This window comes from Pituophis catenifer, unplaced genomic scaffold, assembly GCF_029215685.1.
Source record: "Pituophis catenifer annectens isolate HBS135680 unplaced genomic scaffold, rPitCat1.0.hap2 SCAF_1, whole genome shotgun sequence".
NCBI classification, from domain to species: domain Eukaryota; kingdom Metazoa; phylum Chordata; class Lepidosauria; order Squamata; family Colubridae; genus Pituophis; species Pituophis catenifer.
In genome coordinates, this window is record NW_027256881.1 from 237107207 (window position 1) to 237179295 (window position 72089).

Sequence of the window (72089 nt, forward strand, 5' to 3'; positions counted from 1 at the left end):
GTTTGAGAGTTAAGGATACAGTTTGGGATTGCCACAGCTCCCAGCGACCGGTAAGATCCCACAGAGTTGGTCTCCTCCGGGTCCCATCAGCTAAACAATGTCGGCTGACGGGCCCGCGGGGAAGGGCCTTCTCTGTGGCTGCCCCAGCTCTCTGGAACCAGTTACCTCCTGAGATCCGAACTACCCCCACCCTCTTGGCCTTCCGGAAAGCGGTGAAGACCTGGCTTTTCCGGCAGGCCTGGGCCGTTGATCTCACTGTTGCAATCTTGCGAGATCCGGCCATGAATGGTGTGCATGGGCTTTTAATGTTTTTAAAATGTTTTTAAAATGTTTTTTAATAATTCTCCTATGTTCTTTGTTGTATTATTTTTTGCTGTAAACCGCCCAGAGTCCCTTGGGAGTTGGGCAGCATAGAAATTCGATAAATTAAATTAAATTAAATTAAATTAAATTAAATTAAATTAAATTAAATTAAATTAAATTAAATTAAATTAAATTAAATTAAATTAAATTAAATTAAATTAAATTAAATTAAATTAAGACTTCTATAAACAACAGAGTCTGGAGGGAGTTTTTTATGTGTGTGTGTGTGATTAATGAGATTATTCAAGACCAAGAAAAGGAGTAATTGGATCAAACAGTTTAAGAACCACTGATGGAGGGAAATGCTAAAAGACAGAACTCTCTGTGCCACATTTCTTGTCTTGCATCTGCAAAATATTGTCTGCTGTCAGCTACATTGACAAAAGAGGGGAAGGAATATCATCTTGTACTTTGTATCAAACAGCAAACTATCTTGGGTCACCTCTGGTTGGAGTTGAAGGCATGTGCCAGATCATACAAGATATTGAACGAAACATGTGACAGTTCCCAGTTCTAAATTCATCCTGCAAGCAACAGCTGTTCTCCAAAAAAAACGTAATGTGGGAATCTGGTTTCTCAAACTGAGAAGCACTAGAAAGCATCAACTACTTATGCAGACGTACTTATGCACTTTCCTTTAAGTACTGGGCATTGGATTTCATAACTCTACACTTTTGTAAGAAAACAAAATACTAATTATTAATTTAATTTTAATTAATTCGTTAGGTGAATCTGGCTTCCTCCATGAACTTTGCTTGTCAGAAGCCAGCTGGGAGAGTTGGAAATGGTGATCACATGACCCTGCTCAGGATTATGACAACAAGGCAACATTTTGGAGAGAATAGCAAAACAAAAGATTTGGTTATTGCTCTCCAAGCTCTGTTGCAATTGTGATGTCTGATGATGATCTGAAGCAAAGTTCATGCTGTTTTGAAAGCACACATTTTGGTAACTGAATCCAGTGCTGCGTCTCTTGCCCCCTTTTTTTGGTGGAGCTCCTGGCATGATTGGGGAGCTGTCCAACATCCTTAGTTTACTCTCTTCTGTGTTTTCGGCAATGGCAAACAGCACAGTAAGATTGTATCCAGGCAGTCACTGACTTATGACCACAATTGAGCCCAATATTTCCATTGCTAAACAAAGCAGTTGTTCAGTGAGTTGTTCCTCATTTAACGATATTTTTGCCACCGTTGTTAAGTGAATCATGCAGTCATTAAGTGTATCTAGCTTCCCCCATTCACTTTGCTTGTCAGAATCCATCTGGGACAAATGATGATCATATGACTCTGGGACATTGCAACTGTCATAAATACATGCCAGTTGCCAAAAGCCCAAATTTTGACCACATGACCATGGGGATGTTGCAACAGATGTATGTATGAAAGTCGGTCATAAGTCACTTTTTTCAGTGCTGTTGTAACTTCAAACGGTCTCTAAGTGAATGGTTGTAAGTAGAGGACTATCCATATTGACGCCAAGAATAAACTAAGTTCAGCATCATACGTACAGAGGTAAAAAAATGGAATTACATAGTTCCACAAAAATGGAACTACTGGCCATTCCAGTAGTACTGTAAATCACTGGTAAAAACCCATCTATTTCAAGAAGTGGCCTTGTGCATTGACTTTGTAGATACAGCTATAATTGGAAAACAACATTTGATTGCTCTTAATTTTTTTTTTTTTTTTACTAGTTCTCTCCTATCAGCAGCTTGTAAATTAAAATTCTGTTGAAGAAAACTTTACCTATATATTCATCCAACCTCAAATAAGTATCCAAACCAGGGGTGAAATGCTCCAGGTTCGGACCAGATCGCCCGATCCGGTAGCGATGGCGGCGGGTGGTTCAGAGAACCGGTAGCAAAAATCCCTGCACCCACCCACCCCCATGCCCAGCTGAGCCACACGATCATCAGAGGCTTTTTTTTTTTACTTTTAAAAGCATTTTTTCTACAACCTCTTCCGACGAAAAAATGCTTTTAAAAGTAAAAAAAAAGCCTCTGATGATTGCGTGGCTCAGCTGGGATCATTAGAGGCTTTTCAAAGCTTTTTTTTTTTTTTTTGCAACCTCTTGGCAGAAGAGGTGGTTTAAAAAATGCTTTGAAAAGTCTCTGACGATCCCAGCTGAGTTGCCTGATCGGCAGAGGCTTTTCAAAGCATTAGAAAAAATGCTTTGAAAAGTTAAAAAAAAAAAGTTGGGCACGCCCACCCAGTCACATTATCCCCACCCCCACCAAGCCACGCCCACAGAACCAGTAGTAACAAATTTTACATTTCACCCCTGGTCCAAACCAACATTAAAGAAAATAAACCCTTGTTTTTTCATTTTTTTTTTTTTTTAATTTGATTTATATGCCGCCCTTCTCCGGAGACTCAGGGCGGCTTACAATGTGCTCAGCAATAGCCTTCATCCTTTTGTATATTTATACAAAGTCAGCTTATTTTGTTTTGTTGTTGTTGTTATATTTGTTTTGTTGTCTCTCTGTGTATTTCTTTTCCACTTTTTGCTGTTCTTTCTATAAAATGTTTAAGAGAAATGTTAAAAATAACCTTTAAAATAAAAGAAGTGGAAGGAAAATAATCAAGATAGTGTTTGAAATTCCATTCTCATATAAAAAAAGAAAAGGTTTCTGTGGTTCCGAAATAGTTCCTCTTCAGTTTATTTTAGGAGGCAGGCAGGGTGGCCTCCTTACTCAACTACATGGCCTGCCAAACACAGGGATGTTGCTTAAGATGGTTTGAAAACTGCTGGAGGAGAATGTAGTTCTGTGTATTCTCAAGCTTAAAAATTATGTATTTTGTGCTCCATTCTGGCACTCTCCAATTAATACAAATACTAGTGTGTCAGTTCTACATAAAAATATGATACCCGAAGCCTCTTTTTTTGGTGGTAACCTTCAGCCTTCATATTTCAGTAAAAAGATCCATGCCTATAGGTAATTTAAATGTCGGGAAAACATTGCAGAGCTAAGTACGCAAGATCTAAGTAAACAAACACTAAAGCTGTTTCGGGATGTATTTCTATCAACTCCTCCTTGAGACCCCCAGTGCTAAACTTTCCACATGTGCAACTGTTTCCATCAAGTTCTTTCCTCAATGTGACAACGATGAGGGGTTAATTTGTTCCATTTCCCCAAACTGTTTAGAATCATTGTGATCAGAGTGCTGGGAACATTTCAAGCTACCTTTACAAGATACGTTACTATGTGTGTGCTAATCTCCTTGTGGAATAAGGAAGGAGATGCTTCAAGTGGGCCAATGCTGGTGTTGAAAGTGTCTTCAACAACAGTCCATTTGGGGAGGGGGGGGATTGAGACATTTCCTGATATTGTTGCAATATGTAAACAATTTGTAAACCTCCGAGTGAGAAGAGAAACAGGGAGTAGTCTGAAAAGAGACTTTCACTCCGTAAGACTACATCATCATGGCTGCTTCCAGAAAAATTGCATGCCAGTAGAACTGGATGGGAATTGATGAATAAATATTAGGAAGAATGTTGAAGGAGATATGAAGCTAGCACAGGAGAGAGTAAAAGAAGATAGATAAATCTTCCTGGTTTGGGTATAAGTGTTTAATCAGGATCGTTCATTCTGACTTCCAGGAAAAAAGCATTGTTTTTCATTGTTCTATCTGTGATCTATTTGATTTTTTTCCCCTATCGAAATAATCAGATGGGTTTAGGGACATGCAAGAATTTTTGTTTCTGTCAAGAAGCTGTGAAGCTGCCCTGTCAGAAGCTGGAATCCTTCTGCAGAAATTCCTCCAGGGAGATCCCACAGTATTTGGGGGTAAGCACTAGGCATGGGGCTTTTAGAAGTTCAAGGACACACAAGTTCTTCCACATACAATTTATCAGTATTGTATATCCTTGTCCAAATTTCCTGGGTGCAGCTAATGCAAAACAGTGTCCTTTGTGAATGGCCTTAGTAGACTAATTCCTTTACCTGTCAGTGTTAGTAGACTAATTCCTTTACCTGTCTGGTATAACTTGTCATTCTCCTCCATGTTTTCTCTATACTTGGAAAATTTAAAAAAAAATGTTTATCTTTTACTTTGCAGGCACTCCTGTTGATGATTGGGCTCCTCCAATCAGCTTTTGGAATCATCTTATCTGTGTCCCCTTGTGCTTTTAGGGATGAGCTGGGCACGCATTTCAGTTCAGCTGCAGTGGTGAGTCACCAGCCTCTGCTTCTCCTGCTCTTTGCAGCCTCTGAATCAGCAACAATGCTGTACATTTTCAATGACCTTACTTCTACAAATTTATCTTCCAAACCCCACAAAGCTGACAAAACAGCCATTTTGGTATAGTAGTTAAGACTCTAAGGCTAAAACCCAAGAGGCTGAGAGTTCACAAAACCAGCTGGGTGGCTTTGGGCCAGTTAATCTGTCCCTCCCTCCCTCTCTGCCTTTGGAAGCAGGCAATAGCAAACTATTTCTGAAAAAAAATTGCCAGGAAAACTGCAGGGACCTGTTCAAGCAGTCCCCAGGAGTCAAATACTGACTCAAAGGTGTGCACACAATGCGCGCGCACAAACATACATACACACACACACACACAAAAACACACGTAAGCTGGCAAAACCAAGAAAGCAACAACGATGCAGATTTCAGTGAAGGATCTTTAATGCAACAACCTTGAAAACTATATGAGGAGTTTCTCAACCTCAGTTATCATGAGTTAAAATAAGGTAGCATCTTTTTCTAAGGTTTTCCTCACCTTTCTCAGAAGCTAGACTGAAGTGTTGTTTCTAAGCTAAAGCTTTGACTGCCTCCCCTGTTTGGCTTCCCTACAATTTTTCATCTGTGCATCATGTAAAACGGGGGTCCCCAACAGAGGTGGCTTTCAGATATTGTTACCACTGGTTCGCCCTGCGTGCACACCTTCCACGCATGTGCCCGGCCTTCTGCATATGCACTCTGCTTGCACACACTCCTTCCATGCATGCTTCTGGCCTTGAAAATGTGGCTAAATAGGATGGAATAGTGCCGGGGCAGGTGGGCGGGCCCACCTGCGATCTCCGCTACTGATTCGCCCGAACCAGTACAAACCAGCTGGATACCATCTCTGGTTCCCAACCCTCAGGTCCAGGTCCAGGAACAATGCATGAAGCTTCATTGCCCATGCATGGGATTTAGGTTGTGCTCAAAACCATTCCCCACCACACCAAAACCACTGAAGCCGCTGCTACCACTACCGGTCCATAGAACCAAAAAGGTTAAGGACCCTTGATGTAAAACACATGCAACCATATTTCAATTTATGAGAGGAGAGACAGATAGCTGGTGTCTTGTAATGAAACCAGGATGGTCCTCAATTCATTCTTCTCCACCATAACATTTGCATGCCAAAGCCCCCACTTTCAATCCTGCTGCCCCTAGAAAACAGATCAGGTAGCAAATGATGAGACAGACTCCGGAGACTTTGTGGTATGACTAAGATTCAGTAACTTCTCTTGTTTCTACTCTTCCGAGGAGAAGGAATAGTTCACAGGACTGCATTTGGAGATGACAAATAAACACACAAGTATGCTTGTGACATTAATATCCAAAATGGGAAGCATTTCCCAACCTTGGCAACGTTGAGACTTGGTCAACTTTAACTCCCATGGCTGGCTGGAGAATTCTGGGAGTTGAAGTCCACCCATCTTAAAGTTGCCAAGGTTGGGAAATTCTATCCTAAGGTATCTACTCTGTTTCCCCCAAAATAAGACATTCCCTGATAATAAGCCCAATCGGGCTTTTGAGCGCATGGCAATAAGGCCAAGCACTTATTTCAGGGTTCAAAAAATATAAGACAGGGTCTTATTTTCGGGAAAACATGGTAAGAAACATAATGTTAAGAATCCTTATTATATTACATAAATATAAATTATATATATTATTGTTAGGTGCAAGAAGTCATGGACCAAGGTAAGAGTTCAAAAGTATTACACATTTATTTCATGCTAGCTATACACAAGAATCTGATCTACTAATGGTCAAGGGGAATTGGCAGCAGATAAGATTCAGTGGACTTCAAGGGGGAGGGGATGGGCTTAGGTCTCTTACGGGGGCATATGGATTCCAAACTGATGATGCAATTGACCACACCCTTGGGCTCAGCCTGGTCGTCTCCTACAATTATTTTATATATGTAATATAGATGACGTGTACATTATAAATATAATCATTATACTAAAATAATATATTGAATTAAAACTGAGAAAAGGGATGGAGCAATAGAGCATCTAAATGACTAGATTTAATAATGTGTTAAAGATTGAGCTAGCTATGTATCAATACTCTATAAATGTATCTTTTATTTCTTCAAATCTCACTCATTTAATTACTATTTTGCACATTCTTTTTTGACTAAATTAGCAACATTATATTTTGGGGTGTATTTCACTATATTTTTTAGTTGTTATACTTAACCAATAAAAATATGTAAATGAGAGCCACAACTAGGACTTATAATTTACCTACCACTCTTCCTCCTCAAGGAGCATGGAGTAGTTTGCAAATAAATGTAATATAAATAAGTATCTAATCATAACAGTGAAATGCCAAGCTGTTCAGGAATGAAGAACAGTTGTCTGGGTTTATGTCCTCACACGCTGAACTGCCAAAAGCTTGAAGCTTTTCAACCTCTTACCTCCGTATGGGAGGGGACTCCAACTCCCCGAGTGCTGTTCTTACTTCCTAAATCCTTGGATTTACTTTCCAAACTGTGTGTCACTGTTCTTCCTGCCAAGAACCTGAACATTCTGAGACCATGACAAGAACCAGGCCAGCTCAGCCTTCCTTCCAGGGTGACAGCTGCAAAAATTTGCTTCCATACCACATGTTCTGGTAAAAAAAAACCCTCAAGATGGCAATTTGTCAGAGCAGGTCTTTGATTCACTGTTGTAACCGCCATCTTGATTTTTTAAATCAGAATCTGCAGATATCCTGATTCATCAGTTCTCTGCTCAGACCACTGTCTGTACTTAAGGTTTCACTTATTTTTTCAAGGATTATTTTTAAAAAGAGCCTTGGTAGTACAGTGGTCTAAGGCACCCTGTTATTAAGCTGGTTATTAAGACCAGCTGCCTGCAATTACTGCAGGGTTCGAATCTCGCCAAGGCTCAAGGTTGACTCAGCCTTCCATCCTTTCTAAGGTAGGTAAATTGAGGACCCAGTTGTGGGGGCAATAAGCTGACTTTGTATAAATATACAAAAGGATGAAGGCTATTGCTGAGCACATTGTAAGCCGCCCTGAGTCTCCGGAGAAGGGCAGCATATAAATCAAATTTAAAAAAACAAAACAAAACCCTGACATTCCCCAGGAATTGGGAGGAGTGGTAAAGAGAGAATTCTTATTAATGTGTCCTGCCATCCCACCCAAACTCCAGTATTTCTCTGCATCTGCATCTGCATTTTTTATTTTTGCTTTTCTTCTTTTTAAGTGCTAGAACTTATTGGGAAGTTGTCACCAGGATTGTCCAGCCATATAAATATGTGGTAAGAAGATTGGTTGTTTTTTTAATTCTGTTCAATCGTGTCTGATTCTCAAAGACCATCTGGACAGGTTTCCCCAGTTTTCTTGGTGACTTTTCAATGGTTGTTGTCCATTGCCTCCTTTCTAGAGCTGAGAGTGAATGACTGGCCCAAAGTCAACCAGCTGTCTTTGTACCCTAGGTGGGACTAGAACTCACAATTCTCAGTTTCTAGCCTGATGCTTTAACCATTATACTAAACTGGCTGTCATAGTAAGAAGATAGATGTTCTCATTTAGATATTTGAAGTGAGGTAGCAACTTGTCAGTTTTTCTGAAGTCAGTGTTCAATTTTGCATAGGGATCTTGAATCAATTACATTATTATTCTTTTCATTCTTTGTCTCCAGCTGATTCTGGCAGGCATCCTCACCCTTGCTGCAGACAAAGCCAAAAGCCTAAATTTGGTAAGTATGTGAGAAGTAAGTATGTGAGAAGGCAAGAGAGGCCATGTTGATCAAAGCTTATTGGTCTTGTTCACTGAAGGTTATAGGGCAGTGATGGCTAACCTTTTTGCCATCGCGTGCCAAAAGTGGGGGGAGCATGGTGGGGTCACACACACACCTGCCCACATCCATAATTCTATGCGCCCTTCCCCCCTCCGTGCTCCCCCCGCTTTTGGCATGTGATGGCACTGTAGGCCCGGTAGGACCATTTTTTGCTCTCCCCAGGTCCAGAGCCTTTCTAGGAGCCTGGGGAGGGCAAAAACGGCCTTCCCCATCCCCCCCCAGAGGCCTTCCGAAGGCCGGAAACAGTGTGTTTCCTGACTTCTGGTGGGCCCAGAAGGCCCGACAATCAGCTGGCTGGCGCACGCATGCATGCCAGAGCTGAGCTTGCGTGCCCACCGATATGGCTCCACGTGCCACCTGTGGCACCCGTGCCATAGGTTCGCCATCACGGTTATAGGGTAATCAGCCACTGTTTTCCAGTAGTCCTCCAAGATACTTCATGTTATCTTCTCTCTGTTCTTACTGTCTCTCGGTAACTTCATTAAAGAAGAAAGGAAGAGATGAGCAGTACAATGTCTTTTGATTGGACTAGGAACCCATTACCTATAAGTAATAAAATAACCCTTTGCTCCTTCTTAGAGTGTGGGGATTTCCAGATACATTGACAGGTCTCATAATACTGAAATGATTCCATCTCCGATGTGATTCATATTTTCTCCTGCTGTCACTTTGACAATTTCTTTGGAGGGAGATATTGCTGGCTGCTGTTCAGAAGCTCCTGTGTAGTTCTGCAGACTGTCTACTGATCTATTTTCACATTTTATCTCAATTCAGTCTAATCTGAATCTCAGTCAGCCAAATAGCATGACGTTTCTTCCTTGGCCTTATAATAGAAATTTAGGACCTAGTTGATGTGCATTCCTCCAGTCCTTGAGTCAGCCAACAAATATGCCAGCATAATTTGTGCTGCTCTGACAGCTAAGCTCTATTTTGCTTAATTACAAGGCCAGCAAGAGGAATTCTCCTCAGAAATCTAATATGAGACATTTTAAGGACAATGGTGGATGGATTACTCTCTTTAAGGTGTGTTGGCAGAGGTGGGAAGGTTCAGGCAAAGCAAGTTGTCCAGCTGAATTTATTCCTGGCACAGAGTTTGCCAGGACTGCCTCAGGGAAAGGCTGCTGGTGCTTTACAGCAACAATTAGTCACTTAAGCATTTTTTTTTCATCACAGGTCTTTTCCTATCATTATTTTTTTTTTCCTATCATCGGACTCCAGCTACCAGTCCTGGACGATATCTTCGAATCTCGCTGTTTGAGAAAGTTACATAACATTCTCAGAGACTTTTCCCATCCTGCTTACAATCTTTTTGGACTGTTGCCTTCTGGCAGAAGATACAGAACAATTAAAACTCAGACCACATGTTTTCTGAAAAGTTTTTATCCCAGAGCTATAATTGCACTCAGCAATGAACTAAAGGGCCATCATCAGTGAGTTGTTGGACAGTATTACTTAGTCTATTGTGTGGATGTTTGGGTGGTTTAGGGGTGGGGAATTGTGGTGGGTGAGAGTGTGTTTGGAGATTGTTATTGTGTTGGACTTGGTCTTTGGGTGTTAAGTGAATTTTGTTGTATGGGTATACTGTGTATACACATACAATGACAATAAAGTTGTTGTTGTTGTTATATTATTATTATTATTATTATTATTATTATTATTATTATTATTATTATTATTATTATTATTATTATTATTATTATTATTATATTTGGTTTATATGCTGCCCTTCTCCAGAGACTCAGGGCGGCTTACAATGCGTTAAGCAATAGCTTTCATACTTTTGTATATTTATACAAAGTCAGCTTATTGCCCCCACAATCCGGGTCCTCATTTTACCTACCTTAGAAAGGATGGAAGGCTGAGTCAACCTTGAGCCTGGTGAGATTTGAACTTGCAGTAATTGCAGGCAGCTGAATGTTAATAACAGTGCTTTAGTCTGCTGCGCCACCAGGGATCATCATCATCATCATCATCATCATCATCATCATCATCATCATCATCCTGAAAAAGTAGCAAAGCCATGTCCAAAAACAGCCCCATCAACAGATCAGTTGGACAGAAGAGGGTGCAGGGTGAAGTGAGGGAGGAATCTCCACTGCATTGGGAAGCTTCCCTCCAGAGGCCACTAGTTGTTTTCCTAAACATTGGTTTTAAAAAGAAGTCTAGCAAAACTATTTCTGTATTCATAAGAAACCTATGTTTAGCACTTGGCAAAGGGTAGTAAAATCTTACTCAAGCAGAAGCCTCTGTTGCCTCTAGGATTCTGGTCTCTCCTGCAGTCCAAAATACCACTGCAAGGCGGTGTCCCCAGAGTTAGGAAGGGGCTCGCTTGCAACAGCACCCACAGTTGGACTGTTCTCAGCTTCTGGATACCCCATCACCAACCGGTCAGCGTGTTATTCATAAAACGAGACTTGAAATAACTGCTTTAAAAGTGGAACAATTAAAGATGAACTCTGGACTCAGCCCAAGTTCAGGCTAGGGATGAGAGAAAGGGGACATAACGAAGACATGAGCTTAAATAAAAGTTAGAGAAGCATGTGGTACTGTACTGTAGTTAGTGAATACAGGTAGTCCTTGACTTACAACCACAATTGAGCCCCAAATTTATGTTGCTAAGTGAGACTTCTGGTAAGTGAATTTTGCCACATTTTTTCGACCTTTCTTGTCACAGTTTTTTTTTTTTAATTTGATTTATATGCTGCCCTTCTCCGGAGACTCAAGGCATTAATGCCTTACAGTGCATTAAGCAATAGCCTTCATACTTTTGTATATTTTTATACAAAGTCAGCTTATTTTATTTTATTTATTTTATTTTACTTCAGATTTATATACCGCCCTTCTCCCTAGGGACTCAGGGCGGTGTACAGCCAAGTAAAAACACATAAATACATAATACATAATACATAGATTAAGAGCAGATTAAAAGGAAATATCTCAATTTGGCCCAAAATTTAAAAAGACAAACGAATTTAAAATCATTTAAAAGGATTTGTTAGGCCAGCCTGGCTTGTTGAAAAAGGAAAGTTTTAAGGGAACGGCGGGTCCTCAATTTACCTACCTTAGAAAGGATGGAAGGCTGAGTCAACCTTGAGCCTGGCAAGATTCAAACTTACTTTAATTGCAGACAGCTGGTGTTAAATTACAGTGCTTTTGTCTGCAGTTAACTGAAGTACTGCAGTTGTTCAGTTAGTAACACAGTTGTTAATTGAACAACCCCCATCGACTTCGCTTGTCAGAAGGTCGCCAAAGGCAATCACATGACAACAATCATCATAAGTATGAGTCAGTTGCCAAGCATCTGAATTTTGATGACATGATCATTGGGATGCCGCAACAATCAAAAGTGTGAAAAATGGCCATAAGTCGTTTTTTTCAGTGCTGTTGTAAATTTGAACGGTCATTAAACGGACTGTTGTAAGTCAAGGTCCACCTGTACAAGCATTAGCATTTAATATTTTTTCTATAAAGCTTCCTGTGCTATTTTTATTTACCTATTCGTATCCTTGCCTTTATTATGTTTCCAAATAACTCAAGGCGGCAAATCTATCTGACACACCTTCCTCCTCCTATTTTCCCCTGTGAAGTGAATTGGGCTGAGAGAAGCTGAGTGATTGGCCTAAGTCACCCAGCCTGCTAACAATCTCTGGCTTTCTAGCGTGGTGTCTTAATCACTAGATCACTTTACTCTCCTTCTAAAATTTAGCTTCTTGTTCATGGAGCTTCCAATGTTTTAGTGTTTTTTTAAAAAATTCCCTGCTTTGGTCTTCTCCCAAGCCCAAATATACAATCCCATTTCCTCAGCAGAGTAAATTATTCCAGGATTTGGAAAGCGACTGAATATAGTACCATATGACTGAAAGATTTCTTGGGATCGCGGTACCCTTATTTACATATCAATCTTTTCCCCATATGCTTCTTGAAGGGAATTTATTTGCAAAACACTATAAATATACCATAATGTGTGGGAAATGGAAGTTGGGTGGTTTTTTAAAAATAATTTTGAATGAAGGATGAAGGACACTCAACCATTGAACAATAATGATATCGCAAGGGAGAACAGGATTGCTATATTGGCTGTCTTTTATGCTGCAAGCTCTTAACCCTGAAAAACCTGCAGAGATGCCTAATGGTATTTGCAAAATGGTAGAGATCTGAAGATGTCTTGGGGAAAAAAATGACTTGATTAAGCTGGAACATTTGTGAATGCTTGCAAAATAGAAAGACTAGCAACCTGGAAGCATCAGATAATTTTCATGCCATGTTGAGTGGTTCCTCAACCTGAGCAGCAGAATTGTCTCAATCATCTTCTGTGACTTAAACAGCAGTATTATCAGATGTATTCAGATCTCAAAGCATTGTCAGAGACCCCACACACTCACTTCACGGTCTGCTTCTGTTGCTCCCGTCTGGGAGGAGGTTTCAAAGTATTTCTAGCAGGATTACCAGATTCTGTAACAGTTTTGTTCCCTATGCCATCCGTCTGGTAAACTTGCAGGATTCTTTTTTCTTACCATGTACATGTATACATCTGAACTAGACTGTGGTTTCTCTGTGTCCTATAAAAAGATGGCTTCCAGGCCTGACAATATGTAGGTATATGCATTATTTATTTGTTTGTTTATTTATTTGTCATGTTTATGTAGTGTATATTGGAAGTAGTGTCCCTTTGAGAGCTGTATGCAACGAAATTTCATTTTCATGTATGACAATTAGTGTACACAGTGACAATAAAGTTATTCTATTCTATTCTATTCTATTCTATTCTATTCTATTCTATTCTATTCTATTCTATTCTATTCTGATTTCCTATCAGGTTTCAGATCTGGGAAAAGGTGTCAACAGTACTTCACTTTTCCCCTAAAGGTGTCAGCATGAATACTTTTCTTTCAGGTGAAAGCTTGCCTTGTCCTCTACATTACCTGCAGCGTGGTAGTGGCTGTGGTCAACATTTTCTATTTGATTGATTTAGTGTACAACTCCCGTTTCCAATACATTTGATGCAATACTAGTGATAATTTTTGTCAACTACGGCATCAGATTGCGGTGAGTTCTCCTTGGGGCCAAGTTTCTGTTTTCTTTGTGAAGAATATCTGAACAACAAGGGCTAATACAACTGGCAGAAGTTGGATTGAGTACTGGGGAGATGGTTTTCGCTGGCAGAATATTGAATGTCCTCATTGAGTTAATTAATATTGAATTTATACAATATTGAACACACATGCACCAATTCTACAAGAAGAAAATCCATCTTGTGTGAAAAGGACATACTATGGATTTTATTTATTTATTTATTTATTTGGTGTAGCGTTTCTGATTAGAACCAGACCAAGCTTAGTAGACTCTGGCTACTGTGAAGTCACTCTTCAGACCTTCTGTGGTATCCATTTTATTACTTTGTCACTAAGATTTTTTTATACCACCTTATTCACGTCACAGACCATATTCCCAAAAACAGTTAAAGCCTGAACTAAAACAAAATGTGATTGAATTAAAGATAATAGGATAATTAATAGGATTATTGCTAGTGTGTTGTGGGGAGCCTGAGAGGTACAACCTAGAGGTTGCATGCGTTGCAACACACTCTGTCCACTCCAGCCCTAAGTAGTCTTGAGATTTCCAAGAGAGATTGTTAACCCCACTCATAGACTTATATTTCCCAATCTTATGAGGAGTTTTGTTTTGTGGAAAGATGGAATAAATGCTGAACTGCTTAATCATAATGTTAAGTGCCAGGGAGATCAGGAGATCCAGGCAGTTCAAATGGGTATAAAGTTTTATTGCAAGTTTAAGTTCTCTACAAAAATCTGAACTAGTAACAGTCGAAGATAGATAAGGAACTTAGATCTCTTGTGAGCCCATAGGGACTCAGAACTGATGACATGTTTGACCCCTCCCTCGGGCTCAGCCTGGTCATCTCTTACATATATATTGTGCATTTAACTTCATACACAGAAGCTAAATGAGTTTCAACTGAATGCAGGGGGCACCCAGTGATCACTACTGCCTCATTACTCATGACGTAGTAATGATCACTGGGTCCCCCTGCCTCCCACCCCCTCCATTCATGGTTCCTGTGATTTTTGTTGCCTTTGTAAAACCTGTGTGACTGCTTCAAGAATTGGTTTCTATCCTCAGTTCTATCTCTTAGCCCCCTGCCCCCTGCGGTTGAGCCAGAATGCCTTAAGAATGCCTTAAAATCAATAAGACTTTAGTACTGCTTATTAAATCTGTTTCAGAAACATTTGGGGGAAAGCTGACTACTCTTGAGTCTCTCTAAGGGGAGGCCAACAAACAATGCAGCTTCTTGTCCTTGATTTCCTGTTCTGTTTTTCAGGCCTGTTGCACGGCCATGCGTGGCATTGTCCTAGTACTAACTTCCCTGGGATTCTTTGTTTGCATTTCCATGGCAGCCTTTGGATGCAAAGCAGTGTGTCGCCTAAACACAACCACAGATTAGGAGGTAATTTGTTTCCATCTGTTTTGATGAGGAGAGGAGGGTTACGGACAAGAGGATTAGTAAGGTCAAAGAATGGTGAAAGGGAGATGGGTGAGGGGTAGAGAGAAGACAAAAAGGACAGGTTAGGGATAGGTGACTAATAATCTGTTCTGTACCTCTAGCAGGCAATTATGACAACTTCACAATCTGTGGACCTGCATGGCTGGCTCAGGAATTCTGGGAGTTGAAGTCCACAGATTGTAAAGTTGCCATACTTCCCCAATCCTGCTCTAGCAAGTACCAACACAGGTCCACACAACTGAAATGATGAAAATCCAGTGGGAGAGCCAGTATTAACCAGCTGTGCTGCGAATCAACTCCACATATGAATTTCAAGATAAAGTAATAATGGAACAAAAATGAAGAAAACAAAAATATTTCTACATGTATGAGAGATAGGAATACCTAGTTGCTAGGATAACGGAAATAGCCAAGATGATGATTTGAGGACAATTTGAACATTATAGCCTGTGACGACAAGCTACCCAAAATTTAATAAATGCAACTATCCGCCTCATGGGTTAGCTTCGACCACAAAATTTCTTGGCTATAAGATGCAACTCCCAACAGTATGATTTTCAGGTAAAAGCTATAGAATAAAGTGAGAATGGAAAGCATCTGCAAAGCAGCTGTGAATTGAAGCCTTCTACTGCCATCTTGCTCATTCTCCCAGGCAACCAAACCAAACCAAACCAAACCACAACAAAACACCCAGACATATTTAGTCCTGCTCTTTCTAGAGATGTTGCTAAACCATCAGAATGTGTCTTATGGCCTGCCAACCAACTGGAAGTTTGAGTTGGTGCTTTTAAGCTAGAAAAATGTTGCCTAGCCTTGCCTCAACTTCTCAAATAAACCCAACAAATCATCATGATTAAACCAATTATATCTTTGCATGATTTGAATTTTTGTTTCTTTCACAGACCATTGTTGTTTCAAAGCATTTTCCTAATTCTACTAAAGTCAACAACGAACCTGAACACGTTTTTTATCCAAACTTCAATGTCCAGAGCAGTGTTTCCCAAACTGTGAGGTGAGCCTCCCTTGGAGAGGTGCAGACAGAGTCCAGGGAAGATGTGAAGAACCATTTAGTTGAACATTGTTGTAATAAATCCATCTTTCCCAAAGTTTCATTGTATTGTTTTCATTGCTTGTGTTCAACTTGGTGTTTGAATTGTTACTTTTTTTTTCATTTGTGTACATTGATAAATGGAAGCACGATGGCAAAAAGATGAGGAATTTCTGATTTAGAGGAAATTTGAAGTAACCATCTGCATTCTCAACTAGTGCCCTTGTTCCCTTTTATCCAGTCCATTTCTCTGAATGTTGACCGTACTGTTATTTCTAAAGCCCATTTGCCTTTCTAGATGCAAATTTAGTAAACTGAACTGAAGGCAATTCAATTTTTGTTGTTAGCTGCGAAGTCGTGTCCAACCTATCGCGACCCCATGGACAATGTTCCTCCAGGCCTTTCTGTCCTCTACTATCCTCTGGAGTCCATTTAAGCTCACACCTACTGCTTCAGTGACTCCATCCAGCCACCTCATTCTGTCGTCCCTTTCTTCTTTTGCCCTCAATCTTTCCCATCATTAGGCTCTTCTCCAGTAAATCCTTCCTTCTCATTAGATGGCCAAGATATTTGAGTTTCATTTTCAGGCAATTCAATATGTATTGTAAATAGCAAAGTTCCTGCTGAGTTTATATTCCACCTCTTATATTTATTTATCTCGCCCCTTGATTCTTTCTGTTTCAGATTCTGCAAGAGGAAATCTCCCTTAGTAGCCTTAAATCTTCTCAGTAGTTCAGACAAAATGAATGGGCATGAAATTAAGAAATAGCTTGTCCATTTCTTCTCCAACAATGCACAAGAGGAAAGCAGTAGGCTAGCAGTGTGAGGGCTCTTTTTTGGGTGAACAGATTTCTGTTGCTGCAGGAACTTTTGGCGAGCAGTAATCCTCACTCCTTGTTTTAAGCATTTCATGATGCAGAAGTGAAGAAAACCACAGAACACCTGCAAAGTACTTTTGAAGCTTTCCAAGAGTCTTCCTTTATCTCTTACTTGGGGCCCTTCCCAATGCGTCAAAGTTAACTTGAAAACAATCTGTGAACCTTTTTTCAAACCTGCTTGCTTTACAGTGTTGAGAATTGGGAGCAAAGGCATAATCCTCCCCAATCTCCCCTAACATCACAAGCTGGAAACATGTCAAATTACTTTTCCTCTTCTTGCAACAACCTTCACTCAGGTTCTGTAGAACTACAGTATTAGAAACCACACACACAAATCATTCTAGGGCACTCCCACATGCACTTTGCAATTTATATCAGGATCATCTCTGAATATCTTTAATCCCATGACAGCTTCTCTGCTTAGTAGTTGAGCCTATTGATGCCTGGCTTTATAAATCTAAATTTATTTCCCTTGAACATATTGTTGCTTCAGGATTTAGGGCAGCTGGAACAGGACAGCAATTTTCATTCCTTGTTCTCAGAATATCTGTTTCAGCATCTATGAAGCCAATGGCAGGTCATCTACCAGACTGTTCTTATGGGAATGGGGAATGAAACAAAGTAATATCTTTGCTTTATTTTAAATGTACTGCAGCCGAGTTGGAAATAATAACACTGAGTTCTCCTGAGCCAGTTTGATAGGATCACAACTCTGCTTTTCAACTCGGGCAGAGTCTTCGTGAGAAAGTGGCCGTAAGGTCATTTTTTCATATCCTGCCTTTGGGGATAGTAAAGAACAAGTCACGTCCTTCTTCTATATATCCTCCACCCACCCCCTTCCTGGAACTATAAAAGCATTGATAACTCCTCCATACTCAGATTTTTTTTTCTTTTTGGCTCAACATAACCAGTTTTTCAATGTCTCTTTGGAACTTAGTTCTCAACCCCTTGGAGAAACTTCCTCTGAACCTTGCCTAATGTGTCTGAGTTCTTCTTAGGCCTAAAACCAGTGATGAAATCCAATTTTTTTTACTACTGGTTCTGTGGGCATGGCTTGGTGAGTTGTAAGTTAAAGATGCTGGCCTCAGTCTCTACACCTTACCAGAAAAAGGGAAAATTTCCATCTCACTGCTATTCCCTTTCATCTTATTTGCTGGAGAGGCTACAGAAGACCACTCACAATAGGACTAAAAAGAGAAAGCAGCAACAGCATTGTCTGCATGGTCCAAAACAGATTTTGGAGTGGTTTAGGCCTTATGCAAATGTATAACCTCTGCTGTTTATTAAAGTTGTCAGGTTTTTTTCCAGGCTCACATAAACCTGGAAAATAAAGTGCTTCTGCTTTAAGAATTAGATTAACTTTAAAAAGCAGATTCTCTGAATAAGATTTCAACAACCCCAGGGAGATTTATGGCATCTTAAATGTAAACAACTTTATTGCCACAAAGACCTTGTTCATGTCATCATGCCTCTGGCCACCTGGGGTTTCCAAGCAGCTGTTGGAAACAAAATTAAGCTGTTGCCTGATTTTGTGCCATGTCTTGTTTGAGGAAAGCACAACAGCCCACAATGCATATCAAAAGAAATTTATCAGCTTACTGTTTTGAACCATGTTTTTAAATCATGCCATTACAGCTTGAAAGAAAAAAAGAGGAAAAAAAAAATACACTGAAACTCAACCCTCCATGTATTTCTGTTTGGGATAGCAACTTTTTGTCTAGATGGTAGCCCCCTTTTCTTGGTGATTTGTTTCAAACATGCGATGACTGAGCAATAAATTAACTCATGGTTTAAAGAACAAATACAGATGCCTGAGCTGGCACTGAAGTACCTTGAATCATCAGGTAACTACACTGAGCCATAAACTAACCAACTACTAGCCATAAACACTAGTATAGTGTTTATATGATCCCACTCACATAATAAGCAAGGAGGTCACTAGCACCTTCAAACCAGTTGTTATATTTTAGCCTGATCTATCTTACAGGTTTTCTGTGAGAATAAAATGGACAAAGAGCCAAACCAAATGTATTAAATCAGATGAAGGACAAAATAGTAGAATGGTACCAAGTATGTTACCCAAGCAGTCTCCACAGTATAGGAAACCAGGTTTAGACAGTAGTCTTAAGTCTACAGAAATAAACCCTATCAAACTAGAACTTAATTTAAAAACATATATAGTCTGGCACTGTTATACAGATCTCTCCACTGCCCCAGCTTTTTTTCAATCCTGTGTAACACTGCTAATATACTACCTGCCTACATTATCTATCAACCAATATCACATTTGTGTTTTATATACATAGTATTTGCATATCAGCAAATTCATCCAACTATCATCTCATATATGCAGATTTAGTCAAGTTTCCTAATGCTTGCATTACTCTAAGTGATAGGCAAACAACGTAAGGTATACACAATTGGCTAGGACCCCAGCCACTTTAGCATTTTTAACAACCACTTGTTGCTTTATGGTAAGAAGGTGTTTTCAGCACTCACAGAATAATTGGAATAGCAGAGATGTAGCTTAAGTGGAAAGTATTGGAGGAGTTATTTATAATGAATTAGACCTGCAGGAATCTGTGATTCCAATAGGGTGATGAGGGCGTAACTGACTTTCCCAGACTAGGAAAGTCTGCAACTTGAGCACCAACTAAAACTGGACAATTTATTTGCCTTGGCTTCAGTCTCTATCTCCATGTGCAGGAACAGAATCCAAGAGGACACCCAAAATGTGGTCCTGCTCTAAAGGGGAATTGTGACACCATCCCAAACCAACTTCAGAAATAGAATTGAGTCAGATTGCAAAATTCAATTTTGTATTGGGATTTAATTTAAACACAAATTGTTTTGACACATGCTGCCTTTGAATGCATAGTGTAGCAAGAATAGGAAAGGAAATGGCTGCAGGGGACAAATTGCAATGCATTGTGGGCAATCATTCTGTTGATCTTTATTGGAAAACCTTGCTGGAATTTGTGGAGCCTAATTCTGAATAGATGTTTGGTTCACTTACCACTGCCAACCTTAATTAGGAGACTAGTCTGCTCCAAAATTCTACACCATTTTATAGTCCGAGGAAAGGGTTTTCTAGTTACTCAAATATTAGTACTCTAAAGACTGGGAAGAGTGATAAAAGAGAGGGGAACTCTAGTAAAGGTTTAAATATTTCCAAGATTCCCAATCTTAATGTGTATGCATCTCTCAATAAACTGGAAGCATTCTGGCAACCAGTCATCATCTCTTTCCTTTTTCTATTCTAGGTTCAACCTGCCCGACATTTTTGGTTTTTTTGCCTTCTATTTAACTACAAAGTCAACCTTTTTATCTGCTTAAATGGAATGTTTGATCCCCAAAGCAGATATTTTCTTCCTTTAATCCTACTTCAACCTTTCCTGTCGCAAGCAATACAAATTTTAGGCAGGCCCTCTTACTGACAGCAGAGTTCAGTAAGTCCTGAAACAAAGTGGGTTTTGCTAAATCAAGAGCTCTTTCATTTTCCAGGAACCACAACTTCAGCTTTTCCTTCCCTATTGCTAAAAACTGAAATTCTGGTTTCTGGCAGGTGAGGGAAATGACTTGGAAAGGATATAGTGCCTAACCCCATAATGTAGCATGTACCACATTTTTGTGTGCCTAAGGAAAACAAGGTTGCTATCACAAATATAGACCACTTATTCTTCCTCTTGAGTGCCCAAGAATCAAAAGTCCTACTCATGATGACTTGGACCAGTTCTTATCCAGAGTGAGAAAACTTGAGTTTATTGGGGTTATGCAGCAGCTAAGATATCTGGGTAGATTTTTCTCAATCCACTGGCTGGATTGATCAATGTAGTTGGTAAATCATGGTTTATGGTTTTACTTATTGTGAAATAGAGCCATGAACTATTACAATGCAACTAAGTAGTTAAATAGCCAATTGGACCAGAGTTCCAAGAAATGTTTAAAGAAGATACTTTGATCCACATTAGACCAAACACCAACAAAATATGGTGCTACGGTTAAGTTTATTAGTGCAAGCGCAGAGGTGTCCTGTGACCTCTTGATTCTTACTTGACCATAATTTTGCTTTAGAGAATAAACAAAACTGCAGTCAAACCCAAAGTGCAATCTTGCACCATGGGACAGATCATATGAGACTAAACAAGTCAGGAGGTTATCTACTTTCCGGTTCCCCAGAGTTTAGGCAGACGTTTCCCTGTCTTTTGCTCTCATTTGTTTTTCAGCTGGAGCTGTCAGGAATTGTGCCAGGAAAAGATGGCAGTAAAGGAATATTCCTCACCAAGAAGCAATGATGCTAGCCAGGATTGAAACAATCATTTGATTACTGTAGCCCAGTGTTTCAGAGGTACTTAAAATCAAATTTATTTGCCAGCCTATGTTGACAATTAATAGAATATTAAAATCCCATTAAATAACTATGAGAAGCAATAGTGGCAGCAAACGCATCAATTTTAATTTTAATATGGTAAATGTTACCCATAGAAACAAAAACTCTTTTGGGGGCCTCCATAATTTTTAAAAATGGAAAGGCATCTTGAGAGGAAAAAATGTTTAAGAAGCACTGCTGTAGGGAAGCAAATAGCTGATTAAGAAAAGAAATGTAGTTTTTTTTCTAGAGCATGGTTGGGTTTCTTCCTATATTTAGCTTAAAAAATAAACTGCATTCTCTATCTCAGTGGTCTCCAACCTTTCTGGCTTAGCAGCCCGTGTGTGTGTGTGTGTTGGGGCGGAGGTGATGATTCCGTTTGAGTGGCAGGCACAGGTGCAAGTGTGCACAACTCCATTTGTGCAAGCAGTGGACACAGGTGCCTGCCACTTGCACAAAAGGAGCTTCACGCAAGTGGAGTTGAGTGCACATGCTTTCCCACTGCTTGTGTGTCCTAGTTCCAAACAGGTTAAGGCCCAGTAGTGGGCCACGGCCCAGGGATTGGGAACCCCTGCTCTAGCTGAGACTAGAAATGAATTGTTCGTATTCAGTAGGCCATCACTTTCTCTGTAAGCATCATGTTGGAAACTTTTTCAAAGGCTTCTAAATTAAAAAAGGGATGGTGCGATGGCTCAGTGGTTAAGATGCTGAGCAAGACCTGAGCAGCACACAATGGAGTGAGCATCCATCCTTGCCCCAGGTCCTATTAATCTAGCAGTTCAAAACTATGCAAATGTGAGTAGATAAATAGGTACCACTTTGGTGGGAAGAGTGCTCCATGCTATGCTGGCCACGTGACTGAGAAAGCATCTTTAGACAGTACTAGCTCAATTGCCTTGAAATGGAGAAGAGCAACGCCTCCTATAGTTGGCAACAACTAGCGGAATAAACTCCACAGGGATACCTTTATCTTTACTGTCACCTAAATTAAAATATCTTTGTTCACTGGATTAAAGTTCCAAACTCACACTTCAGCAATCCTAAAAATTACAATAAAGCATAGACTTTTGCTCAGGCATTGGGCACTTCACCACACCATAATTTTCACCTTGTTTCTATTTCCAACCCATCACATACCAATTTAAAGGCTTCCTTCAATGATCATCATGTGTGCCAGACTCAAAGCACTGAGAGCAGTCAGGAAACCAGACAGTTCTACCATTTGCTAACTAATATGACACAGTAGGGTTTTTTGTTTTTTTTAAAGACAACAGGTAGTATCCTACTCCTTAAATTAACAGGGCTTCTGGAATAATAACTTCCTAAACCCTATCACTATCACTATTCCACGTACATACCTACATGCATACATAACCACATACATACAATTATTAACAACTCCCTCCATCTGCATTTTCAGTCCATGTTTTGTCAATGGAGAACATGTTTTGTAGGAGCCTTGGTAGCACAGTGGACTAATGCACTGTTATTAACATCTGCTGCTTGCAATTACTGCAAGTTCAAATCCCACCAGGCTCAAGGTTGACTCAGCCTTCCATCCTTTCAAAGGTAGGTAAAATGAGGACCCAGATTGTGGGGGCAATAAGCTGACTTTGTATAAATATACAAAAGGATGAAGGCTATTGTTTAACGCATTGTAAGCCGCCCTGAGTCTCCAGAGAAGGGTGGCATATAAATTAAAGCAAAAAAATAAATAAAATTGAATTTTGGGGGCAAAATAGCAGATATTATGGGAAGAAGCCACCCCTGTTGTGAAAGTACTATTCCTTCATTCCATTTGAAAGTCCCTGCTAGTTAGGGTGCTGGAATAACATGAAAGCATTTTAGTAACCAGGTGCGTTTCATATAGGTATAGGTTACATATCTATACCTGTATGCAAAAAATACTGAATAACAGCCCATTTGACTCAGCCTTCCATCCTTCTGAGTTGGGTAAAATGAGGATCCAGATTGTTGGGGACAATATGCTGACTATGTAAACTGCTTAGAGAGGCCTGTAAAACAGTGAAGTGGTATATAAGTCTAAGTGTTATTGCTATTTGGGCTCATGGTTTGGGAGATAGGGTGAGGGAAGTGTTATGTGCATACATAAAAATAAAACCAAATTGTGGAAATAAAAACCATTGGAAATAAAACCAAATTGCTGCTGCTGTTCTCCTCTTCCTCCATAAGAATTGTGACACATATTAGAAATTGAGTAGGAATTTGCTGTTGGAGAAGACTCTTGAGAAATGACAATCAAGAAAACAAACAAATGGATCATCAAACACATCAATGCAAAGTTCTTATGTGGCTTAGCTGTCCTAATTTGATTTAGTTTGGAGACCTGACATTCAAGACACGATTCAATTCCAGTTTGTGTTTTAAAATTCTAATTTTAAAATGTGTTTTAAAATTCAAAAGCAAACCTAATCATTCAAACCACTAAGATTCAATCCATAAGGCTTTTCAGAGCATGTTATTTCTATTGAGGACACCTTCAATTGTTTCATTGCAAGAAAGTTCAGAGGTAGCAGCAAAGTGAAAAAGACAGTATAACATTCTTCAAATTATCCAGCAAGGAGCCTGCTGTGCTATTTGAATTTCAAATGTTTAACTCTGCAACCCAAGCTTCTATTTTTTTATAGTCACATCAGTTGTTGGAAAACACCTATTATCCAGAATTTAATTTTGGATGAAAGCATTGACCTGGGTGCACAACGGAGATTTAGTTGAGGGGGAAAAAAGGGGGAGGGGAGTTAAACTCTTTCAGCTCTGCTAGCTGGATTACTCCGAGATGCCGCAGGCTTGGGTGGAAGGTCAAGTTAAGAGATTGCTGCACTCAGTAGGAATTCCACCAGCAAAGGTTCTTTCAACAGTCTGCAATTATCAATTTGCTGGTTGTACAAGTTTCTCTCCCTGAGCTAACTGGGGTAAGATCCATGGAGGCAATGGATGACCATGGGTGTTTTGTCTTGAACCACCCCAAAAACTAGAAAGTTGCACTCAACCATCTCAGGGTCTCCAGTTTGTTGTATTGGTCATAGGCCTGTCCTTAATTTGTATCTTGCAACAGGATCTATGTTGGATATAATGTTTTGTTCTGTTGGAGCCAGCAAACAGGAAGAAGGCCTCTAAGTCTTCTCAGAGACAGATCACCCTTTGGTGAGTTTTAGACTAATAGCTGCTGTAAATCTCTGGTAGGAGGGGAAACAAACTAAAATGATCCAACCCAGGAACTTGATATAACCGGTTTTCTGTAGACACTGGGGAGAATATTTCATTTCATTTGTCACTGGTGTTGTTGAAATCTTGGGTGATCAGTGAAATCTTGAAAGTCCCACATAAGCAAATCTCCTTATAGCACAGTTCACTTGGCTCAACTAGTGGGCTAAATCCATTTCTTCCTTAAATAGAAAAAAGAGAGGCCGAGGACTGCTTCTGAAGATTAATGATGACTGCTACACACTAAATCCCATGTGTAATAGAAACATAATTTCAGACAGCCCTTGGTGTCCTGATCCTCGCTACTTCTTTTTGTCATTGCTTTCACTTCTCCTTTCTATAAATAAAATAATCAGGAGGAGAAGCTGTATTCTGAACAAAGATTACAAAAAATACAGTAGGTGACAGAGACAGGGAAAAAGGAACTGAAAACATGCAAAATCACACTGGCCAATCGTATGAATACAGAAGCTAGCTAGTCAAACTCCATGTTTCTTAAGATTTCTATCCCCCTTTCCACTCGTGGCAGCTAGTAATTTTAATACACAACACAAGATTTAATAATTAAATTGAATATATTAAAATTAGTAAAGATACACATTTGCCAATAGCTGAGTGTTGCTTATAATCTCTAAATCTAGAGAAATTCAGACCAAATGCATTCTATAGTCCATCGTTGAAACTATAAAACGTATTGTTCCAAAGGTGCTTTTTTCCAAAAGGCAACTGGATTTTTTTTTTTTTTTTTTTTTGGGGAAAACGTTTCATTTCTCATCCAAGAATCTTCTTCAGTTCAGAACTGAAGAGGATTCTTGGATGAGAAGCAGAGAACCCAAGAAATCCAGGTTCATTTTTGGAAAAAAGCACCTTTGGGACAACCATGACCTGAATGATTGCAAATCTCCCTAGACATTCTATGCCTTTTTATACTGACACCTGCCCTCAGCTAATAAACTGACCACACTTCAGAGATTAGTTGTGGAAAAGAATATTGCTAAAAGATCAGATGTTCTCTTTCCATGCACCAGAACTGCAAGTTGTCTGTTAAGCACAGTAAAGTTTCAACTGCATTCTTCTCTTCATGGTAACAAAATTCATATACAGGATGTAAGTAAATTGTAAGGCTGGAATCCATCATCCTGGCTGCCTTTTATCCATGGCCTCCTTGATCAAACTGCACATTTCAGTGACTCCTAACAGAAATTCACTTAAACCTCTATGTAGTACAATTAAGCATCTCTCAAGGGTCCAGGGCTGGACTGGGTGAGGACCAAAGCAAACACACAGGAAACCGAGCTGCTCAGTAACTCAGACTTTAATCCTCAACAGCAGGCTGGAGCCTCAGAACACAATCAGTATAACACACAGTTTGGTGCAAAGCTCTCGCCTCCCAGCACACTTTATAGTCCAGGACCACACCCTCCGGCCACTGACATGCCCGCTGGTCACCAACATCCGGAAGCCTGTGGCAAACATCCGGCTGCAGTGGCATGGCCCAGCCAGCGGTATGCTTCGGGACCCTGTGAATCCCGACCGGAGGACCGGCCAAGGGAGAGATCTACTGACGAGCAACTGGTCAGCACTGCCTCAGAGTATCCCGCTGCCTCGCCCATTATTGTCTCCGCTGTGTGCTGCTCTGTGCCCTTTACCCCCCCAGGTATGGTGAGCCCGATTGGGGCTCGACAGCATCTTTATGCCAAATGTAATACATAGTTTTAATGAGCAACAGTTTTAAAGATTTAAAATAGTGAATATGGCTGGTGCAGAAGCCTGGCACCTCTGTTCAGTCAGCTGTTTGTACTACCTTCTTTAGCAGAAATAACAGTTTCCAGAAATTTCCTATAGCCACTTGAACTAATTTAGTTTACTTGGGAAAAATAGCTAAATGGCTCTTCTGAGATTCCTGAGGATGAACCTGCCTGTCCTTTCCCAGAGATGGAGAACATAGTATTGATTCCAGAGACAATTACTATGAAGTAAAATAATTGCATAATCTCCAAAAATATCATGATGGAATGAACTTTTGCTTGTTCTAGAACTAGTACGAGCTCAAGATCTAGAAATAGATTAGTAGTGGAGTAAATGTGATGACAACTTATCCCTAATTTTACCTTCCAGTAAAGGGTTCATCTAGCTGCAAATCATGGCTTATGGCTTGAATCATGGCTTCTTGGCTTTAATTTCTGAGATCATTTCTTTTTTAATTTTCTGACAGTTGTGCCAGCAAAAGCTATTTGAGCTCTGGAAGATCACATCATGCCATGCTGCAGAGGCTCAGAGCCCAAATGGTTGAATCTCAGAAACCACAATGAGGAACTGGCAGGCAGGCAGTGAAGTAGAAAAGGTGAGTCACAATGTTCCTTTCCCCCAAAAAAATGTTTTACATTTTATTTCATGGAGGCTGGCTACACATTCTCTTCCTGGTAACTTATACAATAGGTCTTTACCTGAGAATTGGTACAGAATTCCAGGGAAAGGTATGTAGAGGTATAGTGTGTCCAAGTAGCATATCAAAAAGCAAACAACACAAGCTAATGTTGACTGTTTCAAAAGGGGAAACAATCAACCTTGCTTGAAACTGAAATATTTAAATGAATATTTAAATGAATATGTTTAATCTCATAATAATGAACAGATAAATTATTTCAAATTATACTAAAATTGGGAAATTTGTTGATCAGTAATTTTTGTAACTCTCTTATCATTTAAATATTTTTCTATAAGTCCATTCTGCACCTCTTCTTTAGCATATAGTTTAGTATAATAGTCCACAAAAGCTTCTTTAATTAATTTTTGTTGAAAGATTTCTTTCCCTCCAATATCAATACTATCGATAGTCCGTATACTTTGTTTTTTCCTCAATGTGTAAGCCAACCATCTGCCCGGTTTGTTAGCGTTGCAAAATGTATTATGCTTCGCATATTGTAGGCTTGTTGCAACTTGTTCCGCCATAAGCATTTGAAATTGGTCTTTCAAAAGTTTTATAGCACTTCGAATTCTTTCATCTGTTGGGTTTTTAATAAGTAGCTGTTCTTTATTCTTTATTTCCATTTCCAACTCAAATCTTTTCTTTTGTCGGTACAGTCTATGTTTAGAGTTCATATAGATAAGTACCCCTCTCATATAAGCTTTACTTGCGTCCCAAACAATTTCAATTGGAGTACCTTTATTCAAATTTATTTCAAAAAATTCTTTCAAATGCTTTTTAAGTTCTATTGTATTTTTTTCATATCTAAACAAGTTCTCATTTAATCTCCAAGAACGTCTTTCAACCTTATCCATCTCAATTTCTATCCATACAGGGCTATGGTCAGTCAAAGTTCTTGGAAAAATCTTTGTTCTTTTTGTCTTAACAAGTAGATCATTTGACAACAGGATAAAATCAATCCTAGAAAAGGATCTATGTCTATCAGAGAAAAAAGTGTAATCCAATTCATTTGAATTATGTATTCTCCAAACATCTTTTAGTTCCATATCTTCTTTCATATCAAAAAAAGTCTGTGGTAGTCTAATTCTAGACTTTGCCAAGCTCTTTTTATCTAGTTTAGAATCAATTACTCCATTCCAGTCTCCCATAATTAAAATAGATCTATAGTCCCATTGCAATATTTTAGTATGTAACATCTTATAAAAATAGTCCTGTTGTTGGTTGGGAGCATAAATTCCAATCAGAAGAATTTGGCCATTTGCTGTAAGCAATTCAATTGCTACAAACCTACCATCTTGATCTGCTTCTATAACTTTCGCTGTTAATTTTTTATTTACATAAATAACCACACCATTCTTTTTCTGCGAAGTTGAAGATATAAAATGTGCTCCTAGTTTTGAGTTTATCAAATATTTTTGATCTTGAGTTGTGATATGCGTTTCTTGTAAACATATTATATCATTATTAAATTGTTTCAAATATGTAAATAATTTCTTCCTTTTCTGTGCTGAATTCAACCCATTGACATTCCAAGATAGACACTTAAAGGTCATCAGCCTCTTTCTGGAGCGCAGAGCAAAATATTTGAAGTTCATCCGAAAGCTTCGATCTCGCTCCTCCCATAGCGCCACTCTCTTGTACGGTACTCTTAACTGCCTTCTTGTCTTGTCTTTCCTGTTGTTGTTGTTGCTTTTGTTTAAGTAGCTTGGATTGAGCTCTAGTTATACGTTGATCTTTAACTTCAGCCAACTGAATCAAATCCAAAATTGGAGAAGAATCCAGCAAGGGCTCACTCAGAAAACCTCCTTCTGCACCTTGCACTGTTTCTAATTCCTGCTTAGACTGTTCTTTCAATTGCCTCTCTTCACTCTCCTTAATCTCCAAAACTGTAGATGTGCGTGGAGATGGTGTTCTTTCCTTAAGAATAGTACTATAAAAGTGTTGTGCCTTCTCCACGGTATTCAACCGATATCCTTCTCCCTTATATCTAAAAATTATCCCAGCTGGTGCGTCCCACCGGAAGGGTATCTGTAAATTTTTCAATTCCTTAACAAGAAAACCAAATTCTTTTCTAGCTTTCAGCATTTTAGGAGGTAATTCTTTAAAAATTTCAAGTCGTGAACCCCCCACTTGTACAGAAGTGTGAAAAGATTTTTGCAGGATATCATTTCTAATTTCTCTATCAGTAAAATATATGACCACATCTCTGGGCAGTTGTCTTTGTCTGGCCACCCAAGAGTTCACTCTGTAAATTTTATCTATTTTATGAAATACCAAATCAGGATTAGCTTGTAAAATCTTAGCCAAGGCTTCAGAGCAAACTTGTCTCAAATCCTGTCTCTCCTCCTCTCGAATTCCCCGAAGCCGTATGGCGAATTCCATCGCCCGGAATTGTATCATAACAATCTCATCTTCAATTCTCTGCATTTTATTGTCAACTTCATCAATTTTATAATCATTGTCTTTCATCTTAACATTAACTTCTGATTTAAATTCTTCAACTTTAAAATCAACTTTCCCAATAAATTCTACCAGGCCAGACGCCACTTCTGATATTTTTTTGGTCACCTTTTTTTGATTCTGATTCACCATGTCTTTAACTTCATTAATTTCCTGCATAAATTCCTGATGTGATTTTTGAAGTTTATCATCTATCTCCTGTTGAGATTTTTGAAATTTATCATCCAAAGTTTTAGAAATAAATTCTTTTAAATCTCCCACATCAAATTCTTTTTTCTGAGTTTGTAACTGTTGAGCAGGGGGAAGTTGCGTTTCATGTTTGTGTGTGGGGGATCCCCCCCCCTGATGCCTTCCCTTCCTGCTTCTTTGAAGCCATCCTGGCTCGTGATCTAGTTTTTCTAAAGAGGGAAGTTCCTTTTCCTTTCCCTCCAGCACAAAGACTTCTAAAAAAGTCCCCCAGATTTAATCAAATAAGGGTTAAAATAAAGCAAAGTCCAGTATTAAAAGGGGAGAAATTGTTGTTTCTCTTATAACAAGCAAGGCAACTTTGTAGCAACTTGGAAACTTTGTAACAAAACAAGATAACTTCACCAATCCACATTCGCTGGCTCGTTAACTCTGAGGCTAGGCGCCATGTTTTTTCAAAGCACTTTCACTCACTCGCATTTCTCAAATTGAAAGTCAATAAAGTGCTGATACTTGCGTTTCCAAATTTCAGGATTCAGGAAATTTCGCTGTTTATTAAAGCCAGTTCTTTCGCTTTAAGTTTCCTGCAGCCGGCTTGTTCTGCAAAAGCAGAATCGTCCCACGTCGCCCGGAGTTTCAGCAGGCTGGAAGGGAGCCACGCCTGTTCTCTCCCCAGAAACTTCCCTGGGGGGTTACAGGGGCTCAACCTGTGCCCTGCGATCTCTCCTTCTTCAATCCTATGGATTTAGAAGTTTTCGAGCCGCTTCTTCGTCTCGAAGCGGCTCTACAGGCGGCGGGGCTGGCGGAGCTTCAAAGAGCGCCGCCGTCGCCGAAGACAAGGAAACCGGAAGTCAAAATTGGGAATTCTTTATATGAACCCTCATGGCACGCTTTCCTAACATTGAAGCAGAAGTTAAAATATGAAAAAGCAAACCAAACACTTAAAAACAAAGGCCATATGTTGCCAGACATTCTGCCAAGAAATGTTATTTTTATTGTTGAATGTGCTGACAGTCAATGTTGCATTATTGATCCATGCATGTTTTATACATGGATTTTATGTGTCATGATGCAGTACTTGGTGTGCATGAAAATATGTACTGGTAACTGCATCTACTTCAGTTAGCATCCATACCATCTTAGCGGTACATAAATTCATTGGTTGAGATTTTTTTTCTCATTTAATTTCTATGAATTTATATCTCAGCTTCTAATTTTTTTTCAAAAAAGGGATATGTTTTACATTTTGCTAACGATTTCCCCCAATATAGCCTTTGTAATACCACAACAATCATACATTCACTATGTTTGTATATTTCATTGGAAAACTGGGACTTCAATACTTAAACCTATCTTTTTTTTTTTTTTTTCATATTCCAGTTGGGGAACTTCAAAACAGATTATAGATAAGCACTTTTCCACCACACCCAGTTCAGCAGCTACCATGTTGGGCAAAGTTTAGATGTGCTTTGATAAGAGAAAAGTCTTTCCTTTTCTCCGTATGCATGGGGAGGCTGGGAATGGTTGTTACCTTTCCCATTTCAGTGGAGAAAGAAAGAGAAGTGAAAGTGAGTTCCTCCTTAAAATTCAAACCTTTTGCTATTGTTTTAGTGTTTTTGTGTTTTTGTGTATAGTGTTTTAGTGTTTTATATACAAACACACACACATTTAGATCAATGGGCAGAATTTAGTTTCCTATTTTGAAGCATTCATCCCTACCTAAAATAATGTTGAACTAGACATCCCAACTGCTTCAAGACATTTACAATGTTTAATACTTAAATTTTATTGTTTTGTGAACACATTGAAAGAACGCAAAACTCCCATAAGTCCTCCAAAGCAGGGTTCTTCTTTCTGCCTCTCTACTTCCCAGCAATTCGGACGCTGTGAAGCAAATCCCACCCCCCACCCCCCCAAATGTCCAGAAAGGAAGTACAGATTCATCCTTAAACCTGACACTCCTGTGCTCTCATTCCGGACACAATACATGCACAGAAAGGCAGTATCATGCAGATATCCAACGACCAACGAGGTATAGGCAGGATGAAGGCTGACAACTGAAGTAGAGGCTGGAGCAAGGCGCTCAGCCTCGGAAGTGAAATGGCCATGCTGGAATCCATATATGGAGATATATAGATATATAGATATAGGCATTTTTTTTCTGAACCATTACTCCCTACCTTAAACTGGAGAGAATTGTGGGAAGACTTGAGAAATTATGGGGCCACTGCCTCACCTATGAACAGGCTGGGAGAATGGATATAACCCAGTCTTAACAGGCCTCACATTCTGAAAAAAAGGAATTCACAAACAACATAGCACGGTTTAAATAAGGGGAGAATATGAATAGATTCCCATTGTACCCTTCCCCTCCACCCATCCCTAGGGGGCATGAGTTCAGGAACACTGGCTGCACTGTAGGTCAATGAAGACCACAAACAGAAGCCAAGAACTGGGACCAATGGGAATGGAACACTCTTTGGGATTGTACAGAAGCTCTCTCCTCCTCGTCCTAGCGGCACTGTCTGCCAGCTTCTGGCCTCGACAAGGCAGAGCCCTCTTTCTCTCTCTCTCCCTCCCTCTCTATCTATCTGCATGGTGTTTTTAGCTTCTTTCTCTCCCATCTGTGGCCTCTACAGGCCCAATCCGAGCATCAGCTGCTGCAAGTAAGAAAATGCAGAGACTTTCCCTCTTGGGTTTACTCCTCACTTTCCAGCTTCAGACTGACACTCCGGATTTTGGCTCGGGGCTGGGTGCTTCCAATTCCCTCTCGTTCCACCTGGCTCTGTCCCCGGGAGCGCAACAGCTGGCTCTGCTTGCGCAGGAAATCGACAGGAGCAGGGCAGCCATAACTGCCTTTGCCCAAGGTGGGCCTTGTGGTTCCTTTCGGCGAGTGGGCGAGGGAGGCTGCTTCCAGCTGGGCTAGATGGGCAACATAGCCATCTGAAAGGAACTGCAAGGAAAAAGATTAAGGCAGTTAATGCCTGCTTTTATCTGGCCCACCCATTTCTGAATGAGCCACAGCCTTTGTGGGTGGGTGGGTGAGGAAAGACCTTATCACAATATGGCACTTGCACATTTCAGTCCCTCGATTAGTTGGGCAGGACAGTAGCTGAGCCAACTCCATACCTGGCATTGGCTTTGCAGTTTCTTCACAGCCCGACCCACAATGTAGATCTGGGATGAAGGGAGCCCTAAAGAGCTATAAACTGAGATGTCCTTGGTGGAACCATATGCAGCTACAATAGTGACCTCTGCCTACAAGAAATAAACAACAACATTTTAGAATTAATTTTAGGTCCCTCCTATTCAAGCAAAAATACAAGTGTAATAATAATTAAAATACAGAAAGTACCAAATCCATAAATTAAAATGAATATGAACACTAATTAACCACTCAAAACCTGGTGAAATTAATGCACTGTTACACACGTTACACTTTACACGCTTCAGATCTATTATGGACCGACCCACCTCCAGAGTTACACAGCTTGACCTGGCAGCAATATGAGAAAAGTCTCTCTCCCATATGCCACCCAGATAAGCAAGGCCATGAGGCCTCTCCTACAGAATGTTATAGCAAAACCAGGGAAAGCTGTTCCTCTGAGAGTTGGGCTCTACTATGCCACTTCAGCACCATTGTTCCCTCACTTCCCTTTCTCCTGTGGTACTCCTCCAGCTTTTTCCGCAAGCCTCCTCAGTTACACCAGAATAGAATCTCCATTGTATGCCTCTTCTGGTTGTGAAAGAACACAAGCAGTTACATACCTCTTGCTGAAGGCCCTGTAGAAAGGCAGCTTTCTGGCGAAGAGGGTCATGCGTGAGGCCATCACAGAAAGAGACAATGCCATGTGGGAAATTATGTTGGGTAAGCCAAGCCACCACTCTGTGCTTCTGCATGTCTGGACGCCCTGTCACATAGATGATCATGAAACCAGAATCTTGCCAATGCCTACAAAAGCAGAGGGAAAGATAAATTATCTCTGGAAAACAACTAAAAACCTGGTGTTCTCCAAATATTTCAGGTTACTTCTCCTTAGCACCTAGCAAAGGGTTATGGGAAGGGTAGTTCATAATATCTAAATTGCCTGCCCCTATTTGGAGTGTAAAGATAGAACTGTAACTAGGAGTGATTGTGAGGCCTAATTATGACAAAGCTTAACAAAAGGGCATGCCGTATTTATAGCATTTTGCATCTTAGTTCCTTAAAGAACATCCTGTTGAGTCACCAGACCAAGGATCCATCAATGAATGTTCAAAGAATATTGGTGAGACAGATTATAAATATGCCTTGCCTCTGGAAAAGTCATAACAGGTCAGGGAGGGAATAGTTATCACTAGTACCTTCCTTCATGGTACACTGACACTGAACAACAGAAGTTACTGTGAGGTGAAGAGTTACTGAGTGGCCCATCTTCCTCCCACTGTTAGTCTGCACAAATCCCCTCCATGGCCACTACCCATATCTTACAGTAGGCATGTGCAACTACAGGTACAGTCCTCAACTTATAACCACAATTAAGCCCCAAATTTCTGTTGCTAAACAAGACAGTTACTAAGTGAGTTTTGATCCATTTTATGACTTTTCTTGCCACTGTTGTTAAATGAATCATGCAGTTGTTAAGTGAATCTGGCTTCCCCATTAACTGTGCTTGTCAGAACATGACTCTGGGACACTGCAGCCATCATAAATACGGATCAGTTACCAAACGCCCAAATTTTGATCATGTGACCTTGGGGATGCTACAACAGTTCTTAAGTGTGAAAAATAGTGATCTCTTTTTTCAATGCTTTGTAACTTTGAACGGTCACTAAACGAATGGTTGTAAGTCAAGGACCACCTGTATGGCCCCTTCACGACCTGTGGACTTCAATCTCACAAGTCCTGAGCCAGCATGCTTCTGGAAGTTGAAATCCCACAGTTGGGAAAGGGGCTACAGTTGTCCACCCGTGTCTTAAAGCAACTGATACCAGTGAGTTTGCTATGTTGGCTAAGAAATCTACAATTTGTGGTCCAACATTTGGAGGAATTCTCTCTCACTGCAATAAACTTCATTTTTTTAATTTGGGGTTTATATAAAGACATCCTTTCATTTGGTTAACTATGGTGATATTGAAAACAATAAAAAGAATCTGCATTCTGTAACAAATGCATATATTGTTGGTATGAATCCAGTCTGATTCATAGAAAACACTATCAATATTCAACTACCAGACAGTTTATTAAAGCTGTGAAAGTGAGCAGACATGCTTCTCTCTTCACTTTTCATAAAAAGAACAGGGATAATTAGAATGCTACTTTAAAGTAGAAAAAACATCCAGTTGCTTTAACAAAAGCTTCTTCCAAGAAATCCATTTTGACAGCATGTTGGCAATGACAAATATGGAAGCTGGCAAGTGTGAAGGAAAACAGCAGAACTATTTCCAAATGGTGCTTGAAATAGCTTTCCTGTTACTGTGTTACTTATTAAACATCTTTTAAAAAATATTTGCACAATGGAAAAAATTAATTAGGCTAAGTATTGGGATAAAAAGATTTACAGAATGTGGAAACATACTAGAGAGTAACTCAGTTGAGGAATGTAACATATATAAGAATTTCTCTACAGTCCTGGCACGGATTTTGGAGGCCTTAAGAAAGAGAAACAGTCAATCAGTTGATTCAAAGAAATACAAGGAGTCTCTGAGGAGGGGTATTCACCTACCTTACCACATCAACAGCACCTGCTCGCACCTTGGGATCACTGCCCATAATGGAGACACTAGCTGTGAAGGAACCATCAATACTAAAGACGACACAAGGTGTGCCCTTAGCTACCACTGTCAGAAAGCATTCAGCATAGGTGTGATCACCTCTGTGGAGAGACAGAAAGGTGTCAGTCTGAAAACAAATATTCCTATATATTCAGAATCAGAAATGCTCAACTTATGCATTCAAACAAGCCATGAAGATAGAAGCAAGTGAGGATGTTTTTCCCCCACTATAGTGTAGAAAACCAAAGAAGGAAAAAGCCAAGCAGTTCAACTATTAACTATAAATCTGCAGAGATCCTGTAGTGAAATACACCTCCAAGCATCCCCCACATCGGCCATGCTGATCAGGGCTGCTGGGAATTGTAGTTCAGCAACATCTAAAGAGCCACCAGTTGCTTACTTTCACTGGCAGGCAATTGGATTGTAACAATTGAACCTGTGCGCTAAATAGTTGTCAAGGCCAAATTTGAACCATTCTGGTCCAGAAGATCACATCCCACAATCAAGTGCTGCAACCAATATAATACAGATATTTTTGTAGTGCATTACGGACATGTGCATATATTGTGTTACAAGCTTTCCTGGATAGTAGAAGAGAATATCTGGCACAGAGGAGGCCGCCCAAAAGATCAAGCACAGGAAAGGATCTACCATGCATTCACCTCACCACCATACGGATAGGGTACATGCCAATGCCCAGCATCTTCTCTTCAGGAAGGGTGTAAGAAAGCCTCCCGCTACCACTTGTCACTTCTGTGCCATAATGTACCCATTTCCCTGACAATGGCTGTGCCATGATGTAGATATCGACCTGTAAAGAAAGATCAGGATGGTGTTCACCTCACTGCATGTACTGTTATACTGCATTGCTAGCCACAAATAACACTTGAAATTGCTAAATTGCAGCTGTTATTACAAGGAAAGGAGAGAGCACAAACCCCTCCTTCACTCCCATCTTCTTAAGTTGGTTTTTAAAAATCCATTTTCTCATAACCTTTTCATATTCATTCCTCTGAAGGATTTTTAAACTTACTTTTATTTAATTTCTACTACCTTTTTCTTACAACACTTCTGTCCTTCTGGAAAATGTCTATTCTTTGCCTTCTCAAGGGACTGTGGCATTTTCATATTACAACTCCAACTACATCTACTCCATTTTGCCTGTAAATTATTTCCCGCTCTTAGGATACAACACTTGCCATCTACCACAGTTTCAATGTGAATGGCTTCCTTTAGTCTCCCCTCCCCAACTCCACCCCCTTTCATTTTAGACTGCTAGCTCATATTATGGATGAGTTCCAGGCTCATTCATTAATGGCCTCAACACAACTCTAATCCTGGAGAAATGAGGACTTCACATTAAGATGATCTGAAAACTGGTTCTACGGTAGGTCTCCTGACAGCAAGGCAGCTGTCTCAGTCACCTAAACAGAAGAACTAGGGAAGTTTTCCCAACAAACCTAAGAATCCCTCTGGAGGCCACATTCTATCCCACGGTCTTGGCTTAGCTTTAAATCTGAAGTTGCAACCCTACTTATTTCTGTTCCCCTCCTTACTCCCAGGAAAGCCTCACCCTTGGTCTAGTGTCAGGTCTTCCTTCTTCTGCCATTGCAGAAAGCAGAAGGAATGGCCTTGAAGGACAAGAGGAAGAGCTGCCATCAAGATAACAGGCAGATAAAAAGAGCCTGAGTTCAGGCCAAGAAAGTAACTTTAGAAAACATCTCAGAAAACCCCCTCCCTCGTTCACATGGAATATTCAGACTTCCAAGTTTCTGTTGCTACAGATGTTACAATAAAAGTAGTACTAGCCAACATGATATTGGTTTCCAGGTCTGGTGTACCTTGGAGGACGAACAATCATTCTCAAGTGAAAACATTTTGCATATATGCCCACTAGGAAAGAGAAGGCTTATAGCACATAATGCTGCTTGCTCAGGTTCATGCCAGCATTATACCCCACCCGTTCACTTGTCCTGGTAAATCAATCCTAGAATTAAAACCTTGGTTACCTTCTCTCCAGTGAGAGTTACCACATCAAGTGGACCATACATGAAGCGCCCACTAAGGACTTGGGGTCGTCCCTCACACACAATCGCATCACTGGCACGATGGTTTGCTGTAACATTCTGAGAAACAAAAAGCCAGACATTATTATTAACCTCATCATTGCAAAACTGGACAAAGGGAGAATTTCTCAAGAAATGGATGACTGCAGTGAGATTGCAACAGAGCAGGTTGGAGAATTTAAATACCTTGAATCCCAACTCACGAACGGAACTCATGCAACAACGAAGAGTTATTTAGAGCAGGCAGGAGAATCTTACTACATAATAGCTATCTGTTCCTCTATCTGCCTTAGAAGGTCATTTGTGGGACTGAACGGATCTTTTTTTTCTTGGTTGTGTGCCAATTTGATTAACTATATAAGGCTATCTTTAATAATAAAATCAGCTGCCATAAGAATTATAGGGATATCTTGTATTGAGTTTTTCCTACTAATAAAACAACCACCATTACATTCCACTAGAGAAGGCAGTTTATCATCTTTTATGCACTATGAGTAAATGAACTTTCATCCTATATTTGTCACTATGACCCCACATTTAATTTGCCAATAGCTCATGTTTTGGGTGTCAGTGCTCACAACCATCACATCCCATAACAGCTTGCTAATTCATTTGAGGGACCAAACCTGAACCTAGAAAAATTCAAGATGTTATGAAAGTGAAGTAACTCTCCCATTCAATAACAAAAACCTAATATATTATACAAATAATATTAACTAAGAAAAATCAGATTTTGAATTGCAACAACAGTATGTCATTCCTGCAGAATCAAATTGATTGAAACACCTCCGGGTGTTTCGCTGTGCATTGAAGACCCTGTTGTTCCGCCAGGCCGGACTATCAACACAATAGTTTTAAATTGGGGTATTTAAATTTATTGGGGTTTTAAATTTGAGCCACTTTATTTAATTATTTTAAATTTTATATTGTTGTTTTGTCTGTGTTTTTAAATAGGCTGTACACCGCCCTGAGTCCTTCGGGAGAAGGGCGGTATAGAAATAAAATTATTATTATTATTATTATTATTATTGTTGTTCTAATGTTTAGGGGAGTTAAAGGCAAACAATGTGAGATCAACACTGGTGATGGATTCAGGAACATTATGAGCAGAAAATAAATAGGATCAGATTGTGTATCTTCCTACAAAGCCAGTAGAGCAACCTCAACACATGCCCTGAAGACTACAAAAAAAAAAAAAAAAAAGACCAAAAAAAGCTGAGAGAAGCCACAGCAGGTTCGTACCCGGATCTTCACTTGCGTACGTTTGCGCTGCCACTTTTCACGGGGAAATGCTGGGCTGTAGATCGAACTCTCCTCATTCTCAGTCACTTGATGCTGCTCCGTCTCAATCACCTGAAATCAGAGACTGTAAATTCTAGGCCACAAAAAATAACCAAGCAAAAAGACAGACTTGCCTTACGTTAACATGTAGCCAGTATTTAAAAGGAATAATTCCTTAATTTTCGGCACCTAGATTGCTTCAAAAGCGGACAAGGCAAGCACCTTTGCCATGCTTCTGCTATTCTTGACAGAATAATGCTGGGATCCCCATTATCTCTGAGGCACTGCTTCCTGGTATTTTTCCAAATGCAATTTTTGCTGAGTTGGCACTTGTTAATGAATATGGCATTTAATCTATAATGAGTAATACAAAATTAAGGGCCACATAGCAATGTACAGAATTGAAATTTTGGGAGAAGCAGCCAAAGTTTTAAAGGTCATTGATGTTTTAGTATACCCAACGATGCCAAAAGCCGCAGCATAATGCAGTAAGTAGAGGGGTATTCACAAAAGCTGCTTCTCTGTTGTTGCAATATATAGCTGCATGAACACCTGTAGAGTTATAAACAAATGTTGGCTTCAAAATAAAGCCAAGTAAAATGCTATAATTCTGTGAGTAGTGGGAAACTGTGCAGCGGTTTTATGCCCTGTGACGGCCTGTGCAATTACTGTATATAACACACCTGCAATTATACACAGCAGAATCTAACTTTAAACATAAAATTGCATGCATATTGAAACCTACACAACTGTGTGGGTGTATGCAGAAAAACAGCAACACAAGCTTCCTTCCCCCAGCAAGCGTTTTCCTGTTTGCAGAACGTTTTTTCGTTTGCAATTCAAGAAAACATAGGGAAAATACTAAAGAGATTATGATTTTAAAAAGATTTCCGTTGATAATTAAAATTTTATTAAATTAGAAAACAGGAAGGAGAAATAGAAATTTTGGTAGCAGAATGGAGTGGGATGCGTATTGTGTGTCTTATGAGGGGGCACTGGAATAAAACCTAGGGCTGTTGGGCCATGGTTGTTCTCTACAAATAATCCTTGATTTACAGCCACAATTGAGCCCAAAATTTCTGTTGCTAAGCAACATATTAGTTAAGTCAATTTTGCCTCATTTTAGAACTTTTCTTGCCACTGCAATTAGTAACACGGTTATTAAGTGACTCTGGCTTCCCCATTGACTTTGCTTATTGGAAGGTCACAAAAGATGACCGATCACATGGCCCCAGGACACTGCAACTGTTATAAATACATGCCAGCTGTCAAGTGTCCGAATGTTGATCACATGACTATGGCAATGCTGCAACAGTTGTTAACGGTAAAAAACAGTCATAACTCACTTTTTTCAGTTCAATCGTAAAAACGGTCATAAGTCACTTTTTTCAGTGCTATTGGCTGCTTTGAACAGTCACTAAATGAACTGTTTTAAGTTGAGGACTATCTGTACTGCTGTGCTTTTTCAGTTCTCCAGGAACTCAGGCAAAAGGTCTTTCTCTTTTGGATGGAGATGTTAAGAATAAGTATAGGACATTTGGAAATCTAAGCACATCATTTAGCAGCTAAACTCTGAGTCTCATAACTCATGTAGACCTGACCTGTCAAGGTAAAATTTAGCCACCAAAGCACACTTGATTTCTACTTTTTCTACCTTAGATCTCTTCAAGAAGGATCCTATATTATTTCAAAGGCAGTTTCAGGTCTCTGTGATCCCATGATGACAGCCATGGTCAAGAGATTCCAACTCAATAATAGGGTGTTTAAAAACTACAAGAAAATGCCTTCCTTCCTTCCTTCTTTTTTTTCATGAGAAATACTCTTCCCCTTTTTGCATTTAACAAGGTATACAGAGTATGAGGATGTCACAGGGATATATCTAGGTGCATATGCATGTACGTGATCTATTTCATTCTCCTTTTTGCCCAGAGAGGTGAGTGATGGGAGTTCTTTTCTTGCAAGACCTATGGTAGTGGGGCAGTGATACTTTGCTTGATAGCCTGAAAGACAATCCCAGATCATCTTTAAGCGGTTTTTGAGGGAAGTTCCCTTAGTTGCCTCTGGTCAAATCAAGCAGTTAAAGGAACCCGTTCCACAGGACATACACACGTAATTTTCTATCTTGCTTGCAATAGCCCACCTGGCGTAAGATGAAGGCAGCTACATCAGCACTTTCCCAATAGCTGGCATGGAAAAGATGAGGCAGGGTGATGGTGGGAAAGGCCGTGAGTGCCTCGGGGCAGTAGAGAGAATAGTCGATGCGTTTTGAACCCCACCAACGATCCAGAACTAGACCAAAGGGGAGGAGAAATCATATTAGCATGATCCCCTGAAGGTGCCCTTATCTTTTTTTCCTTTCTTCTGTAAAATGGATAACAAGGTTCTTGGCATGTTTGACTGCTTTTATTGGTCATCCTTTTCTAATTTTTCCTCTATATTTTACCCTTCAAAAACCATATAAAGATACAAAATACAAGGGAAAACAATCCCTGAAAAAGAAATGGTGTAGGAACTTTTTCCCCGTGTACATTAATGCATCGTATCTTTCATCTTATAAAGCTATATAAAAACAGTAATATCTGCAAAGGACTAATTGCTTTGATGGATCCAGATATAGTGGATCCATCAAAGCAATTAGTCCTCTGCAGATATTAGTATACTCAAGATAGAAGCACTACGTTACACTGACCAAGACCTCAAAGCCGTCCTGAGTCTTCGGAGAGGGGCGGCATATAAATTAAATTAAATTAAATTAATTAAATTAAATTAATTAAATTAAATTAATTAAATTAAAATGTTTGACAAAACAGAAATGAACAATGCATTTTTTAAAAAGCCAGCAAAACATGTATTTTCCATAGCTATTATCAAGATACATGAATAAAGTTACAACGTGGCAGATTGTTGATTTCTCCAGAAGGTTAGGGACAATACTGACTAGCAGCAAAACAAATCCATGTTGTGACATATGCTAGAACAGAACTAGTGAGGAAGCTTATTCCCAAGGTAACACAAATACTGTAACATCTATTTCTTTCCAGCAAGTTAATGTTGCCTATGTGTTTAATAAAAGCAGAAGGAAGTAATAGCCAAAGGAGGTGACTCTAAGTGAAATCTCAGCTCAACAGCAGCTGGTGAACGATTTCACTTTTTCAATTTATCCTGTTTCCCCATCCCCCCAAAAAAATCACAAAAGACTCAAGGATCAAAGGGCACTTGCCATTAAATGCATCTTTAATTTTAAACTGCAGTTGCCTAAAAGTGCAATTAGCATTAATTTCTAAGCATTAGTACAGATATGGCAAAGGAATTCAATATTCTATTCCTCCACTTCAATGGAAGCTATAGCCTTGTTTTTAATGATTAAATTCTGATACACGTCAGTCCCCACCTCCAACTAATGACTGGGGTTTAAAAGAAACACACAAACCTCACACTCTTAATGCAAATATTATTTTAACATATCTAGTTTGATGATACTTATCAAAATTTCTGCAGAAACTTTTAAAGCTATTTTATAACACTCTGTTCCAGTTGCCAGAAATTGAAGTGGCTCAGCTCTGCCCAGAACTATATTCTTAATCACCATAATGGCTCTTGGATGTTTCTGAGCACTCCAGAAGTGACACAAAGTGGCCCAGTGTGGCCAAGCTATGGCAACACTGCGGAATTTGGGTTTTCCACTCAATGAACAAGTATTTACTTGGCACCCAAGTAAATTGCAACCTTTGCAAAATGTACTCATTTGCTTCACAGAAACAAGAGCCTTTGTTCAGATTTCTGTCTGAATCGTCAATGAATCTATTCAAGGAGCAGCAGTTCATTCTGAACGGCTGACGTGAAAGAACAGCTTTATACACCAGTATCGGAGATATAAGAGAGACACAGAAAAGGCAGATAGCTTTCTAGCACTTCAACTAACTAGATGACACATTTTCTAATATTTATTATTTGTAACGCCTAAAGCAGTTAAAACAGGACTCAACCTGCCAAAAATAAGAATGTTTAGAAGAAAATAATGCTTTTTAAACGTAGAAAGCTCGTGGTAACCTTTCCAATCAGCAAATGGATTCATAATAACAAATGGCCTGCTAAGCTGACTAAAACGAACAATAGATGCATAGTCAAATCTGGTTTTGAAGAAATTAGTATAAAAAGGCAGCAATAACTCACTCTTGACAACTTCATTGGTGCTGGTTGCAGTGCTGTCACTTGTAGCTCCCTCATTTCCTTTCCAGAAGCCCCCAAATGCACCTGTTGGAGTGGGTGGTGTCACAAGGTCTAGCTCACTCACAAAGAGGGAAGAATGACTCTGCAAGGCGTCGGCTAGTTCAAGGAGAAACATAAGCAGAGGTGAACACAGTGATGGCATATTTCCAGTCCTCCACTACTGTACTGCAGCATCAGCCTTTCCTAAATTCATTGTTTCCACCTATACTGGAACTATAACTCTCATAATTTCTTTTGGGGAATTAACTTAGCAAGATGGCATAAGGTTGCCATTCCTTAAAAGGAAGTCTGTTCACGTACACATACACACACCCACATACCTCATCCACACACACCCACATACCTCATCCACACACAGTATAACAGTAGTTTCAATCATGACATGGATCCTGCGATGTGTGTGTGTGTGGGGGGGGGGAGAAACTGGATTAGGATCAGAGAAACTCAATTCTAGTCCACTCCCAAGCTCATTGGGTGACTTCGGACCAGTCATTCACCTCTCAGCCCAACTCATTCAATGGATGATTTGAGGGAAAACAAGAGAAGGGAGTGCCAAATATATTGTCTTCAGCTGCTGAATGACATGTTAATATATGTATAATATTATGCAATATGTAAATATAATAAACACTGTGATTTGGTGTTTGTAGTCAATTCTTGGACTCTAATGTTTCTATGGATTTTCTCCTATAATAACACTCTCTCTAGGCTCCAATTCCTCAAGAAATACTCCTTGCTGAACTTCCTCTCCACAGATATCTCAATGCAACAGAACATGGCATCAGAGTGCACGACAGGCAAACATGAAAGGCTCCTTAGCATGGCAGATAATGTAGAGCATTCCTCAGGAACACTGGGTCACCAATCAAAAGCACATCTGCATTTCCTGTTAATTTATGCAGCATTCTAAAAGTTCTCTCACACACGTACACTTCCATTCATGTTCATACTCCATTCTACCTCTATGAATTACACAGGAAAATAATTAAAACGTTAGTTCTAAAAAGAAAAAAAATGAAATAAAATTAAAATAAATTGCACATTTCTACTCAGAAGTTTCAAATTTACACTGCTGACAGCTAAAAAAAGAAACAGAAAGGAAATTCCCCTCCTATCATTATAAATGACTCAATATACATTTTGAGAAAGGAAGTAAACTTCCTCCTTGGGCCTGACAGATAAAACCTTTCAAAAGCTGCTGGTTGATCATTAATATATGGAAGAATTGTAGAAGAAGCTCCCTCTGAACAGATCCGGCATAAAAGGAAAAACGCTACTTTAACATGAGTCTAGCTAAAAGGTCTTAACACTGCCTCACTCGTGGGCCGGGGGTCCAAAATAGGCAATGTCACGAGGACACTAAAAGCAATACAGATTCTGTCACAACATGTTTCTGTCTTGGTTAGCCTCAAGCACACAGAGGTCCTGCATATCAATCAGCCCATGCAGCAGAATTAGTGGTGGTGATCACTTCAGACCATGGAGATGAGAACTTTTATGTCCTTCCGTATAACATTCCCTACAAATAGAAATCTATTATTCAGAGATGTCTACTTCACACCATTACCATCAGTTCCATGCTGATTTTCAATGCAAGGACAAAACATTTTATTATACCGCTACTGCAGGATAATAAATAGGAAGCAAGGCTAATTAATGACTAACTGATGAAATACCAGCTCTATCAGGCTCTTTCTCTTCCTAAGCTGTTTTCCTTCCAAACAGTCAAGCACTTACAAATTGCAATTTCAAATGTGCTTGACCTTTTGCTTGCTTTCTTCTTTGTCCCTCTCTGTTCCCTTCTTCCGTATCAGCTTAAATAAACTACCCTGGGAGCCTTTCCACTTAGAAATAGGTACAGCGACTACAAATAAATAATATAAACATGTGACATCCTCCCAGCAAAGGGCTAAAGGGACATGGCTGCTCTACCAAACTCCTCTATAGAATTAAGAGACTGACTCCAGAGAATTCCTCCTTATATATTAGGGCTGTCAAACTCCCGGCCCACGGGCTGGATGCGTCATATACTGGCCATGCCAACACCCGGTTTTGAGAAGGGGGGGTAGTCCCAATACGTCATTGACACCACCGTGACAACATGAGTTTGACACCCCTGTTATATAATATTCCCCCTCAGCTCTGTTATAGCATATTGTTTAGAACAACATAGAAGCCTTTATTATTGAACAAAACAACATCTCCTAAAACATGCATTTTACTTTATTTTGTGTCATAGATTTAAAACAAATGCACCACCATACTCAGTAATATTATAATCCAGAGAACCAAATCTTGTGTTCTGCAGTTCCCTAAGTGCAGAACCACATCTCAAACATCCTCCATCCCTTATACTATAGCCCCAGCCTTCCACTTTCATATTTCCAAAAGAAAAGAAGCAACAGAGTCCTACCAGGTCAGGCCAAAAGTCTTTCCAGTCCATTATTTAGTGCCTGGCCTACACAGTTTTTCCTCACCTAATAAAGTGGACGAGCCATCTCCCAGGGGATATTTCTGATAGCGGGGGACCCCAAAAGGAGGTACAGCATGAAACTGTTGAGCTAGCAGAGGTTCCAGGCGGGAGGCACAGGGATCAGCAGCATGAAACAAGTTATAGATCTGTTCACAGGACGGCCGCATCTGAGCCACTGAAAGACACAAACGACTATGTAAATTGCTGTTGTCTACAATGGATGAAAAAAGCAGAAAATATGATGAAATGCAGAAAGATGGAAAAAAAAAATCTCCGTACCATCCAGGGCGGGCATTACTGTCTTACGAAGTGCAAGTACCAATCCCAGAGGGGAGCCAAATAAGAAAAAACCAGACACTTTAAATTCCAGCTTCCCAACCATGTTAGGGCCTTCAAAAGTCTCCACCAACGAAGATGAAGAGTTACTGCTGCGTCGGGGGTCTCCTTCTGTTTCTGAGGCAGGCACGCTAGACTGCAGGCTAAAGACAAGAGGGGGGAAAATCATGTCCCTGCCAGAAAATACAAATAGCCCCCAACCAAGTCCAAATAGTCCACAAATTACATTTGTCCATTTACTTTAATTTCTAAAGAAACTAAAGACGCACGATGGTAAACAGAAAATCAATAACAATGAGAAAAAGGAAAGAGAAGAAATTTAATAAGTGTACAACACTTATAGGGTGGAAATTAAAATTAATGACAGAAATGTTTCATTCCAAAGAAGCTTCTTCTCCAGCCCAGTTGATTCAGTTACTGAACTACAATTTTCAGCATCCTTCTTGTTGTTAACTATAGACATACAGCATTTGGATCTGAAGTGGGAAAGAACACTGGGAATCCAGGAGGGTCACACTTACTGTATGAGTTGTGTAAGCCCTAAGAAATGCATAACTTTAAGGAACAGCCACACAGCACAGCAAGAGCATCTGTGTTGGATCCAAAGCACCTCTGCCTAGTTTAGATCTGTACATTGCACAACTCCAGTGATCTTTACAACATTATTACCACAAGAGCTTCTTACACAACCAAGAAATAGCCATAGCTCTCTTCCAAAATTCTACCTTTCCAGGAAGAAAGGTAGCACAACATATTATAAGTCTTCATATGTTGCTGAATTACTTCTCAGTTTTTTTTTACCCCGAAACCTTCAGGTCTTGCAATGGTGCAGCCATTGCTGCTGTACTTGAACTCATCTATCTTGCTCCTGGTCATCCTCCTCTTCTCTTTATTTCCACCTTTGTCAGCATTACAGAATATAACATTATCATACACTATTAGCAATTCTAATATTAGCTTCTGGAGTTGAGATTCAGCAACTTCTTAAGGATTCTAGATTATGCAGCCATAATTTTACTACATTTCCTCTTAAGTGTGAAAAGTTTAACAGACTCCTTAGAGTATGCTACTTAGGGTTAGAGAAATTCTTTAGAAGACTGAGAGCAATTTGGCTGACCTCCTGTTTCCAATTGGCAAACAAGCAGCTCAGATTACTGAAAACCGATACCTAATAAGTCATCTTGGTTTTATAGCCTTGGATTCCTTAATCTCTCACCTGGACAAGATTTGTTGCTGTTGTAAAGAGTCACTCTCTGGAGCTACGCTGTCGCAATATTTCGGAGCAAGAGGAAGTACTCCTGGCTCAGGACTGGCACGGCCAATCCCTCCTGATGTTTCTGGCTTCTTGAGCAGTGGATCTCGCACCACAGAAGTCTCTGGAGACAGGAGATCAGCATTCTGGAAAGAAACATGGAAGGCTGAGAAGTTCCTCTTCTGTTCAGGAAATTAGAATGCCTTTTCTTTAGGCAAAGAAGGGTAGATCATGACCACAGGAAAGTTACCCAGATTATTTTTCCAGAATTTAATAGCAAACTGCTGAACAGTCTTCCGTAATTGATGGTGAAGTAGCCACTAAAACAAGCAGCATAAAACTCCGATGGCCACAAGATGCCTTTTTAAGCAAACCAAACCGTGACAAAATATTGCCCCTCACTCTCTTAATCAGCCCTCAGTATTTGAAACAGCTGTACCTCCTTGCTAAAAAAAATATATTACCCACCCCTGCAGATCTCAACCAAAAAGAAACAGGACACTTGACTGATCTATTACATTATATTCTAGAGCAGACATACTTGGGCAGTTCATCTCTAGAATGAAGTCAGAAGAAAATATTTCTCCTCTTCATCTATTTTCAGTTCATCTCGTCATTATGTAATTATCCATCTGCCCATTTTAGAATTTGGAAGGAGAACATCGTCACAGGTAAGGAGAGCTACCCCAGGGCTTGGGAACTGACCATGCTGCCACGACGGCTGCTCCCATGACTTCCTGACCCACCAGCACGACTGTGGCAAAGAGCATCAAAGGCCAGGATACCCCCAACGCAGTCTCCAATCAGCAGCACCTGTTGGGAGAGATGAATTGCTAATAGAAGAAACTCAAGGCATCAGCATTTTTTCTTGCTAAATTTTCAAGAAAATTAGAAAGGATCCAAAAGATATATTCTACCTCTTTTCTACAATGGTTATGACTGGAGTAGCAGGAAAATATAATGCATATTAGAGCAGCATTTCCCAAACTTGTCAACTTTACAATGAATGAACTTCAACTCCAAGAAGTCCCTACCAGCCGTGGTATTAGAAAATTACTAATTTACTACTTACTAAATTAGAAATTTTCTAATTTCTAAAATCAGAAAATAAATTTTCTAATTCTGCATAGTGCACAACCATTGCATGGTCAGATGGGAATAGGCTCCTATACATAACCTTGAAATCATAAGGGATTTGAAGACCTCAATTGCTATGATTGTTACGGTGGTCTCAATCATCTTGCAAACGATAATGTTGCAAAAAGAATGGATCTTTGTAATGTATTATCTCAGTGTTTTCTGAATTACTTTTCCAATAAACATCACAACTCTATTTCAAAAGAAAAAAAAACTGAACAGGATGCATATCTAAATGTCTGTTCCACTGGTCATGTGGGCACATAGGAATTAAATATCTTTCTTACTCTATTCTAGATTTCTGCCTCCAACTTCCTATACAAGCTCTAAAAATTGCCAGCAATCTAACCTGGCCACAGAAGCCCATGCCGTCAGGGGAATGGATGAAACTGGTATAAGCCTGGTTGGTGCGAGAAATGACTGTTGCCACGGCACTCTGATAACTGCCCGAGGAGGTTGCAAGCAGAGGCAAAGCAGCCAGTGGGATGTGATCTTGGCTACTGGACAGACTGTCGCCATCGTGGCTGTAGGGGCTGAGTCTAGGAAAAACGAGTTGAAACGAACATCAAAGCACAGTTCACCTTCTTGGGTATTCATTCTGAGTGGTACATCAAATACTTCAAGTGCTTTACTTGGCTCTACTATACCCAAGCTAGTGCAAAGAACAGGTCTCATATTTTTTCTAGATCCCAGAACAAAAAAAAAAAATTACTATTGATGTAGCAGATACCACTGCCCTCATTAAGCCCCTTCATACTCTTGGTGCCTGCAATTCTTGTTTTCTCAGGCAGACAGCCAAATAGCACTAATCGCATGAAGTCTTTAGCAGCTCAAAAAAACGTGCTTCCTACTTGGAGACCAGGACATAGGCAGCAGCACAGATCGGTGGACAGGGCACTAGGCGTAATGCTATGTGCCCCAATGCTTCAGGAAAGTGCAGTCGGGTGACTGAGTCCAAGGTAGCAGTGAGTGTATGTACATCAGCCTGTTTGGAGCCTGGTTCTCCTACACCCTGGTCTAGGATGTTGCCACTGTGGAGGATCAGGAAAAGGGCATGAATACGGCAGGTCCCAGAGAGCCCTTCTGAGCCAACCTATGGAAAGACACACAAGGCACTGTGAGGATGAGATCTACTGATGGAAGTGGCGCATATCATCCAAGGGGGGGGGGAGTTTTAAATGTTGCCACGTATTGCAGCCAAGGATATGAAAAATTGACTAAGGATAGGACAACAGTAATCCTGTAATCATCACAAGCCCTGTCTGATGGCTTGGGGCCACAGTAACTGAAGGCAGTGAAATAGGAATGCTGTGTTGCAGGCATGGGTTTCCTCACCTCTGGTGGGCCAGGTACGGGGGCACCATCACTATCTGACTTGGTTGCTCCAATCGCATCAACTGCAAAGGAAATTTATATTGCACTCAGTGCAACGTGACAAAAGGCAAAAGGCCAATAACAGACTCTAGAGGTCAGAAAGGGCAGAAGTCATAGAACATGGAAATGATTTCTCTTACCTAGAACCTCATCCCGTTCATTGGGTCGCTCCAGAGTATCAAGGAAGTCATTTGAATTCCACTTAGTGATTTCCTTTGCAAACACATCATCACTGTCAGACAAATCCTCTAAAATGAAAAAGGGTTACATGCAGTCTAGTCACTGCAAATATACTGAAATGCCCACCATGGTTAAAAATCAGAGTTAAGAAAGAAGGGATAATTTTTAAAGGGAGAAAGGCACATTAGATGAATGTCTCTAACAGTCCTCCAGATTCATAGGAAGAATTCTTTTCTAGCTTTGCATCTATCATCTATGGAGTCCTTGGTGCTCTCTGAGCTTGGTTGTTTGCTTGCAGGCATTCCATTACCCAACTAAGTAATGTCATCAGTGAGAGTACATGTAGCTCTTGCTCCCTATGTGTATACAGTAGTTTGCCCTGCCAGTTTTGGTGGGGTATGGTATTCTCCTTGGTAGTTCCTTGATTGTTTTCTGCCTGATTGTCTGGTATTAATCTGCCCTACACAGTGGCAATTATAGTGCTTGCATTGAATCTTGCAGCTGACTCATTTTTAATTCTTGGGCTATTGGGTATTTTTGTTTGCTTAAGATGTTTTGGAGGGCTCACAGGTAGTCCTCAGTAAAGAACTACTTGTTTAGCAATGGAAGTTACAATGGCACTGAATGAGAGGTGATAACAACCGCTACTCAAAGTTCTGGCCATCTAAGCAACCCCACAGTCGTGTGATATGGGTACTTGGAAATTGGCTCACTTTTATGACAGTTGGAAATGTTCCACAATCACATGGTTACAATTTGCAACCTTCCCTGCTGGATATCCACAAACAAAGTCAATGGGGAAGATGGCAAGGAATGTTGCAAGTTGCTTGGGTAAGCCTCCCCCACCTGCACACCCTGCCTTAGCCTTCTGTGCTCACGTCAGCTACCTACACACCCTCCCTAAGCTTATGGTGCATCTCCCTGGCCATTCATGTGCCCTCCCCAAGTCTTCTTGCACTCATGCGGCACCTCCCCAGCCACCCTTCTCATCCAGCAGCAGCCATCCCAGGGACCACAGGATTTGCGCTGTGCCTCCCTGCTACTTGCATATACTCCCCAAGCTTCGCTGCCTCGTGACAAACCACCCTGGCAACCTCCTTCCTGACAGCAGCTGCAGCTACCCCAAACCCCACCGTGCTCATACCTCCTCGGCTATCCGTGCATCTCCTTGCTCTCTTTCTCACCTGGCAGCAGCCACTTACCTACTGGCTGGGCTGCCTGCAAGCCACCTGACAACTTTCTGCTGGGTTCCTCATTGAGTTTGCTTGCTTTGCTTAGCTTTATGACCATATCGCTTAGTGATGGAAATTCTAGTAAAACTTACTGTCACAACCTAAGGGCTACCTGTAGTTGGGCCATATGCTATAGTAAATTGTCAGGTGGTTATTTCTGAGATCGTTTTGATGTATGCTAATGCTCCCTATTTTTGTAGCTTCTGCTGGTTGTGCTATAGTGGGTTGAGTGGTCAGGCACCTTTAAATAAAGTTGTGGGACTACTCTGATGTCGTATAAGTGGTCTTTTTTTGGTGTTGCTGCAGTGCATTTACATTCATCTGAATAATATTTTTATATAGCTCCTCTTGTGAGAGGTTGAGTTGTTACTTTGTAATGGAGGTCTTGGGTTATTGTGGATTGTTGTACAAGAACTGTAACAGCTATTATGTAGGACAGACAGGCAGAAGATTAGCAGAGGCAATCCTTGAACACCAACTAGGAGTCAAAGACATGATGAAAATTCCTTAATCTCCAAGAATCAACCAGTTTCAACTGGGAAACTCAGCATATTAGACCACAAATGCTAGCAAATTCCTGGAAGCTTGATATTCAAACAATTCAGCTATCAATAGACATATAGTGATAAACCACATTTACATTCAAAAGAGACAATATAAATGCTAAGAAGGAAACAAAGAGACTAGAATACTTCCTCTCCAGCAACCAAAACCCAGATAAGGATTAACCCAGGCAAACAGGCAGAAAACAATACCCTAATCAAGGAACTACCAAGAAAAAAAACCATGCACACAACCAAATTGGCAAGGCAAGCTACTGAATATAAACAAAGAGCAAACCGCACATACACTGTTAATGTTATCTAGGTGAGTAATGAAATGTCTGCAAGCAAACAAACAAGCTTAGAGAGCACCAAGAACTCCACAGTTCAATATGTGAGCTACGTATCTAACCCAGTTCAATATATGAGTTATACGTGTACCTATACATATTCTCTCCTCTACTGGAATCCACGATCTGTAAGTAGAAATTTTAAATCCCCCGGAATTAACCTTTGGGATTCACAAAATAGGAGTCAAAAAGATTTCTATCTAAAATTATTAAAAGTTATTGACCTACCTGTTGATAATAATGGATTGGACAAGTGTTGGTTTGTTGGAAGGTAGCTTCCTATATTTCCTAATACACTTGATCACCATATACACAAAAAACTCCATGTGCCTTTAACAAATAAGCTAAGAACCGTTTTTCTTATATAGACATATTGTCTCTTTTCAAAGAGTAAGGATAAGAGATTCTGACCATTCCCTCACCATATAAATCCATACAAATCCAACTCTCAATACATACGTAAATAATTAGTTCTTACAGATCTGCCTCCACATAACTGGAATCCCAAGTCTTGCAATCAAAAGCAGCTACCTGCCATCTACAAATGAGTCTGAACTCAAGTCTTCTCAGAAACAAAATACAATGTAAAATCAAGTTACTCTATTCAGTATTACGAACCATGAGCATCAAAGAATTCCTCTTCGGAACTGTTCTCAGAGTCCCGTGCAATATTTTGCATCCGCCATTCTGATAAACTGTGTGGAGATACCGCAACTGCAGAGACATATCAAGTGAAATCATGACCACCAAGAGAGCTGGGTAAAGACGGTCATTCTTAGCATCAACAGGAACACTTCTTCATTACAGGAGCTATGATCACTGGAATCAATAGTATCTTACTATGAAGTTTGCTTTACTGTCTTAATTTTCTGAATTTGCAGAAAATTGCAGGAAGTCCTTAATTTTTACAGACAAGAAAAGAATAGGAAAAGGAAATAGGTCAGATTACAATTATAAATAGAATCAATGTCACAAAAACTATTCTGCAACAGAACGTTCTTTCCTGTATATCAATATCTATTTCCACCTTTTCATGAGTTATTCTCCTTCTTTAAGTTCCAAACACAAGAAGAAAATTACAAAGGAAAACAAAAACAATGGTTGCTATCACGGATACTGTAATACACACCCTAAATAATTTTTCTTTAAAATGTGTATCAATATTCATAATGCTATGCTTTTGCACAATGCAAAAAAAAGTAAAGTATTTCAAATGAGTCAAGAACCATTAAGGGAAGAGACAAAAATCCCTTGTGAAAAAACTAAGCCAACATTACCACCAATACAGGAGTAGCTAGTCCCCGATTATAATCTAGAATGAAATATTAGTGAATTTCATCCTTTCTCACAATTATTGTTCCTCTGCAGCGAGAGTGTATTTTCAATATCATATTATGTTCTATTCTTATAAAAGTTCCTTTCTATTTTTTGCAGTGGTCACTCACCAGGATGTTGAGAAGAGTACGAGGACCGAGAAGAAGTTGACCACTGCTTTGCAAATGGGTCATCTGGAGAGGAATCGGGAGCCCTCAGGCTGTCAACTCTATCCTGTGTCTCATGGTCACCTAATTCAGCTGGACACTCAGGGCTGGGCACACCAGGACCTAATTCAGGTTCCACGCATGTAGCCATCTTCTGAGCCAACATACGAGCTGTTTCCTCCTCCAACCTTCGAATGTCATCCATTGTGAGATCTATCCATTCGTCCTGCCAACACCAGGCCTGGCGATGAGCTCGTAGCATCACTTTCCGTAGACCTACAGTAGGAAGGCATTCAGGAATCATGATGGCATAGCTCTTCCCAGACACACCGCACTTTGGTTAGGTATAACTTCAGCTCCTCAATACGTTAAAAGAGATTAAACGTTATTTACTTTGTGAATGCTTCTTCCAATGCTTTTTAGTAACTTAAAGGATTACAATCCAGTTCAGCTTTAAAAGAGAAATTCAATTCAGAGAATAAGAGGAGCTAATAGGATTGCAATTCTTTTTCCTTTTTCATGTGAAGATGCAAGATCCGTTTTGGCATTTTATTTACCTGTAACCAATACATGAGCATTTTTATTTATTTATTTACCATATTTACATACCCCCCCCCAAATCTTACATAAAAGTGGCTTTGGAAGACATATAGCACTTAACAATACATACATAAAAAAAGTCATACTTAAAAATAACTATTCAAAAGGCAAACAAAACAAAGGGGGTGATATTAAACCATAGCAAGGGAGCCATTGCAAAATCTCCTTGGTTCCCTAGGACCCCCCAAGACTGATGACATATCTTGAGGGATTTATGGAATGTTGAGAGGGGTGGAACTAATCTTATTGGGATGTGGGGCTCTGCTAGATGTAATTCCTCTGCTAAAATCAGAAGACAATGTCAAACTAGTAGTCAGGAATGGAGATAATCCCTTGAGTTAAATTGAAACCGGGTCTCTAAATCAACCTACATTATTCACATAATGATGTTGTGGAAAAAGTGAAGTAAATTTATACAGACACACTTGAAATCAAAACATGCCGTACCACCCCATTACTACCACTTCACTACATCCAGCATATCATTAGACAGTTGTGGTTTAGCCTGTTTGTCTAATTTCATATCACAAAACTTTATCTTTAACATATGACAATTTCTGTCACATATGTTTAAATTGAAGAAGGGATCTCACATTTTTTTCAATCTAAACTTTTTCAGAAATCCAGAAATCATGCTCACATCCAAACAAAAAATACTGTATCCAATTTATATTGGGATCTTGTCATCCTCGTAATCGGCATGCCACATGTCACCAACTGCATCCAGGGACACAGATTAGATGAGCAGACAGCATAGCATATCTCATTTTTTTTGTCTGAGAAGTGCTGCACAAAGTTGGATGACAATTCTGTTCATGTCAGAAGCTGATTTACATGCATAATCATAAATGTCGTTAAGCCTCTACTGGTAAGTATCTCCTAATTCTAAACAAATCTCCCCAATCTAATATTAGGCTTAATAGGCAACCATTATTTTATATCATTTATGTTTCTGAAGTCTTTTGAAATCTGGCTGCTCCTTCAACTGTGTTGTCAACACAGTGGCTTCTCTCTTTCTCTAATTTACTGGATTCAGCCCTTGTTTGAAGCCTTTCTCTTACATAGTTACCACCATTAATACTTCTGAGGTCACAGTAGGAAGAGTATCTCCCAAGCAACCAACCAATACATCAAAACCTTTTGTGTGCATTTTTACCCCAAAGGGTAGAATTGGACTAGAGCAGTAATTAATCAGCAATACAGAGGAAGAAAGTCTAATTTCTCACCAATTTCAGAGATAATATTAATATAATATTATAATAATATAATAATTAGAGTTGCCATATGCTGGAAGATTGTAGATCCTGAATAAATGCCTTGTAATTAGCAGAGAAATGTGAACAATATTGGTTTTCAAAATGGCAGAGGACCCAATCATTTATTTTCAGCTCAGAAAGAATGGTTCTGAACATTGTGCAACCTAGGCCTTACACCAGGAATGTCTAACTCAAGGCCCACGGGCCAGGTCCGGCACATGGGGTGCTTAGATCTGGCCTGCAGGGCTGTCATGGAAACAGCAAAGAACCGGCCTGTGATGCCTCTGCCAGTGAAAAAGGAACTTGAGGAGCTCCTTTTTCGCTGACAGAGGATTGTAGGAGGCTGTTACAGCCGAAAATGGAGCCTTGACTAGTGCTGTTGAGCTGGCCACACCCACTCCAGCCATGCCTCCCCCCTGCCTCCCCTGAGGTCAAACATAACACTGATGTGGCCCTCAATGAAATTTAGTTTGACACCCCTGCCTTAGACTGTCTTTTTAATATAGGGACCACGAGGGAGGCTTAGAACTGTATCATTGGGCCAGTATTAAATATGATTTTGCATTAGAGTAGCTTTAATAAAATTCATATGAGAAAGGCAGTTCAATAGAAAAGGTACTGCATAAGTACTGCCACGGAGAAGAAATAGACAATGTGCCTTTGCCAGCACGAGTACAGGATCCTATTCATCCTATTCCATTGCCTAGGGCCCAAATCAGCTAGCTTCAGTAGGCCAGAATTAGGTGACCCTGTGCCCCCCCAGGATGTTGCTAAACTATTACCATTGGCAATGTTGGATGGAGCTGCTGTGAGCCACAGTTCAACATCATGAAAAACCAAACTATCCACTACTGCCACAGATCTTTGTTTGCTGAAGGAAGATGAAAAAGAATAGCAATAAAGAAGATATCATGCTTACCTACATCATGGATGAATTGTTCAATCTTGGACTGCATGCCCCAATAGCGAAACTCCACCTTACAAAGCTTGTAAGCACACATAAAAGGCCCAGTATTTTCACTGTCTAGCCAATCATCTCCTAGAGGTCCGCGTCCCGTCTTCATCGAATGGTATAGTCGTGGATCTTCCTCTATCTTGTATTCACTGGGTGAGATGGGATCCCGTACAATATCAATAGTATCTGTGGGTAAGTAGAGGAGGTTTTGTAAAAAGTGATTCATTGTAGGAAATTAAGATAATCGTCCTTGGGTTTCTCAAATTGCTGTTCATCTCAAAATTGCTTCAGATGCTCAGCTACATTCCTGACTACTGCTCTTGCATGGTGCACATGTTTTGCCAGGAGCCTACTGGCTGTTCTTCCGCTCCTGGTGTATAACAGCAGCAGCCCCCAATCTATTGTCCTCCAGCTGCATTGGATTTCAACAATGGAATGATGGTTGGAAATTCAAAATGTGAAATTCCTAACATCTACATGGAGTGAAGCATTCACAAGGCTGGTGAAGGCTGCCTTACAGCACAGCACTTTATATGCTATGAGTGAAACAGATGCCCACTAACTTATACCTCAGTCACTTACTGACCCTAAATACCATCAGATAACCATCATCGTTCAGCCGCTCCTGCACAATCAGTTGCTCAGCATAGAAGCATTCATGCGATATTACAGCCTAATAAACTTAAAAGTGAGAGGAATGGCCCAGTGTTTGAAAACTCACCCACAATCCTTTGCCTGCGCTCTGTGGTATTTAGATTGAACACATTGGTTTGCTTTCCAGCATCTGGTCGGTAGTAAGTCTCAATCTCTATTGAAAATTTTTCCACAAAGGGGCATGTGTATCTATGAAGAAGAGTATGAAACTCACAGTTCTACCTTTACCACCTTGGCAAACTCCAACCACGTCTTCCAGCCCCCTACTGTCTTCCTCTCACCTGGTCCGTGTGTAAGGGTAGGCATTCCAAGATTCTTCCTCCACCTGCAAAGCAGCCTTAGGTAGGAGAGCACGGAACCAACTAGGAATATGAGAGCCCACATGGTAGATCTTATGTGTATATTGACCACTTCCTCCTGGACCATCATCATATGGTCGGTTGGACAGGATTTCAACCCCACTGCCTTCGCCACTGGATTCCTCACGGCTTTTTTTCTAAGGGGAGAGAGAGAGAGAGAGAGATCTTCAGCTTACAATCTGTATCTTTTGTTCCTTGCATCCCTCAACCTGCTTGGTTTTGGTCCTGTTAACCCCAAAACTCTATCTGGTTAAATAAATACGCATCAGCCTGCTCTATCTATCAAACTGATATTACCTGAATCATGTAAAGTTGGGCCACCTGGTATTCGGTCAGGCTCATGGGCAACAGTATATGATATTCTTTTATCAGCATCTTGACTGTCAGATCCTGTGAGTTGAGACACAGTAGAGGGCAGATAAAAGTATGCAGCCAACACAGGTGCCTATTTGTGGCTGTGGGACACTTAAAAACATAATATCAAAATGGGATCACAGAAAACATTTAAAAAGTCTAAGAAAATTGTTTTGGGCAACACAGCTTAACCAATTACAAGATATCTCCCAAATGCTCATCTCTATCATAAAGATATTTTTTTGTATCAACCAGATTGGCATGTATTTATTTTTCTCATTATCAGGAAACCATCATATGTCAAAATGAAGCATTATGTAATTATGGAAAGGAGTTGCTGGTCAAAAGTAGTAGCTTAAACCACATTCTTACTTCCTCAGATGAGAAGCTGGAAAGAAATCCCCATCTGACCTTATTTCAAAATCCAACCCACTGGGTAAGTTTCCATAGCAACTCTTAAGCAAATGAGAGGCTAGGGAGTTTCAACATAGCAAAAGGGACATGTGGAAGGGAGTAAAATAATAGCATCTAATGCTCTTTTATATCTTCCTGGACCATGTCAATGGTTCCTAAACTTTGCCATATTATGATCCGAGAAAAATAAATTGTGCCATGTGTAAATAAATGTTTTCACTGGGACTAGGTGAGGCAGGAAACAAACCTAAACTTATAACAATATATAACAATTACATTTTAACCTATATGGCAAATAAAACAGTGGCAGAACTTAACTTTTGAAAACAACAGTTACTTTGGGAAAAAACAAAGATACAATTTAAAACCATTTTAACATGAAGAATGAATTGCTTTTTTTGGCCTAACATTTGAAATTGGAATTCCATTTTGAAAACCACTCTCTCATTTGTCAAATTGGGGAGTGGGGCGGGGGGAATACCACCTTGCCCAAAATCGACTTCTATTAAACTGTTCTTAAAATGCTATCGCTTGCAGAACATGACCAGACTATAATCTGCTTTTGGTGCTCTTTGAATTAATACAGTCACTCTGAGGTAACAGTCTCACACGTTCCCCCCCCCCCCAAGCCTGGTGCTTGTAAATCCTTCCCCTACTGTTGCAATTTCCTTCTAGCTGCAGTCTTACAACCCTTCCCCTCAGAAGTGATAATTTCCTATGCAGAGTGAGTATCTGATCAGATGGTCAATTTTGCACAGAAGCTTCATGCCTTCCAGGCATGATTAACTCCTCCTCTAAAAGGCAAATGCAATATGTTAAAAGCAAACATTCAGACTTCATACAGGGCTCTAGAGCTGCAGGGTTACTTTGCATTCAGAATAATTTTGCATCAAACTGTAATTTTTGTGCAAAAACAGCACAAAAAAGCACTCTGTGGTGATCCTCCTCCTCCTAACTCACAACCTCCTTTAAGAGTTCATTTAGAGAAATGCTGAAATATGTAATTTCTTTGGTTTTGGCTTAACATAGTTTCAAAAGCCGCCCTGAGTCTTCGGAGAGGGGCAGCATAGAAAATGAATTGAATTAAATTAAATTAAAAGCCAGTTATATAGCTTATTATGTTGTGCGAAGCTAGCTAATAATGGCTTGTGCACCAAACAATGGCTAAGTGAAGCTTGGCTAAATAAGATGTATGGATTTGTTTTATGATTCACAGGCTTGTTGTGTCAATCCAGCTAGATTAGAACATGGAGCTGCTAAAGCTATGTAAGTAACTTGCTAAATTAAGGCTTTAGTCTTAGCCAAATTTATTAGAATCAAGGTTTCTAGATAAGTATGCATACAGTTGTGGTGTCAATGCTGAGGCTCCTTCTAATTCTGTACTTCCATGATTCTGTTTATGCAACACTTTGCAATCAAGGTTTCTGGGGATTTAAGGGGCGTCACTACCGCCCCTTCTCTCCTCTTATACCAGCATGCCATGCAGAATTTAAATCATGCATAACTTTGCTCAGCAGTGTTGTGCAGGGAGAAGCTACTAAATCTCTGTCTATCCTGCATCTATTCAAAGCACTGGAGTACTTTCAAGAAAAAAAAGTTTGCAGCCCTCCTAGAGAGCTGTTTTCATGAATATCTTTTGCCTTATGAGCCTATCAAACCGCTCTGGCTCTTGGCCCTTGCAATCTACTGTTCCTGTAACATACCTCATATAACTTCACATACATTATTATATCCTGCAATATCCTGAAAAGTCAAACAGCCTTATCCCCATAAGGGAATAAGAAGGCAAAGAACAGCCACTAAATTTACAATTTACCCATTGAAAGCTATATCATAAATTCTTGTGAACTCTGTATCCCATCTGAAAAATAAAGTACTGTACTAGATGTGGCCATAATTGAAAGCAATACAACAGAGGGGTTTACAGAGTTTTTATGAAAATACATCTGAAGAATGTAAACAATTAAGTTGTATGTTCTGCTCACTAACTAGGAAATGTCAGAGTACCCTCTGCTCTATATTCTAGTATCAGTGTTTATGAAAAAACTTCTTTCCAAGTACAAATACATTAAACCTTTCAAAATTCTGAATGTGAAAAAAAAAGCCAAAACCTGTTGAGACTTTACAGAATAAGTAACATAGATTAATATGCTATGTTTTCCATTCCATGTATATAGACAAATATGTAGGAAACATATGTTAAAGAAATTAAGCAATAGTTATTGTCTATAGTACATTTGTAAGATAAGGTGAACTTCAGTACAAGTAGATGAAATTCAATATTTCCTACAACATATTAGAAAAACTGCTTCAAAATCTAACTCCTTATAAAGTCATGTTCTACAGAAATAGCATCTAAAATAGTGTCTAAAACATTCCTGTGTTCTGGCCACAATTCACTCAGCCTCTATACATTTAACATGCATTGTGTTATGTCTAGTAAGTAATCTTTTTCAAATCAGTTACCCAAATTCTTACAAGCACATAGTTGATGGGAAGCTTGCTAATTGCCATAACCAATTAAGCAAAGCTCTTTAGAGGGAAATACATGTAAGCTTCCATCCTAAAAACTTATTCAGGACATACATGTAGGATTTGGATACAAAGCTAAGCATACTTAGAAGAGAACGAAATAGGCACACTGAGTAAGTACACACGCGCACACACACACACACACACAGTTGTTTATATGATCTTCAGCAATTTCATGGAAGCCTTGGGCTATGTATTTTTGTTTGTTTCTTGGTGTATTTATCCTCATAATCTATAACTAACTTTTTAAAAATAATAAAGGAAGCACCTCTCCCCCTCCAAAACATGCTTGCCTCAAAAAAAAACCCTAACTTTGCCTAATTCATCTAAGTTCAGTTTCAATAGGTCTGCCCCATTAGAAGAAATTACCACTTTGTCTTTCTCACAAAAACAAAAGTAAGCCAGCAGGTGCAGTTTACACTTGACTTCCACGTTTTGGACACTACTCAAGTGACTAAAAGATATGCTTGCCTTGCAGCCATTAACGGGCACAGGCGCCCTTGTATAAATAAAACATGGCAACCTGATGGCTGAACGATGGTTGGTTCAAACCCACCTTCGTTCCGACCCAGATATTCAATACAGCAGTAAATTACTATTTTTTTAAAAAAAACAAAAACTACCGTTCACGCTAACAGAATCCAACCCATAGCTCACTGTCAGAAAGTCAGAAAAGCATTGCTCGGTTGGAATAATCGGAGCAGAAGGGACACGAGCCGCTGTCATCGCTCTCGGAGCCTCTGCTCAGGTGAAAAAGACTGTTGCTTTTGGAGAATGGCGACCTAAGATGAAGGAGGGCGGGTTGGCACGGGGGTCCCGCTTCAACCCACATGAGAAGTCGGTGAGGAGGGGAAAACGTGCTGGGCTGCTTGGTTTCTTTCCGGGGGCCCAAAGAGGCAGCCCCGTTGTCTTTGGAGCGACATCCCTTCACCTCTCTTCCCCACACTCCCCTCCAAAGCCCATGCAGCGTTATTCTGCTCCCCCCACCCTTCCTTACAGCCCAACCGTGCCCCAAAACCGCCCCTGCTGATACCGGGCTCCTGTCCCGTCCCTTCCACCCAATGCACAGCGCGTGCCTTTCCCCAGCCTCCCAGCCCCACGGCTACGCGTGCACACCGATACTGCCTGCACACGCACACACACGCGCCTCCTCCCGGGCCCAGACCTGTGGCTCGATGTAGGGATGCCGGCGATGGAAGCAATGGTATGCTACGTCGGGGGAAGACGTCGGGGGGCGGGGAAGGGAAGGGAGAGGAGGTGAAGGGGGGGAAGAGAGAGAGAGAGTTGAGAAGGGAAAGAGACCGCCGGCCTCACTGAGCCCTCCTCGAACCCGCCCTTACTCTGCCCGGGGCTGCCCGGGCGCTGTCAGGGCTCGGTTGCTGCGCTGGCGGGAGCATGGTCTTGAGAAGCAGCGCGGTCGGGGGAGTCCCACTGACTGGGGATGGATGGATCGACAGACCGAACCAGCCCGCTGCCTCTCGCGTCACCGCGGCGGAGAAGCGCGTTCAGCCGCAGTCCTTGCGGGGGAGGGAAGGAGGAGGCGGGAGTGCGATTGGGAGGGGAGCGGGCAAGGCTGCTCGTGTGAAGGAGCGTCGAAGTGGGCGCGCGGAGAGAGAGACGGGCAGGCGGAGGCAGCAAGGCAGGCAAAGCCTCCAGCCGGAGGTGGAACTCGTGGGGTTTGCAAGATACGGAGACGGCCGGTCTCCTGTGTATTCAGTGAGAGGCCCTCTCCTGATGCTTAGAGGTCGAACGGTCGGCTCCCATTGTATTTTTCGCCCTTTGAGAGAGAGAGAGAGAGAGAGAGAGCAGAGAATCGGAGGAAGGAAAGCGTAAGGGGGAGGGGGCTGCAGTTCAGTGGGAAGGCGGCTGTGCCGGCATCGGGCAAGTAAGGAGCTGGCTGGGGAAGCAAGTGCAGCCTCCGGGTCCCCAACACTCGGGGCTTGGGGCTCTCCCCCCCCCCCCCACTTCTTTCACAGAGTGCGAGCGAGGCCTCCCGCTGGCTAGTCCCTTTTTTTAGCACGGGCGTTGGTTTCCATAGAAACTGCGACCCAGAACTTGCAAGGTCTCGGCACCTCCGAGCGCGCGAGCTCGCTCTCCCCTGCCCATCTTTCTGTGACTTCATTGCGCGTTACCACGGAAACGCCAGTGACGTCAGGTCCCAGTGACATCAAGGACTCGAGGAATGGCGAGCTTTTTCGAAGCCGTTCGAATAAGCTCGGTTGTTTTCGTTTGGCGTGGCTGAGCTTAGACAACCGGGAAACTGAAGTCTACTCCCACTTTAGGCGTGAAAGCTTACTGGGAGATTGTGGGCCAGTCGTGCGCTCTCTCTCAGCCCCGACCCACTTGTGAGGAAAAGAGGAAGCAGTATTAAGCATGTTTGTCGCCTTGAATTACTTATAATAAAGGCGGGGAAAAAATCAAATAATTAAATAAGCCTGTATGAATAAATAGCAAGTGAAACAGAAATATATTTGCATTACACCACATTCAAGGGACTCCTTCACCTTTTTTAGAGAGAACTCTTACTGTCTGCTTAATTTCCCAAATAATGGATCACTGCACCCAGCATCTCCAGACTCCAACCTACTGCAACACACTGGGATGAAATAAAATCAAGAAACGTCAGCTTTAATTATGTTAGCCTTTGGGTAGAACTGGGGCTTTTGTCAGGATAAATTCTTCCTCAGGTTGAGCTTGGCATCTGGTTAACTCCATATTATTTTCATGGCAACAGTAGGGAAATCGTTTGCATTGCTTTTTTTTTTAATGGGGTGTCAAGACTGATGTCAGACCTTTGAAATCAGGAAACAGACTCCATACTAGAACTATATTGATACAGGCTATTGTGACAGAATCCTGCAAGCATGACTACAAATACAACTATCTAGAACAGGGGTGTCAAAACTCATGTCATCAAAACGACATTAAGTGATGTATTGGGACTCTCTTCCCCTTTGCTAAACTGGGTGGGGGCATGGCCAGCGTGTGACACATCCGGCCCACGGGCTGCAAATTTGACAGCCCTGATCTAGAAGCTGTAACTTCTTTAGAACATAGTGGCACATTCTTGATACTCTGCAATTTGCCTATGTTGCATCATTGCTGTGCAAGCTGTCCTGGCTGCCAGTTGCTTTCCGGGTCCAATTCAAGGTATTGATGATCACCTTTAAAGCCCTTCATGGTACATTGCCAGTTATCTTTTGGACTGCCTATCTTTGGGGGTATCTGCCCATCTCACTAGGTTAGAAAGGGAGGACACACCTCTAAAATTTTGTCATCTAGTGGAACATCAGAAGGGCAGATTTTCTGTAGCCATCCAGGCTTTTGAAATAACCTTCAACCTGAGATTGAGAGGGCCTCTACCCTTTTAGCCTTCCAGAAGGCCAAGAAGACCTGGCTCTTCCCCCAAGCATTTAGCTACCATTGAAAAGAGTTCTGGCACCTTAGCGGAAAAGGTATGATGGTTTTTAAGGCAAGAGATGTATATGATTTGAGGAGAAACCAGAGTACTGTACAGCACATTGCTGTTTTTATTGGTTGCTGTGAGCTGCCTAGGATTACTACGTGAGGCCAGTGGACATGTTCGTTTAAATAAAATAAAATGTGCAGTTTGGAGGTTGTCCTTGACTCTCTGCTCTTGTTTGAAGAACAAGTGCCATTATAGCTGAAGAGCTTTTACACAACAGATATGTCAATTGTGCCCTTTTCTGGATCAGAAGGCACTACTCACCGTTATTCATACTTGATCAGCTCTCAAGTGGATTTCTGCAACATGCTTTACATAGACCATCCAGAATGTAGCAATGTGTGCCCATCTCTGTGCCCACCTCTGCTCTGCAAACTGCACTGATTCTCTGTATGCTTCCAGGAGTGATTCAAGGTGCTGGTTGTCATCTATAAAGCTGTATTTGGCATGGGGCCAGGTTATTTGAGGGACCACTTCTCTCCAATTGATTCTACCTGTCCATTAAATCTGATAGGAGGCATGCATCAGGTCCCGTGTATCAAAGAATTTCATCTAGCAGGACCTAGAGAGTGGCCTTTTCTGTCAGAGTGCCTGTCCTCAAGAACATCACAACCCCACCCAAGAGTCATTTGGTTCCAACTCTGCTGGCATTTCAGAAAGCTTAAAAACATGGCTGTTTTCCTGGGCATGGGGATTGGGAGTTTAATTGGCTTTGTGAGATTAGCGAGTCACTTGCTAATGATTTATGCTGTCCTCAGTTGCCATTATACTGTATACATTACTGTTTATTGTGTCTGTACATTTAACATTATGCCAGCCTCCAGAATCACTATTGTAAAATGGGCAGCCATACAAATTGATTAAAGTAAATAAATCAATCGAAATTAAAAATACATTTTCTTCCTTATCTTTTCTGAATATCCTTTGAAAAGATATTTACAACTGTTCTTCAAATATTTGTTAACACACTAGATGGCAAGCAAATTCTAAGAACAAAAACGTATTATTATACTGGGTGAAATTTAAATAAAACTGTTCTGGTTTTGTTCCTGTACAACATGGCTACAGGGAAGAAGTGTATTGGCCTTCCTTCCTCCCTCTTTTTTTTGCCATCACTAGTCAGTAGGATCATAGGATAATAAATCTTGTGGTTTTATGTCAGTATCATTAAAGCAAAATCTACAAACAGGATTCTGCAAGATTTTCAGGCAACATTTTGCTTGTGAAATTAGTTAAATCCACTCAGATCTTAATTCTGAATGTGTCAAATCTATATTGATAACAAAGGTAGAGAACTGCAGTGAGTGATACTATTTCATGAATCTGAGGATAGGTGCCTCGTAAGTATGACTCTTATTACATGGAAACTGGAGTGGCTGACCAGGCTCTTTAGGAAGCAAATGGGTGAGTAATCAGCTGGATTTTAGGGGCGTGCGTGCGTATGTATCTCATTAAGAGAAAAGGCAAAGCCTACCTTGAACAAGATAATAGTATGCGCTATCCTGAAAATATGTTACTTGGATCTGACCATTACTCTTATCCAGGTTTGAATCTCTTAGGTGAAATTTATGGAGAGGCTGGGGGGAAGGGAATATTTCAGGCTTATGCATTGGATTGAAATGGCATTGTTTACGTTGCATTAGTATTTGGAGATGTATCCCTGCCAATTTGTGATGAATTGTGTCTGTGAAGGGGGAGGTGGTGTGATGAACTACGGTGAAGCTGCAGTTTCTTGGGAAGGAGGGAGCACATTTCAAGGTGGGAAGTGAGACAAGAGACAGACAACCCAGAGCTGGATCAGGGAAAGATGAAGAGATTTCGGATAGCCACTCCCTAGAATCTCCTAGAATAGGAATATCAAACTCAAGGCCTGGGGACTGGATCCGGCCCGCAGGGTGCTTAGATGTGGCTCACGGGCCCACCCTGGAAACAACAAAGGACTGGCCCTCAGGCGGGCCTCCCGAGCTTTCACTGACAGAGGGTTACAGGAGACCATCGCAGTCGAAAACAGCTTGCAAACCAGGGGTGAAATCCAGCAGGTTCTGGAGAACCGGTAGCGGAAATTTTGAGTAGTTTGGAGAACCGGCAAATACCACCCCTGGCTGGCCCCAGAGTGGGGTGGGAATGGAGATTTTGCAATATCCTTCCCCCAGGAGTGGGGAGGGAATGGGGATTTTGCAGTATCCTTCCCCTGCCATGCCCACCAAGCCACACCACGCCCACCAAGCCACGCCCACAGAACCGGTAGTAAAAAAACTTGGATTTCACCACTGTTGCAAACCTGTTTTCGCTGGCAGAGTACTTGGGCCACCACAGGCACCCCCAACATGAGTGATGTCGAGCTGACCCTGGCCACACCCACTCGTCCCTGTCGCCCCCCCACGAGGTGGGTCACAATCCTGATGTGGCCCTCAATGAAATCAAGTTTGATACCCCTGTCCTAGAATATATCCATTAGAGTTATAGGTAATAGGGTAATATTGGTTTAGTATGGCGAGATTCTGTCTATATGGCAAATAAAGAACTGAACTTTAGCTGGATTGTGCTATGCTGATCATGAGCTGGGCCTGACATCATCCTTTTACATTTCTCAGCAACATTTGATAACAATGGATCATAGTATTGTTCTTTCATCTCTTTCCCAATGCCTGCAAGGATTGGCAGTCAGAGGGTTGGAAATCAGAGCCTATTTTATAATGGTTTGATTCCTTCCTGAGTGGTGGTTCCAAAATGAAGGGGGAGGAAGGAATGTTTGTCTATTGGCCTTTTTAACATAGATGCCATAGCTGTTTTCTTTTTATTCCCCCCATACACCATGCACATAAAGTGATGACATCCATTGATTTAGAGTGAGGTGTCATTGATATGTAGATGATGCACACCACCATCTAGAACTGAAACAATGATATGGTGCCCTTTTGTTTGGAAGCTGTAAAAAAAGAATAAAGTACAAGGTTAAGTTACTCTTTGTCCAGCAACCTTATGGCATTCTAGCTGATTCAGCAGTGTCTCTAAACAGGGAAGTACTCCCCAAAAGAGATTCTAGATGCTTGGCAATTGTTGATCAGGTGTGTGGGGAGTGGACTGGTTTCGGCTGCAGCACCAGTTGTGACCTTTCTAAAACAAAGAGACTCTGGTTTCTGTGACTTATCTTTGTTTTTAACATATTTTTATTAAAAGTTTTACAAATAACATAATAAAGAGTAAAATACACTAATAAAAAGAAAAGTAAAGAAAAAATAAGTGCAGGAAGAGAATAGACGAAATAGAAACAAAAAACCTCTGATTTTCTTTGCAGCAAATATAAATACAATTACACAATTATTTCTTACTCTATAATCGCAAAGAAGGTAACTTTTTCCTATAATTCACTAATCATGTGCATTTTTTCCATTTAATGCAAAAAATCCATAAAGGGTTTCCAGTCAACCATAAATATTTTTTTAATATTTGTCCTGCATGTTTTTTAATTCTGGCTGTACATCGCCCTGAGTCCTCAGGGAGAAGGGCGGTATAGAAATTCAATAATAAATAAATAAATGTAGAATTGTTTTTTTTTCTCTGAATCAAATAAGTTAATTTAGCCATCGCTACAAATTCCATCAGTTTCAACAATCATTTTTCTGTTGTGGGTTGTGACTTCATCATTGTCACCTATCTTTTAGATGATTGCAGCATGATCTATATGGGGCAGCAGCCTTCAGACACTATTTTCAAGCTGCAGTTAAAAGATCTTCAAAGACAATTTTATTTTACTGGGCCTTTGACTCTACTTGAGAGCCAGTTAGACGTAGTGGCAAAGGCATCAAGCCAGAGAGTGAATTCTAATCTTACCTTGGGCACAAAACCAGTTGGATGACCTTGGGCCACTCACTTTCTCTCAGCCCTAGGAAGGAGGTAATGACAAACCACTTCTAAAAAACCTTGCCCCCAAATTGGGCACCATTGAACAGAAGAAAATTACTCCAGTTAGGCTTGTTTTTGTCTCTCCTGGGGGATGATTGGTTTACAATTTGATTTAGTTCTAGTTCATTTATTACCAATATTGCTTTTATATTTTGATATGTTATAATCTGCTAAGATTCTTTGGAATTGGGTGGGCTAGAAAGACCTATAAAGTAAATAATTTTTTAAAAAACGCAGCAATTCACATGCAGACATATAATATATGTGTTGTCAGCACTGCATTGGCTGCATCAGTTTCAAGTACAATTCAAAGTACTGGTTTTGGCCTAGAAAGCTATACCTGGTTAGAACCTGGGTACTTACAGGACCATCTGTTTCAAGAAAAATCAACTTAGGTGCACATTATGGGGACTATGTGAATAGTCAATAAATAAATAAATAAATAAATAAATAAATAAATAAATAAATAAATAAGTAAGTAAGTAAGTAAGTAAGTAAGTAAGTAAGTAAGTAAGTAAGTAAGTAAGCAAGCAAGCAAGCAAGCAAGCAAGCAGTAAGTAAGTAGATTTTTAAGTAGTAGCGCCCATCTTTTGGAACAGCTTCTTGCCTGCCTTTGCTCCTGAGTTTCAGAAAAGCTGTGAAAACAGAATATTTTGTATGGTGTTTAGAGATCAACATCTGGTCATGAAATGCCTATTTATATTAATTGCAGCAATGTTGATGTACCTGTGATTTTATTTGTTTTGCTCTTGGCATATCATGCTGATTTACTGTTTTGTTGTTCTATTGTCTTTACTCTTTGAGGTTTTAATTGTACACCACCATGAATCCTTGCAGAGTGTAGTGATACAGAATATAAAAGACATCAATAAATAAATGTTCATGTTTTAAATACAAACCCCAGCAATTTTATATGTATCCAGTTCTGCTGCCTCTATTTAGTTCAGTTCCATATTTTAATACTGTATAGCTTATACAGAAATAGACCAATCTGATTTGTAGCACATTTTTTTCATATGCATATTTAATTGGTAGTATTCATATAACATGCTAAACCACAATCTAGTTAATACATTTTTAGGTACCATATTTGTGAACTCATCTCTGCAGTTAGTCTATTAATAAAAAATATGAGAAGCTGCTAGATAACCTGTAAACTGTTAGATCATCATTTCAGGGATATTTCCTTTCCTAAACTGAGAAGCAGAATTACCATGGTCAAAATAGCCACGAGAGCAGGAGCAACATCTGATTTCCTACTAGCTTAACCTCCAATAGCCAATGATGAGACTGGTTTACTTGGCCTCCAGAGGGCTAGGATAAGACCAATTTACTAAACCTCTGGATGGCAGTGCGGTAGCACTGAAGCACCTACAAATTTGGCCAAATTTCAATTTCATGGGAGTTATAGGTGCTGGATTTTAAATGCATACTGTGTTAGCTCATTGGAGGTACCTTCATTCAAAAATGGTGGCCCTATGATGCACCATTTCATTCAGTTAAAGGTTATAGACACAAGAGTTTTAGTAGTATATTTATTTATTCTATTTATTTATTTTATTTTATTTATATAGCGCCCTACTCCCGAAGGACTCAGGGCGGTGAACAGCCACAAGATAAAAATACATCATCCAAAAGTTAAAAACCATTTAAAAGTACATTAAATAATTTTGGCCCAAAAAACGAATTTAAAAACATCCAATTTGTATAAAACTTAAAAGCAAATTAAAAGGGAGAGTCAAGCCAGACCAGCCTGCTGAAATAAAAATGTTTTGAGGGTGCAGCGGAAAGTGCGTAAATCTGGGATCTCCGTATCTCCGGGGGGAGCTCATTCCAGATGGCAGGTGCCCCCACAGAGAAGGCTCTCCCCCTGGGAGCCGCCAGTCGACACTGTTTGGCCGACGGCACCCTGAGGAGCCCCTCTCTATGGGAGCGTACTGGTCGGTGAGAGGCTACTGATGGCAGAAGGCAGTCTCGTAAGTACCCTGGTTTATTGTTTTGATAATATTAAGAAGAGTGAATTAAATAATATAGAAGATAGATAGTCCACTATATCTTCCATCCCTCTAGACAGCAAGTGTATATAGAATTAATTTTGTTTTAAGGATCATAAAGCAGCATAGAAATTAAATCTTGGTGTCTCCGTAAGAATGAAAGCAACTGCAATGAGTGAGAAATCTTTTTTTCCCCTGAAATCTAGAGCTGCTTCCAACCACTGATGGGGTTGAAGCTAATGATGAATGGTGTCAGAACGCAAAAAGGGCAGGGGCCATTTTTCTTCCTTAGGGAAATGTAAACACACTTAATGATGATTTTGCCAAGATTTTAAAATGTATTTCAATAGTTTTTATATCCTCCTTTTTGTATATAGCATCAAAGAGGAGAATTTTTTAAAAAATGAACAACACATACACTTTCTTTGCCTAAATATATGACACACCTGCAATCTTCGATTCTTCCTAATTCCACACCTTCCTAATTCCACACCTTGGTATGATTTGGAAGTCAAATTTCTTCCATTACTAACTTCATTTTAATAATATTTTAACAAAGCATTTCTTTAAAAACTTCACAACATAGGGAGGTCAATTCAATACCATCATTACTGTTTAAAAATACTCAGCAACAATTATGAACCTCAACCTAATTTCCAAAACTAGTAAGATTTCTGGAAAGCGTTTATGTCCTTTCTTTATAGTTTGCAATAGTTCATCCACCTTCAGTTTAGTTCATACATCTGTATAAAGCAACTGTTCTTTAGAACAAACCCACTGGTTTTTCTGACTTTGCATCTCACATTTAAGCTGCTAAACTAACAATTACTTATGGGGACATTTCCAAAAATAAAACTTTACAAATTAATGCTACATTTCAGATTTAGAGGGTATTTGTGGGATATCCTGTTGATACCTGCTGTATTCGTAAGATCTGCTGACAAAAAAGATGATTTGCAGTTATATGTTTTGAGTTTATGGAGTGCCATGTGGGGCTTTATATTTTATTTATTTCATATTTCTTAACCACCCATCTCTTTCAGAGAGGAGCTTTGTATTTTGTTACATTTGCAGTTAGCCCTTGATTTATGACAGGTAGCTTAACAACTGTTCAAAGTTAGGTCAGTCTAAAAAAAAAAGTTACTTATGAACCGTCCTTGTATGATTGCTGCACCATGCCCCCAGTCACATGATTGCATTTTGGTCACTTGGCAACTGGCTTGTATTTATACCCAGAATATCCCAATGGTTATGGGATCATGTTTTGCAATGCTTTTGCCATTTTCCAGCAGAAAACACCTATTTGATAAGCTGGATTCAGACTTAAACCATATGATTCACTTAATTAGTTGCTTAACAATTCTGGTAAATTGCTTAAAAATAGCCATAAAATTGAGTCAGGACATGTGATAACTCGACTTAGATTTTTGGCAAAAGGACAATATTTTAGCCCATACAGCAATCATTATCTCCCCCTCCACTTAAGTTTTGGGAGGACAGTTAAATAATCCTCTGAATGTATGATATTCAGAGTTTAAGGGCTGAAGTACATTTTACATCTGAAGACATATACTTTTTATCTCAACAATAGTTAAAACTTCCTCTGCGAAGAAGAATCAGCAGGTAGGAGGGGATCATTTAATACATCCCACTCAAATCACACTTTTCTACAATTCCTCATCCTGAAACTACTCTTCTTCTTGACAGGTATTATTTTTCAACCATCTATGAACTATATTTTCTAAAAAAAGGAAACACAGGAAAAAGGGAAGGTTTAAACACCCTTGTATTCTATTGTATCCTTCTACAAGGCATCCTTTCTAGATATATTGTAGGAGGCACAACTGAATCTTCCAGCTCCATGCTTCACTAGTAATATCTAGGCCTCCTTACAACTAATACCCACTCCCTGGGGACCAAGAAATTATTCTGAGTAAAAGCTGGGTGGTTCCCAGTTCATAACCCAAAACATGTTTAGAGTAGTTGCTCCAGGAAGAGCTGGTTTACAGTCTGAGGATTCTCCATTCCCATTGGCTCGAGTAAAAACTGCCTTGGAGATCCTTTGCCTAGCTTTGACTGCAACAGGAGACATGGCCAGGCCAATGCATCTCAGTTCAATGTCACTTCCTATTTGGATTACTGGAATTCTCTCCACATATAAACTTGGGGCCTGGTTATCTGCACCACCATATATTCAAGCAAAATCTGCATGCCCAAGTAAGGCTGGTGGTGTGCATACTGAGAGTCCTAACCTCCAATAAGATGAGGTAAGAGAGGAATTGGGGCAAGCGTTTTCACTGGAGCTCCCTTGCTGTGGAGTATGGTATCAGCAGAAATAAAGAGCTGTATCATCATTCCTAATATTTAGAAAGCTTTGCAAACTTGCCATTTTCAAAGTGTATTTGAAAGCC

At 40.2% G+C, this 72089-nt stretch overlaps 1 protein-coding gene and 1 pseudogene across 1 annotated transcript; one reads left to right on the forward strand and one right to left on the reverse strand.

The window, feature by feature from the left end:
- The first annotated feature begins 4047 nt into the window (after positions 1 to 4047).
- LOC139310637 (membrane-spanning 4-domains subfamily A member 4A-like) lies at positions 4048 to 14846 on the forward strand (annotated as a pseudogene).
- Positions 14847 to 31365: 16519 nt separating this feature from the next.
- PITPNM1 (phosphatidylinositol transfer protein membrane associated 1) lies at positions 31366 to 57399 on the reverse strand. The gene is made up of 23 exons (XM_070957278.1): positions 57310 to 57399; positions 56935 to 57149; positions 56721 to 56842; positions 55964 to 56185; positions 53153 to 53464; positions 52326 to 52421; positions 49544 to 49651; positions 49365 to 49426; positions 48881 to 49122; positions 48379 to 48568; positions 47598 to 47705; positions 46857 to 47038; positions 45584 to 45783; positions 45309 to 45479; positions 42775 to 42927; positions 40742 to 40890; positions 38563 to 38673; positions 37264 to 37380; positions 35917 to 36065; positions 35206 to 35355; positions 33269 to 33452; positions 32630 to 32758; positions 31366 to 32453 (listed from the first exon to the last, which is right to left on the reverse strand). The coding sequence occupies exons 1-23, from the start codon at positions 57385 to 57387 to the stop codon at positions 32199 to 32201; spliced, it is 3705 nt and encodes a 1234-aa protein (XP_070813379.1). The 5' UTR covers positions 57388 to 57399; the 3' UTR covers positions 31366 to 32198.
- Between the last annotated feature and the right edge of the window lie 14690 nt (positions 57400 to 72089).

Coding starts and splice junctions, on each gene's coding strand:
- PITPNM1 (XM_070957278.1), bottom strand. CDS start 57,387: ATGCTGATAAAAGAATATCATATACTGTTGCCCATGAGCCTGACCGAA. Junction 56,843..56,934: donor TACCCTTACACACGGACCAG/GTGAGAGGAAGA, acceptor TCTTCTTCATAG/ATACACATGCCCCTTTGTGG. Junction 49,652..52,325: donor GGAATTCTTTGATGCTCATG/GTTCGTAATACT, acceptor TTTTCATTTTAG/AGGATTTGTCTGACAGTGAT.